This window comes from Bidens hawaiensis, unplaced genomic scaffold (genome assembly GCF_021521415.1).
Source record: "Bidens hawaiensis isolate Kalapana, Puna unplaced genomic scaffold, B.hawaiensis_p1.1 tig00005079_1, whole genome shotgun sequence".
Taxonomy (NCBI): Eukaryota; Viridiplantae; Streptophyta; class Magnoliopsida; order Asterales; family Asteraceae; genus Bidens; species Bidens hawaiensis.
Window position 1 is genome coordinate 381,537 of NW_027491323.1, and position 72,089 is coordinate 453,625.

The 72,089-nt window shown below is 39.0% G+C and overlaps 2 pseudogenes; both read right to left on the bottom strand.

Annotated features, from left to right (window-relative positions):
* Positions 1 to 36,727: 36,727 nt before the first annotated feature.
* LOC143628838 (F-box protein At4g22280-like) lies at positions 36,728 to 40,291 on the bottom strand (annotated as a pseudogene).
* Positions 40,292 to 43,230: 2,939 nt separating this feature from the next.
* Positions 43,231 to 44,701, bottom strand: LOC143628856 (putative F-box/FBD/LRR-repeat protein At4g13965; annotated as a pseudogene).
* Between the last annotated feature and the right edge of the window lie 27,388 nt (positions 44,702 to 72,089).

The window sequence follows — 72,089 nt, forward strand, 5'->3', positions numbered from 1 at the left end:
GTTCATGCCGACAATAACATCAAAACTGTCACACCCCGATCGTGATGGCGGAAAAATCGAGGTGCGGCGACTAAGTCGTGATTGTTGAGCACAATAGTATAAAAGTCTAAATGCATAAACATAACCAAAATGTCAAATATTACATCAACCAGGTAACATGAAACAAATTGTTTTAATACAAAATATCAAGTTTCCAACAACTCCTAGTCTAGCCTTCATCTTTCTAAGGCCTCTAAACTTGCTAGGGATTTCTTGCTGCATTATTTCCTGAAAACATGGAACAAACTGTCAACTACATAAAGTAGATGAGTGAATTCATAGGTTTAAAGAAAAGAGTTTTATACACAAACATACTAGTATAGGTTGTAGGGGTTTATATATAGGGTGTACCTGCGGCTAACCCACCACTCCTACAACTTATACTACTATGTTTGGGTATAATTCCCAGTTTTTAAAATGGTTTGTAAGAAAAGATCTCTTGGTTTTCCCACAGAGGTTTTTGTAGTAAGTCAAACATGAAATGTTCTCCTGGGCTCTCAACGGGCTTATCAATCTCCCATTAGAGTCGTATGTGATAAGATTACTCAAAGATTTGCGGTCTCCCAACGGTACATGTAGCACATAACAGTTAAGCATAAACAAGGACATATAGATTTGAGCATGCTAAGTTTACTAGATAAACCAACACCAAAATCCCATTGTTTACTAGTATCCAAGATGATGGTGAACAAATGATGATGATGATGAATGATGATGAAACCCAATGATCACACAAGACTTGATTGAACTCACGCAAGACTTAAACCAAGACTACCTCGTTCTTGCCATCCAGGACTCAGCTAGGTTCTACCGAGAGTAGGATAGACACCCCAAAGAATCCTGGGTTCCCTTGGTCCCTACCGAGAATAGTATAGGTCCTCAAGAGTTATGGAATTTCACCGAGACTAGTATGAAATCCCATGAGTTACGAGTGCCACCGAGAATAGAATGCCACTCATGGTCGTGAGTTCTACCGAGAGTAGAATAGACTCTCGCGTCCAATTCAACTCATGATGTTTTGATCTCTAGATTTCCATGCTGACACAATGACTATGATGATATGAATTTGATTCCCGTTCCCATGATGTCAATGTTCACAGAATTTCCCATACTCATTGATTTCCAATGTTCTTAGATCTCCATGAGTTAATGGGTTTTCCCCATGTTCATAGATTTCCAAAGTTTATAGATTACCAAGAAGCTCGTGGATTTCCGCACGTGTGTAGAAATCCAAATGTTTATAGTTTAAAGAATGTTTGCATAAATGATTTTATCCAAACGTGTAAAGTTACCATGTTTCCACCCCATAGTTTTGAAAAGCTTAAATAGGGGCTATGAACTCACCTTGATCTTGGGTTAGGATGGTGCTACAATAGATCTCCTTAGCCTAGAGTTGGACATATATATAAGGTTAACAACGTGCTATAAGTCTAAGAAAACGAGCTTACGTGACCTCGAGCAAAAACTGGGTTTTAAAGACGAAAACAGCTTGGTTCTGGCTTGATTCGATCGAATAGGAACACGTTCGATCGAATAGGAACTTGTTCGATCGAATAGACACACATTCGATCGAATAGACACACATTCGATCGAATAGACACACATTCGATCGAATCTGAGGCACACTCGATCGAACTAGAAACACATTTGGTCGAACTAGTTGGGAAAACTCGTTCGGTCGAACATGGAACTTGTTCGATCGAATAGACACTCGTTCGATCGAATACGAAACTCATTCGGTCGAATGAGTTGGAGACCATTCGGTTGCTTTCCTATTCGGTCGACCGGACTGGTTCGATCGACTGGTTCGATCGAATGGGCTGATTCGATCGACTGATTCGATCGAATGAGTCTGATTCGACTCCTTCAAGCTGGGCGACGGAGAAACCTACGGGTTTTTCAGATTTTCCAGATTTTTGACCCAAAATCGAAGTTTTTGACATGGAAATGCTCGGGATTGAAGGGACTATCGATTCCCAGTGATTTTAAACACAAAAGCCTGCATTTTGACACCAAAACAAGACGGTTTTTGACCCGAAAACTCAAGAAACGAAAATGGGTGTTTTTGCTCGATTTGAGGCCGAAAATGGTTATGAAAATGGATGATTTTCAAGAAGATCTTACCAAGAACAACAACAAACAGATTTGTGGACTCGGATTTGAAGTTTGAAGACTTTCTCTCTCTAGTTTCTCTCTCTAGAATGAGAGTGTTTGGGTGGGAAGTGTTGGTGGAAATGAAAGAGATGGTGTAAGAATACTTGATTTTCCGCTTAAATACTCGGGTGACTCGGGTTCGGGTTTAGGCTACCGACGGGTCAAGACTAGTCGAGTTCATAAGTTTTTAAACAAACTAAAACTTTTTCAGCAAAACTTTTATAAAACCATTTTCCGAATAATTATTTGAAATCTTTTTAAATAAGAATATTTAATTTTTCGAAAGCATAAAAATTAATATTTTTCAGGCGTAAATGTCGTTTTATAAAATAAACATTTTAAATGATAAAAGCAGATTTTTTTCCAATGATATGGGTTCCGAACTTATCGTCCAGAATCCCAAAGTCTATAGTTTCCGATGATTTCACGATCCTAGTTTACCAATCGAATTTCAGGGCGTTACATCCTCCCCAATTTAGAGGAATTTCGTCCCGAAATTTAGAATTTAGTATAGTTGATGCAATGATGTTTTAGATTAAATGATCCCATGATGACCACTATGCGCCACTACCCCTAATATTCGTCTTGGATACCACCCAAATCAAGTTGAAGGGGTTTATATATAGGGTGTACCAGCGGCTAACCCACCACTCCCTCAACTCCACTTGGGTGTTTCTTTCGACTTCTATTAGTTCAATGACACACAGGACGACACACTATTTTCCACTACAAGGCATCACCTTCAAGCTTTACATCAGACATATTCATTTCGGATTGAAGGGGTTTATATATAGGGTGTACCAGCGGCTAACCCACCACTCCTTCAATCTCCAATGAATAATTCCCTCAATAACTCTTGAATTTAACGCCTCACAGCTGCCACGCTAACTATGAGTCCCTAATTCCAAGTCTCGCTTCAGACATAATCAACTTGTGCCGAAGGGGTTTATATATAGGGTGTACCAGCGGCTAACCCACCACTCCTTCAACATTCATTGATTAATTCCCTACACGAAGCTTGAGTTCACGACTCATAGTTACACAATAGCATATTGTTTATACACGTATACACCTGTGAACTTGATGTTATTATATTCCGGACTATAATTACGAGTTCACCTTGTATCAATGTATAAACTCCATTGTGTGCGGCTAGAAAAATCGACACGACACCACACACACACACACAACCATGCTTCATGAATGCTAGAATGATGACAAATTTTGGCTCAATGATACATAGTTTACCCCAATGTTTACATGATTAAGTATGCACAACTTGTGTTTTCCAGCACGAGTCATGGGTAGCCAAACTTGGTGTTATGCAAATAAGAGAATATTTATAAGCAAATAGGAACAACATGATACTTCATTGATTGATATTGGTCCCTGATTACATGATTACGATTACATAGACTCCAAGATTTCTAGAATTACAAAGATGATGACTATGCGAACAGATGAGGGTATTCCTCCTTCATCTTATCCTCTCGTTCCCATGTGAACTCGGGTCCACGATGGTTGTTCCAACGTACCTTGACTATAGGTATCCGGCTTCGCTTAGTCTTTTTAACTTCTCGATCTAGGATCTCGACAGGTTCCTCAACAAAGTATAGTTTGTCGTCGATGTGAACCGTGTCGATCGGGATTTGAGCGGTCTCGTCAACGAGGCACTTTTTGAGTTGCGACACATGAAAAACGTTGTGAACACGGCTGAGTTCTGGAGGCAATTCCAAGCGATAGGCTACAGGTCCGACCTTTTCGATGATCTTGAAAGGTCCTACGTACCTTGGAGCAAACTTTCCCTTTTTCCCGAAGCGAACAATGCCCTTCCAGGGGGAAACTTTGAGCATTACGTGATCGCCTATTTGGAACTCCAGAGGTTTGCGGCGTTTGTCAGCGTAATACTTGTGTCGACAGCGGGCGTCCTTAAGTCTTTGCTGAATGATGGCGATACTGTCAGTGGTTTCCTGTATCAGTTCCGGGCCGAGGATTTGAGAATCTCCGGTCTCGGACCAACACAGTGGAGAACGACATTTCCTGCCATAGAGTGCTTCGAATGGCGCGCATTTGATGGTAGCATGATAGCTGTTATTGTATGAGAACTCTGCAAGAGGAAGGTGAGTCTCCCAGCTACTACCGAATTCAAGGATACAGGCTCTGAGCATATCCTCCAGGGTTTGTATGGTCCTTTCGCTCTGTCCGTCCGTTTCAGGATGATAGGCAGAGCTAAGTTTCACACTTGTCCCAAAGGCTTTCTGAAATGACTTCCAGAACCTTGACGCAAAAGAGGGGTCACGGTCAGACGTGATGCCCTTAGGCACACCGTGACGGGTTACGATCTCACGAATGTAAATCCGCGCCAGCTTCTCCGTAGTGTAGTCCTCGCGGACAGGGAGAAAGTGGGCAGACTTGGTCAAGTAATCCACGATAACCCAAATCGTGTCATAACCGCTGGGTGTCCGCGGGAGTTTGGTAATGAAGTCCATAGCGACTTCGTCCCACTTCCACTGCGGTATGATCGGTTTTTGTAACAGGCCAGATGGTCTCTGATGTTCAGTCTTGATCCGCGAGCATGTTAGACACTTACCGACGTATAAAGCTATGTCTTTCTTCATACCCGGCCACCAGAAATGAGACTTGAGATTCTGATACATTTTATCACTGCCCGGGTGAATAGAGTATCTGGATTTGTGCGCTTCGTTCAGGATAAGTTCTCGAAGTGGTTCAGAGTTTGGAATCCACATGCGATTTAAGTAGTAAAGTATACCATCAGACTTGGTTTCAAACTTCCGTTCGGCACCGCAAGATAGCATATTTTTGAGATCACCACCAGCAATCGCTTGCTTTTGAGCTTCAAGAACCAAGGAGGGAAGATTGGACTGAATACGGATCGCATGCAACTGGGTCCTTTCCTTGCGACTTAACGCGTCAGCCACTACGTTAGCCTTTCCAGGGTGGTAGCGGATTTCGCAGTCATAGTCACTTAGGAGTTCAACCCATCGACGTTGTCGCATATTTAGCTCCCTTTGGTTGAGGATGTGTTGTAGGCTCTTGTGGTCGGTGAAGATGACACATTTCGTACCGTATAGGTAGTGTCTCCATATTTTTAAGGCAAAGACCACAGCACCCAATTCCAAGTCGTGAGTGACATAATTCCTCTCATGACTCTTGAGTTGACGCGAGGCGTAAGCGACGACCTTACCGCGTTGCATTAAGACGCAGCCTAGACCTTGGCTCGAGGCGTCGCAATAAACAACAAAATCATCGTTACCCTCAGGAAGCGACAGGATTGGTGCATGGCAGAGTTTATGTTTCAATGTTTGGAAAGCCTCTTCTTGCTCTTGGTTCCAAATGAATGGTTCCCCTTTTTGAGTTAACATTGTGAGGGGCAACGCGATCTTTGAAAAGTTCGAGATGAATCGACGGTAGTACCCAGCCAAACCAAGAAATGAACGAATTTCGGTTGGCGTTGTAGGCGCTCCCCAATTTTTTATGGCTTCAATCTTGGCAGGGTCGACATGAATGCCTTCCTTGTTAATGATGTGACCTAAGAATTGAACTTCCCTTAGCCAGAATTCGCATTTGGAGAATTTGGCGTAGAGTTGCTCTTTCCTCAGCAGATCCAAGGTAAGCCTGAGATGAAGCTCATGGTCGGCTTTAGAGCGGGAATAAACGAGAATATCGTCAATGAAGACGATAACAAACTGGTCCAGGTATGGACGACAAATGCGATTCATGAGATCCATGAACACTGCAGGGGCATTCGTCAAACCAAAAGGCATGACTAGGAACTCGTAGTGTCCATATCGAGTTCTGAAAGCGGTTTTCGCGATGTCGTCCTCCATGACACGCACTTGGTGATAACCTGAGCGTAGGTCGATCTTGGAAAAGTAGGTGGCTCCTTGCAGCTGGTCGAAAAGATCGTCAATCCTCGGTAATGGATACCGATTCTTGACTGTGAGTTTGTTAAGCTCACGATAGTCTATGCACATCCGGAAAGATCCGTCCTTCTTCTTGACGAAGAGGACTGGAGCTCCCCATGGAGACGAACTAGGGCGAATAAAACCCTTGTCCAGTAGTTCCTGCAGCTGGCTCGATAATTCCTGCATTTCAGACGGAGCCAAACGATACGGAGATTTTGCCACGGGGGTTGCACCGGGAACTAACTCGATGTGGAATTTGACTTGTCGGCTAGGAGGAAGTCCGGGTAAGTCTTTAGGAAAAACGTCTGGAAATTCACGCACGACGGGGACATCAGAGAGCTTCTTCCCCAAAGATTTCCTGATGGAGACATGAGCTAGGAAGGCGAGACACTTCTTTCGAAGGCATCGCCGAGCTTTAAAGCAGGAGATTAATTTCAGACATCTGCCTGATCTTTCTCCCTGAATAATTATGGACTCGCCAGAAGAACAAGGAACGCGAATGAGCTTCTCAGCACACACCACTTCCGCGTGGTTGATGGACAACCAATCCATCCCAACAATTACATCGAAACTTCCTAAATGCATAGGGATGAGGTCAATGTTAAGAGACGTCCGATCAAACGTAAGCGTGCAATTGCGAACGATTTTGTTCACTAGGGTAGACTCTCCGTTTGCCATTTCGACAGAGAAAGCGGGGTCTAAGACAGAGGTTCCTAGATTAAGCAATGGGACCAACTCGCTAGAAATAAAACTCCTATCTGCACCCGTGTCAAATAGAATAGAAACCCAGAGATTGTTAAGGATGAACGTACCAGTAATGACGTCAGGATTTTGGCGAGCTTCAGCAGCGCCAATAGTAAAGGCTCGGCCTCGGGCCGGAGGAAGATTTGCAAGACGAGGACACCTGCTCCTGAAATGGTCCATGGCTCCACACTCGAAACAGCTTCGAGAGTTGCTGGGTTGGGAACTGCTGCTCTGTATCGCCAGTTGATTACCTTGAAATCTGCAGCGTTCCGCTAGGTGCCCCAAACGTCCACAGTTCGTGCATTTCCAGCACGGGGTTCCGGCAGGATGATGAAATTGGCAAGTGCCGCACTTGGGGTGAACCCCAGTGTACTCCCTCTTTGGCCTTCCTGAAGGGGTGGGAGCAGGAGCGACAGAGCTGATTGGGGTTGCGGGAGTAACCATCGCGTAACTGCTAGCCTTACGCTTTTTGATGCGGTTGATCTTTTTGGATGAGCCTTCAGCGGCCTTGCCCGTACCTTTGGCTAGGACCCCAGTCTTAACCTGGTCCTGGGTCAGTCGGGCAGCTAGTTCAATGGCCGCTTGTAGGGTTGATGGGTCAGCCCCGATAACGATTCCACGGACAGTGTCAGGTAGGCCATTGATGTAAAGCTCAATAGCCCGGGAGGGAGGGGTGACCAAGTGTGGTACGAGAAGGGAGAGCTCGTGAAAACGCTCCGTGTACCCTTGGTGATCGGCGCCCTTCATTTTGTGTACCCAAAACTCAGCTTCAAGTTTCTGCACCTCACTGCGAGGTACGAACTCGCGGGTAGCCAATGCTACAAATTCCGACCAGGTCATGGCCAAGGCAGCCTCACGCCCACGGGTTCTTATCTCGTTGTTCCACCAGGTCAGCGCGCGTTTAGACAACATGCTTGCCGCGTGCGTGACTTTCAGTGTCTCAGGGCACGAGCTAATAACAAAGGCTGCCTCCATCTTTTCGATCCACTGGAGGAGACCAACGGCGCCTTCTGTGCCGCTGAAGCTGGTGGGTTTGGTAACCATGAAATCCTTGTATGGCTTATTAGCTGGTTCATTTGCGTTCTGAGCTGGAATTTGGTTGGCCCCAGAGGTTCCTTCTTGCCTCAGCCCTTGGCTGATGGTTGTTACCATGCCTGGTAACACAGCCGCGATCTGCTGGGCTATAAGGTTGGCTAATTCAGCGGAGTCCATGGAAGCGGGTGCACGTCTGGGAGGCATTCTTCGCAAAACGAAAAACGAGCGTTAAATAGAATCAATGACACGCCAAAGATTATGAATAGAGGACATAGATTATACCAAGAACACATAATGACATGACTCAAGAGATTAACAGTTAATATGCAACACATAAGCACGTAGCACGTATATAAGTGTAGACATGTGATTGTGATGCATGAGCTATCTAGAGTCAAGGATCCTAGGTTATAGTCTAGGTCGGTTTCCTAATTCCCTATAACCATTGGCTCTGATACCAATCTGTCACACCCCGATCGTGATGGCGGAAAAATCGAGGTGCGGCGACTAAGTCGTGATTGTTGAGCACAATAGTATAAAAGTCTAAATGCATAAACATAACCAAAATGTCAAATATTACATCAACCAGGTAACATGAAACAAATTGTTTTAATACAAAATATCAAGTTTCCAACAACTCCTAGTCTAGCCTTCATCTTTCTAAGGCCTCTAAACTTGCTAGGGATTTCTTGCTGCATTATTTCCTGAAAACATGGAACAAACTGTCAACTACATAAAGTAGATGAGTGAATTCATAGGTTTAAAGAAAAGAGTTTTATACACAAACATACTAGTATAGGTTGTAGGGGTTTATATATAGGGTGTACCTGCGGCTAACCCACCACTCCTACAACTTATACTACTATGTTTGGGTATAATTCCCAGTTTTTAAAATGGTTTGTAAGAAAAGATCTCTTGGTTTTCCCACAGAGGTTTTTGTAGTAAGTCAAACATGAAATGTTCTCCTGGGCTCTCAACGGGCTTATCAATCTCCCATTAGAGTCGTATGTGATAAGATTACTCAAAGATTTGCGGTCTCCCAACGGTACATGTAGCACATAACAGTTAAGCATAAACAAGGACATATAGATTTGAGCATGCTAAGTTTACTAGATAAACCAACACCAAAATCCCATTGTTTACTAGTATCCAAGATGATGGTGAACAAATGATGATGATGATGAATGATGATGAAACCCAATGATCACACAAGACTTGATTGAACTCACGCAAGACTTAAACCAAGACTACCTCGTTCTTGCCATCCAGGACTCAGCTAGGTTCTACCGAGAGTAGGATAGACACCCCAAAGAATCCTGGGTTCCCTTGGTCCCTACCGAGAATAGTATAGGTCCTCAAGAGTTATGGAATTTCACCGAGACTAGTATGAAATCCCATGAGTTACGAGTGCCACCGAGAATAGAATGCCACTCATGGTCGTGAGTTCTACCGAGAGTAGAATAGACTCTCGCGTCCAATTCAACTCATGATGTTTTGATCTCTAGATTTCCATGCTGACACAATGACTATGATGATATGAATTTGATTCCCGTTCCCATGATGTCAATGTTCACAGAATTTCCCATACTCATTGATTTCCAATGTTCTTAGATCTCCATGAGTTAATGGGTTTTCCCCATGTTCATAGATTTCCAAAGTTTATAGATTACCAAGAAGCTCGTGGATTTCCGCACGTGTGTAGAAATCCAAATGTTTATAGTTTAAAGAATGTTTGCATAAATGATTTTATCCAAACGTGTAAAGTTACCATGTTTCCACCCCATAGTTTTGAAAAGCTTAAATAGGGGCTATGAACTCACCTTGATCTTGGGTTAGGATGGTGCTACAATAGATCTCCTTAGCCTAGAGTTGGACATATATATAAGGTTAACAACGTGCTATAAGTCTAAGAAAACGAGCTTACGTGACCTCGAGCAAAAACTGGGTTTTAAAGACGAAAACAGCTTGGTTCTGGCTTGATTCGATCGAATAGGAACACGTTCGATCGAATAGGAACTTGTTCGATCGAATAGACACACATTCGATCGAATAGACACACATTCGATCGAATAGACACACATTCGATCGAATCTGAGGCACACTCGATCGAACTAGAAACACATTTGGTCGAACTAGTTGGGAAAACTCGTTCGGTCGAACATGGAACTTGTTCGATCGAATAGACACTCGTTCGATCGAATACGAAACTCATTCGGTCGAATGAGTTGGAGACCATTCGGTTGCTTTCCTATTCGGTCGACCGGACTGGTTCGATCGACTGGTTCGATCGAATGGGCTGATTCGATCGACTGATTCGATCGAATGAGTCTGATTCGACTCCTTCAAGCTGGGCGACGGAGAAACCTACGGGTTTTTCAGATTTTCCAGATTTTTGACCCAAAATCGAAGTTTTTGACATGGAAATGCTCGGGATTGAAGGGACTATCGATTCCCAGTGATTTTAAACACAAAAGCCTGCATTTTGACACCAAAACAAGACGGTTTTTGACCCGAAAACTCAAGAAACGAAAATGGGTGTTTTTGCTCGATTTGAGGCCGAAAATGGTTATGAAAATGGATGATTTTCAAGAAGATCTTACCAAGAACAACAACAAACAGATTTGTGGACTCGGATTTGAAGTTTGAAGACTTTCTCTCTCTAGTTTCTCTCTCTAGAATGAGAGTGTTTGGGTGGGAAGTGTTGGTGGAAATGAAAGAGATGGTGTAAGAATACTTGATTTTCCGCTTAAATACTCGGGTGACTCGGGTTCGGGTTTAGGCTACCGACGGGTCAAGACTAGTCGAGTTCATAAGTTTTTAAACAAACTAAAACTTTTTCAGCAAAACTTTTATAAAACCATTTTCCGAATAATTATTTGAAATCTTTTTAAATAAGAATATTTAATTTTTCGAAAGCATAAAAATTAATATTTTTCAGGCGTAAATGTCGTTTTATAAAATAAACATTTTAAATGATAAAAGCAGATTTTTTTCCAATGATATGGGTTCCGAACTTATCGTCCAGAATCCCAAAGTCTATAGTTTCCGATGATTTCACGATCCTAGTTTACCAATCGAATTTCAGGGCGTTACAAAAACTTCCTAACTCTACCGGGAGCAGGTCAATAAAGAACGGGTGGTCATTTAGAATAATGGAACAGTTTTGGATTATTTGGTTGACAGTTATAGAGTTACCGTTAGCGAGTTATATGGTATAGGGATTTGTTAGTTCACTAACTGGCATATTACCCAGGGATACAAAAGTAGTGGAAACAAAGCTTCTATCGGCACCCGTGTCAAATAATACAGAAACATATTGATCAGAAACAACAAATGTACCTGTTACTACGTTCGGGTCATGTCGTGCTTCTCCAGACCCGATAACGAACGCGCGTCCTCTAGGCGCTCCAGAGGTCGATGCTTGGTTTCGACCGATGACTGCTCCTCGATTCAGCTTGGTGCAATCCCTTCTAAAGTGCTCCGTGTTCCCACATTCAAAATAAGCACGGCGATTCACTACGGTTGAGTTTTGCTGAGCAGGTTGTTGACGAATTGGTTGCGGTCTCGGTAGTTGGGGACGGCGGGGTTGGGTTGTCTGGGCTGGTCGGTTAACAATCTCCATACCGATTCGGCAATTGGGACCACCATTGTGTCCAGTCCTTCCACACCTTTGACATATTATCAGTCTACACTCGCCCACATGATGAAAACTACATTTATCACATTTTGGCCATGGTCCCTTGTACCTATCTCGTTTCACCTCAGAACTGCTCATGACATAATTTGTATTGTCGGGCGTGCACGTTTATTTGCTGGCGTTCCTTGTGATCCTGATCCATAATTGGTTCGCTTCATACCCGATGATTCTCTGGCCATTCTCAACACTCTACTTCTTACCAAGTCAAAAGCCACAATGCCGACTTGAGTCACGGCATTCTCGAACGATGTGTGACCCACGGAGTTTACCAAACTCCTCACTTCCGGGTCTAAACCCCAAATATAACGTTCAACTCGTTTGTCCTCGGGAGTTACTAACCAGGGTACTAAGCGGGCCAATTCATTGAAGTGGTTCGTGTAACCCAAATGATCCGCTCCTTTCATTTCCAAACTCCAGAGTTCGTGTTCTAACCTTTGTATTTCGTTCTTTGGACAGAAATGAGCTAGCATTAATGTTTTAAGTTCAGCCCATGTCATGCGATTAATTGTATCTTGACCTTTTATTTGCACCGTGGTGTTCCACCATATCAATGCATGATCCGTAAACGTAGAGGCAACATACTTGACAATGCTTTCTGGTGGACAATTGCTGATATTGAGAACAGATTCCGTCTTCTCTATCCATTTGATTAACCCGTTTGGCCCTTCAGTACCCTTGAAATCAATCGGTTTACAGGCCATAAAGTTTTTAATCGAATATTCTCTTCGAGGGGGATTAGGGTTGTTATTGTTATTGTTTGGGTTCAATGGGGGATTATTGTTGTTGACATTATTTGTATCCGGTGGGGGATTATTTGCATTGGGAGGGGCGTTTGTATTAGGTGGGGGATTGTTATTTGTAACTATTTCATTGTTGGTTGGGGGAGCATTAATGATTTGTTGCTAGTTTGTTTGTATATTGGCATTAACACTGGCAGTTACTTGTGTTACAATAAGTGGTATTACTGCCTGCATTTGCCGAGCAATCATCTCGGCTATTTCTGCTTCAGTCATGGGGGTTGCTTTCTTTGGGGCCATTCTATAATGATAAACACATATAAGCCAATTAATACTAATTCCAGTCTACAGCACTGTGTAATAATAATCACAACAAACGTTGTACAGGTAAACTAGATAACATACTGACGTTTCACGAATTGTTCTGTATATTGATAATAAGAGATACATAGACTTAGCCTGATAAAGGCCAGTGCTTGCATGTATATATCAAAATCTATCACTAAGTGACTGTTAGACTTAACCCTGTAAGGGTCAGTTATTGTAATAATGTACAAAATTGTGCCCCATGTTAACATAACATACTACTATATACATACATGGAGTATCGAAAGATCACGTACACATATCTGTAACATCCTGCATCTATCCGTACAAACGATAGACTAACCACATGCATAAAAACAACAACACCGTAATCATCCAGTAACAGTCCCACAGTCGAACTGTCACCCTATCCAAACACCAACGGTGGTAGGCATCTGACTGCTGCAAGTTCAGTACTATCTGTTGTAACGTCGATAAGCACTGGGTCACGTCCCTCCTTTCCTGGTTAATGTTAGCTATGGCTATCGAGTGGTCTATCACACGGTCAGTCAAGACAGCAATTCAAGAGTTGTTTCCTATGTTTGGGAGATCAGGGGGAGGAGTAGGTATACTCAACGAACGGGAAGATGAAATATCCGCCTTAGGACGTGAAGGTCCTCCTCGATAGTGGGTAGATCTAAATGGAATCGAAGTAGGGTCAATCGGGGTTACCCGAATACGGGCAGTATGTCGGACTCGCGCAGTAGCTGAAGTCGTCGGGGACAGGTGAATACGTGGAATGGGTGATCTGGCTATTCTAGCAGGTGAACGATACTGACTGTTAACTTCGTTTTGATCCCTGCGTGGTGACCTGGGTGGATAACTATCGCATCTGTAGCCGGACAGATCAGGCACATTTCTGGGTAGCTCTCTACAAATAACTTCTTTTTCCACCTCTTCCTCATCCTCCTCTGGTTCCTCTTCTGGGTCCTCCTCCTCTGGATCCTCCTCTGATTCCTCCTCTGGATCCTCCTCCTCAGCAGAGATTACCGGTTCACATATGTTGCCACTTTTACCTAACCACACGTTCCGCGACTTCTCCCCGAATTCCCTCGTACAAGCAAGTCTGTTATTATGTTCCGGACCACAATAACTCACTTGCCCTACAAGTTCATCCTGGCATCCATCAGTATATAATATTAAATTATTATTTAAATATTTTCCCAGAGTTAATCGAGCCTACGGTTATATTTTAGGTACCCTAAGGGATAACCTAATCCTTTATAACCAATGGATCTGATACCAACTTCTGTCACACCCCGACTAGCACAATGCGGAAGCGTAAAACGGGAATGTAACAGTCACCTCTGGTATCATCAACATTGTTTATAAAGAAACATTACAACTAATTTACATTATATTACAGTGATCTATCTTTGATTACAAACTAGGTGTTACAACAAAATATACTTGTAAGTTATTCTATTCGTACTCGTAAGTCTGCGTCTATTCACACCGCATCGATCACGTTTGGTAACAGATAGCACAAATTCACGGATTTTCCAACTTCGGTATCACACCTGAAAAGCGCGTTTAAAATGGGTCAACTACTAGAGTTGGTGAGTTTAACGAGTTTCAAGAAAACAGCTAAGCTACAATGAAGCCTGAACTGTTCGTGCTGCGTTCCTCCATTTCCCACGCTCAATCAACCACTGTGGCTCCCCTTCCGCCCACATTATGCCCCAAGTAGCTATGTCTAACACTACATAGCTGGTTCGTAAAAATATGGACATGTGCAAACGGGATAATGTCTCAGCAAACCGTGCTGGCCCCGCCTGGGTTTGTCATACCAATAGTACTATCACAAGCCACCGGCTCGAAGTTAATCACTGTGTTAGTGGGGACTTTCATATGTTAGCACTTAGATAATTCACATCATCACATGTTTCAGATAAGTATAGAGATATAAGCAACCATGTTTTTCACCCCAAAAGTTCGTAAAACAGTTCAGAAACTGGGGTCATGAAATTCACTGTTTAGTAGATAATCAGTAGCACGTCGGTTCAAGGTTTGTGTAACTTGTAATCACGGTTTCCTATAATCAATATTATAATAATATTAATATTTTAATATTATTATAATATCAATACTAAACTGCGCTGTATAACTAATCTGGGTATAGCTGGAACGCCCAGAAAGTGGCAATAGGCTTAGGTTGTGATGTTGTTCAATGTCTAATACTTAAAACCGAACTTGGCTCAGATTCCCATATTGGGGTCCCGGATTAGCTACGGGGGCCATTTTCCATTTATTTAGTTTGATTTGAGAAGAAACGCGCACAATCTATCCAGATTGTCCGGGTTTCTCATAGAAAAGTTCGTTTTTACTTAATTAATCCAAAAATATGAGTTTTGATCACTCTTGGTGTTTTGATATTCCTGCAGGGTCGTTAGTCGCGAACTTGCCGGTTTTTATAAAAACTGAATTTGTTTAATCTTCAAATTAGCATAATTAATTAACAGTTAATCATTAAATTATGAAAATTTAGCCACTTATCATATAAAATATTTAGATTTTAATAAAAATATTTTTGGAATTATTTACTTATTTATTAATTTATAAAAATTCATTTTATCAGCTATATTTCGCCTGAAAATAGTCCGTTTATCCCAAACAATTTCCAAAAATTCCACCAAATTTCCTGAATACTCAAATTGTGTCCCAAAAAAACTTGTATCAATTCCAGAATGTAACAAGCTCGTGCAATATTCTTTTCGGCCCAAATTCGGCTATAAAACTTCACACGAACGCATATGCACAAAACACCTTTAGACTTCTCCAAATGATCCCAAAATTCATATGTGATCAAAATAGATCAAAGGTGAGTTTCCAGAAAAAGTTCATAATTTTTGAAGTATTTTAGCTATTTTTCCCAAATAAACGTCCCAATTCGGTAATAAATTCGCCAAATATTCTCGGATGATCGAAAAATTACCAAATTTGAACAGGGACTCAATGACATGGTCCCTGATGTCCCTGAAAAATTTCAAATCCTAATAATATGCACATGACAACCGTAACCTAAACAGCCCGTAAGCGAGTGTTTCGGCATTACCTTAGCGGTTTTGGTTCGTTTCCGCCTTTCTAATCAACTTTTCAAGCTCTTGTGCTCCTATGTAGGCTAAATACAAGTCCTATATCAAAAACCAAACAAGTTTCATCAATAGAACAGCCCTTTAACTTAGGGTTTCGGCTAGTGCACAAAATCGAACTTTTGAACCGTAAAAATACCGTTTCAACCCTTTAATCCGTGTTTATGGCCAAAAAAAACTATCAAACCAGGTTCCTTACCATGTGCATGATCAAAACATGTTTATGGACCATTTTTAGGGTTTTTACATGGTTAGGAATGATTTTTAGTAATCAAACTATGTTTACAAGTGATTAAACGAGCTTTAACGAGTAAAAAATTAGCCAAAAATGAAGCTTTTTACCTTGTTCTTGCTGGGTTTTGAGAGAACCAGGTTGATGTCCAGATTTTTCCACAAGAAAATGACTTTAAAATGTCACACCCGGCCCTGAGCGGCGGAAACAGCCGGGCGCGCACGAGTGGGGATTGATAATTAAGCACGGGCCATTGCAAAACATTCAAAGATTTTTATTGCGCATGAGAAGTTTAGTACAAACACATTACATCGTTCAAAGATTACAAAAAGAAACATCCAAGTATAAAACTGAAGATTTCCTCGCCATATCCCCTTGCGCGGCGGGTAACCGTGCGCATCGAGGGGATAAAACCAAAATCTTCCAAAAAGCTTGTTTTAGATGTTCAGCGTGTGGTGCTCTAAGTGTGACTCCATGCGCTACCTAGTTATCTCCTGAAAGACACGTAAAAACATTTGAATCAGTATAAACTGAGTGAGTTCACAAGTTTTAGTAACTTGATAAAATCATTCTGAAACATTTCTGGCAACATCATTAACATCTGCTTGGTAAAATCGTATTAACACATAATTCTGACAATATTCTGATAAAAATCGTTCCGCGGTTTACGCGTGAACAAATTCTGGATACGGTGCTCGTCTATGTAAGTGGTGCAGCCACTACGAGCTAAAATAACGTAAAACCGTCCCGCGAGTTACGCGCAGACGTTTCTGGAAAACTATGCTCGTCTATGCAAAGAGGCATTGCCCCTACGAGCTAAGGATACCGTCCCGCGGGTTACGCGCAGACGTTGTGCCGGAAAACAAGGCGCTCGTCCATGCAAAGAGGCGCGACCCCTACGAGCGGGCTCAACCCCATAGTACTGCCCCATGCCAGGCACTCGTCCATGCAAAGAGGTGCGACCCCTACGAGTGGGCGGATCAAACCAGCAGTCCCTACCCTTAGAGTTCCAATGGTAAAGTGATCACTTACTCGAGTTCTAGCGCACATACATTGAAAACCTTAGATAACCGTTTGCATTGCTCATCATGAAACATAACTTAAACACATAATCGCTTTCATAGCTTGTAAGTATACCATGATAAAACATTATTTAAGTACGTGTCCCTCGCCCCGAAAGCAGTTTAAAACAGTGAAAACAGTGAAAATAGGGGCTGTGAGACTCACCTGTGGTTCTTGTTAAGGGATTAATCGAGATTCGGGTTTTCTTGGTGTTGGCCTCGGAATCGAAGGTCTAGAATACGATTAAATAACAAGTATATATATTAAGATCAAGAAATAGGAGAATATAAGGGTTGGATAGTAGGTCTCAAGGTTATATTCTTGGCTTACCTAGTAACAGGATCGGAGCTGGAAACAACGGATGCTTGGGAAAGGATTAGTGCAAGTTTGTAGTTCTTTGAAGTGTGTTTTGGGTGATAATTTAGGCTACAAATTTATAGGCAAACTCAAGGGAACACAATCCCTTGCTTTAGGGGATTGAAATCTTTTCATATTTAAATGTAATGATGATAAAGTATAGAAGTTATTATTATTTACTTAAGAGTGGAGTGGTGGATAAAAGATTTTGATTTGATTTGGACAGAACATGCAGATCTGGGGTTGGTGAAAATAGGGTGGCTGACAGTTGACTTTTCATGTTACAGTGTGCTTTTTCAGGTACTTTTGTCAGTGTACAGTAAAAAGTGGAAAATCTCTGAAACACGCTACTGTTTCCTTTCGGGCGGGAGTAATCTCCTTAACTGGAGAATAGACCAAGTGTTCTGCGCGTATAACTTGGTGCGCATAGCTTTCTGCGTATAGGTGCGTAACCTTCTCGCAGTTAGGGACTTTTGAGTTTCATTTGTAGATTCTCCAGGTGGTCTTGGTATTTCAACATAGTGATCAGTCATGTTGAAGTCAATTCCATCTTGGAGCTTCAGACAAACTAGCTCTCAACGTTCCCGCCATGCGGGTAGGTTAGTTCCCTTCCGCACGCGCATAAACGATGTAGGATGCACCCGCCTTAGCATCATGCGGGATGGTCAACCCATAGACAACATAACTTTGAAGTTACATGAAAACATAAAGCCAAAATATTCACGCATGGCGCATATAACATATGCTCACGCTGGTTCTTAACATGGTGCGCTCGCGCAGGTTGCACATAACAACTGCACGCGCTGACTAACATGGCGCGCTCGCGCAGGGCGCACATAACAAATGCACGCGCTTATCATTTACAATCAACCTAATTATTAGGTTGATTACTTAGCTTATGGGTTTGGGAAATTACCGGTTGTCACATTCTCCCCTCGTTAAACGAATTTCGTCCCGAAATTTAGGAGACGTTGCTGGCAGAAGCCATGTTCTGAAAGAGGTGTGGGTATTTTGTGCGCATCTGGTCTTCTCTTTCCCAAGTGAATTCAGGCCCACGCCTCGAGTTCCACTGAACCTTTACTAACTTGATTTTGCTTCTGCGTAACTTTTGTTCTTTCCAATCGGTTACTGCTATGGGTTCTTCTACGAAGTGCAGCTGTTTGTCAATATGAATTTCTTCCAACGGTAAAATCAACGTTTCGTCAGATAAACACTTCTTGAGGTTGGATACGTGAAACGTATCATGAACTCCACTGAGTTCGGCGGGTAGACGGAGTCTATAAGCAACTGGACCGATCCTCTCCAGGATCTCAAATGGTCCAATGTAGCGCGGATTTAGCTTTCCTCGCTTACCGAAACGTGGGACTCCCTTCCATGGAGAGACTTTCAAAAGTACTTTATCCCCTACTTGAAACTCCAACGGCTTCCTTCTCATATCAGCATAACTTTTCTGTCTGTCGCGTGCTGCCTTAAGGCGATCCCTTATCTGAAAAATCTTGTCTGTTGTTTCTTGGATCACTTCTGGACCAGTCATTTGCTTGTCGCCCACTTCAGCCCAACACAGTGGGGATCTACACTTGCGCCCATATAACGCTTCAAACGGCGCTGCCTTGAGGCTTGTGTGATAACTGTTATTGTAAGAAAATTCAACCAACGGAAGGTGGGTATCCCAACTTCCTCCAAAATCGATCGCGCATGCGCGCAGCATATCTTCCAATGTCTGGATCGTTCGTTCGCTTTGTCCATCCGTTTGGGGGTGATAAGCCGTACTCATGTCCAGTCGAGTACCTAACCCCTCTTGTAATGATCTCCAAAACCTTGAGGTGAACCGACTATCTCTATCCGAAATGATGGACACTGGGACTCCATGTTTTGAAACTACTTCTCGAATATATAGTCGGGCTAACTTTTCCATTTTATCAGTTTCTTTAATCGGCAGGAAGTGCGCTGACTTAGTTAGCCGATCTACAATAACCCATATCGTGTCGTAACCCCCAGGTGTCCTTGGTAGTTTGGTGATGAAATCCATGGAGATTTGTTCCCACTTCCACATGGGAATTTCTGGCTGTTGAAGTAACCCCGACGGCTTCTGGTATTCAGCCTTTACCTTTGAACACGTCAGGCACTTACTGACATGTGTCGCGATGGCGCCTTTAAGATTGGGCCACCAATACAACATTTTAACATCTTGGTACATCTTGTCTGCGCCAGGATGTACGGAATACCGCGTCTTGTGAGCTTCGTTTAATACCTGCTCGCGCAGTCCTCCCTTGAGAGGGACCCATATGCGGTTGGCAAAATATCGAGTGTTCCCTTTAAGTTCCAAATTCTTAATCATACCCCCAAGGGATTCAGTTTTAACAAACTCTGGTTTCAAGGCTTCTTGCTGAGCGTCTCGGATGCGCGTAGAGAGCTCTGCGTGAATTGTTAGCTTTAGGGCCTTGACCCGTAGTGTTTTTATTCGCTCCTTTCTGCTTAGCGCGTCTGCTACCACATTCGCTTTCCCCGGATGATACTTGATCTCGCAATCATAATCATTCAACAATTCAACCCATCTTCGTTGCCTCATGTTTAAATCCTTCTGATTGAATATATGTTGGAGGCTCTTATGATCCGTAAAGATTACACATTTCGTACCGTAGAGGTAATGGCGCCAAATCTTTAGCGCGAAGACAACCGCTCCAAGTTCTAAATCATGCGTTGTGTAGTTCTTTTCATTGGTCTTGAGTTGGCGCGAGGCATACGCTATAACTTTGTCTCGCTGCATAAGGACACATCCGAGTCCCTGGTGTGAAGCGTCGCAGTAAACGACGATGTCATCCGTCCCCTCTGGTAAAGATAAAATTGGCGCACTACATAACTTCTGTTTCAACATTTGAAATGCCGCTTCCTGATTCTCGCCCCAAATAAACACCTTGTCTTTCTGAGTTAGCGCGGTCAGAGGTAGAGCTATCTTGGAGAAGTTCTCAATGAAGCGTCGATAGTAGCCAGCTAGTCCAAGGAATTGCCTCACCTCAGTTGGGGTTTTTGGCGCTTCCCAGTTTTCGATGGCTTTAACCTTAGAAGGATCGACGTGTATTCCTTTCTCGTTTACAACGTGACCGAGAAAGTGAACCTCTCTAAGCCAAAACTCACATTTAGAAAACTTTGCATACAACCTTTCTTTCCTTAACAATTCCAAAATCAACCTCAAGTGTTGCTCATGCTCGGCCTTGGTTCGAGAGTAAATTAGAATATCATCTATAAACACAATCACAAACTTGTCCAAGTATGGTTTGCACACACGGTTCATCAGATCCATGAATATAGCCGGCGCATTAGTTAGCCCGAAAGGCATCACTAAGAACTCATAATGGCCATATCTGGTTCGGAAGGCTGTCTTTGGCGCGTCTTCCTCATGGACCCTAAGTTGGTGGTATCCTGACCGTAGATCTATCTTCGAATAATAACTGGATCCCTGCAACTGGTCAAATAAGTCGTCAATCCTCGGTAAGGGGTACCGATTTTTGACTGTCAGCTTATTCAGCTCCCTGTAGTCAATACACATCCGGAACGAACCATCCTTCTTCTTAACAAACAGTACTGGAGCTCCCCAAGGTGAAAAGCTTGGGCGTATGAAACCCTTATCCAAAAGTTCCTGTAATTGATTGGATAGCTCTTGCATCTCAGATGGAGCTAATCGATAAGGCGCTCGGGCTACTGGCGCAGCTCCTGGGACCAAATCAATTCGAAACTCGATTTGTCGCGGTGGCGGCAATCCGGGCAGATCTTTAGGAAAAACTTCTGGAAATTCGCGCACTACAGGTAAGTCTTCAATTCTTCGCTCATCTCCCTTCTCTATTACATGCGCCAGGAAGGCGTAGTACCCTTTCCTTAGGCACTTGCGCGCCTTTAGGCACGAAATCAGTTTCGTCGCAACTCCCTTTCTTTCCCCTTGAATCATCAAAGTTTCTCCGTTCAACAGTGGAATCCGAACCTGCTTCTCATGACAAACAATCTCCGCGAGATTCTCGACCAACCAATCCATACCTACCACAATATCGAAACTTCCCAAATCTATTGGCAACAAGTTTATATTGAACTCATGACCTCCCATGACTAATACACATTGCTCAGTCCTTTCATTCGCGCATAACTGCCTACCATTGGCTAGTTCTATAGTATAAGGTTTGTCTAGCCTACTGGTCGCTAAGCCCAGGGAGTTTTTAAACTCATGGGATATAAAACTTAGGTCAGCGCCAGTATCAAATAAGACAGATGCATAATGACCGTTAAGCAAAAACGTACCGGTTACCACATTCGGCTCTTCCTTTGCTTCACCCGCGCCGATCACAAAAGCTCTCCCGCGAGCTTGGTTTCCTTTCTGTGGGCAATCCCGACTGAAGTGTCCAGGCTTTCCGCATGCGTAGCAGCTGTCGCTCGATCCAGCTTCTCTGATGCGACAATTCATCGCCTTGTGTCCTGGTCTGCCACATTTGGCGCATTCGATTTTTGCGCATTCACCCTCGTGGTGATACTTGCATTTGCTGCACCATGGGCGAGGCCCGCTGTATCCTTTCCTTGATGGTTCCGCGGCTTGAATCGCGTAAACCCTTGTGCTTTCCTGCTTCTTGGGCGGTGGCTGCTTGAAGTCTGACCCTCGGTGGGAGTTCCATTTCCTCTTGGAGTCAGAGGTTCGCTGCTCGTTTAAGCGGGTGGTCAACATACCCGCACGAACCGTATCCTTTGTAAGGGTGATGGCTCGCGCAACCGCCTCGTCAAAGGTCGGAGGTGCGGCGGCGTTGAGCGGGACTCTAACGACAGGAGGTAACCCAAAGATGTACCTCTCGATTTTCTTTTCTTCTGTGTTTGCCATGTCTGGCACCAGCTGGCAAAGCTCGTTGAAACGATTGGTGTAGGCATCGATATCCGTTCCTACCATGGTGTGGTTCCAGAATTCTTGTTGCAAGCTCTGAATTTCCGCGCGTGAGCAGAACTTTCTCATCATCATTTCTTTCAATTCTTCCCAGGTCTTGTGAAGAGCAACTTCTCGCCCCAACGTCTTTACTTGGAGCTTCCACCAAGACGAAGCTGCTTCTTGGAACATGCAGGTCGCGTAAAGGACCTTCTGGTTTTCACTACATCCGCTGATGGAGAGAACGGTCTCCATCTTGTCAATCCAATTATAGAGCCCAATGGCTCCTTCGGTGCCTTTGAACGGCCAAGGCCTACAGGCCATGAATGTTTTATAGGAGCATCCTTTGTTCAAGGCTCCTGATTCGGGTTCTGGGGTCTCGTTCTCTTGGCGACCCTGACTAGATTCGGCCTTGCTGGCCTCATGCGTTGCAATCGCCTGCGCGATTATTTCTGCGAGCTCCTCGGGTGTCATGGTTATTCCCTTGGCTCTGGTTGGAGGCATTCTTTTCATAAAAAGAAAATATAACAAACTTAGCGCATGTACTCAGAGCACATAATGTTCTTATCTCTAGACACTGTGACCCGTGTTCCTAAGTGCGTGTGTGATTTTTCTTTTGAAAATATTCTTTTGAAAATATTCTTTGAAAAATATTTCATGCGATTCCCCAAAGGTTATAGTCTAGGTTAAAAACTTCTTTTCCTAGTTCGCTATAACCAGTGCTCTGATACCAATCTGTCACACCCGGCCCTGAGCGGCGGAAACAGCCGGGCGCGCACGAGTGGGGATTGATAATTAAGCACGGGCCATTGCAAAACATTCAAAGATTTTTATTGCGCATGAGAAGTTTAGTACAAACACATTACATCGTTCAAAGATTACAAAAAGAAACATCCAAGTATAAAACTGAAGATTTCCTCGCCATATCCCCTTGCGCGGCGGGTAACCGTGCGCATCGAGGGGATAAAACCAAAATCTTCCAAAAAGCTTGTTTTAGATGTTCAGCGTGTGGTGCTCTAAGTGTGACTCCATGCGCTACCTAGTTATCTCCTGAAAGACACGTAAAAACATTTGAATCAGTATAAACTGAGTGAGTTCACAAGTTTTAGTAACTTGATAAAATCATTCTGAAACATTTCTGGCAACATCATTAACATCTGCTTGGTAAAATCGTATTAACACATAATTCTGACAATATTCTGATAAAAATCGTTCCGCGGTTTACGCGTGAACAAATTCTGGATACGGTGCTCGTCTATGTAAGTGGTGCAGCCACTACGAGCTAAAATAACGTAAAACCGTCCCGCGAGTTACGCGCAGACGTTTCTGGAAAACTATGCTCGTCTATGCAAAGAGGCATTGCCCCTACGAGCTAAGGATACCGTCCCGCGGGTTACGCGCAGACGTTGTGCCGGAAAACAAGGCGCTCGTCCATGCAAAGAGGCGCGACCCCTACGAGCGGGCTCAACCCCATAGTACTGCCCCATGCCAGGCACTCGTCCATGCAAAGAGGTGCGACCCCTACGAGTGGGCGGATCAAACCAGCAGTCCCTACCCTTAGAGTTCCAATGGTAAAGTGATCACTTACTCGAGTTCTAGCGCACATACATTGAAAACCTTAGATAACCGTTTGCATTGCTCATCATGAAACATAACTTAAACACATAATCGCTTTCATAGCTTGTAAGTATACCATGATAAAACATTATTTAAGTACGTGTCCCTCGCCCAGAAAGCAGTTTAAAACAGTGAAAACAGTGAAAATAGGGGCTGTGAGACTCACCTGTGGTTCTTGTTAAGGGATTAATCGAGATTCGGGTTTTCTTGGTGTTGGCCTCGGAATCGAAGGTCTAGAATACGATTAAATAACAAGTATATATATTAAGATCAAGAAATAGGAGAATATAAGGGTTGGATAGTAGGTCTCAAGGTTATATTCTTGGCTTACCTAGTAACAGGATCGGAGCTGGAAACAACGGATGCTTGGGAAAGGATTAGTGCAAGTTTGTAGTTCTTTGAAGTGTGTTTTGGGTGATAATTTAGGCTACAAATTTATAGGCAAACTCAAGGGAACACAATCCCTTGCTTTAGGGGATTGAAATCTTTTCATATTTAAATGTAATGATGATAAAGTATAGAAGTTATTATTATTTACTTAAGAGTGGAGTGGTGGATAAAAGATTTTGATTTGATTTGGACAGAACATGCAGATCTGGGGTTGGTGAAAATAGGGTGGCTGACAGTTGACTTTTCATGTTACAGTGTGCTTTTTCAGGTACTTTTGTCAGTGTACAGTAAAAAGTGGAAAATCTCTGAAACACGCTACTGTTTCCTTTCGGGCGGGAGTAATCTCCTTAACTGGAGAATAGACCAAGTGTTCTGCGCGTATAACTTGGTGCGCATAGCTTTCTGCGTATAGGTGCGTAACCTTCTCGCAGTTAGGGACTTTTGAGTTTCATTTGTAGATTCTCCAGGTGGTCTTGGTATTTCAACATAGTGATCAGTCATGTTGAAGTCAATTCCATCTTGGAGCTTCAGACAAACTAGCTCTCAACGTTCCCGCCATGCGGGTAGGTTAGTTCCCTTCCGCACGCGCATAAACGATGTAGGATGCACCCGCCTTAGCATCATGCGGGATGGTCAACCCATAGACAACATAACTTTGAAGTTACATGAAAACATAAAGCCAAAATATTCACGCATGGCGCATATAACATATGCTCACGCTGGTTCTTAACATGGTGCGCTCGCGCAGGTTGCACATAACAACTGCACGCGCTGACTAACATGGCGCGCTCGCGCAGGGCGCACATAACAAATGCACGCGCTTATCATTTACAATCAACCTAATTATTAGGTTGATTACTTAGCTTATGGGTTTGGGAAATTACCGGTTGTCACATAAAAATATCTTGAACTTTTTTTATATTTAAAGGAAACTTAGGGGGGAGGGGTTTCCCCTATTGCGGCCGCCCCAAAAGGTGGGGTCCATGGGCCCCCCCTCATGCTCATTTGTCTCTTTTCTCGTACCCTTAGGTGAAATCCAGACCCCAAATTTATTTCGGGTTCGGTTTTTGGTGCGAAAACTTATCAGGTGCGACAAACAGCGCAAACACGAGTGTTTTTCGGCTAGTTTTGTGTAAAATTATAAAAACATACTATACGTTTGTAAAAATCGAAAATATTTTCATGGATCGCTTAAAACATTTCAATTAAGTGGTTAGTAAGTCTTTTTCGGCTTAACGGATGATACAATGCTTGGTTTGTAACTATCTTTCGCGTTTAAATCTATAGCGGGTAGTTAAACGAGCATGTTTTCGTTTAACTTGTTTGCTATCGAACTAAGGCCATATTACTAATGTTTTAGCTTGTATTAACCATATATCACTTATAGATGGCCCCCTGAGATATCGGGGTCATAACCCGACCCGTTCGGTTAATCGTTCGTTTGTTACGCAAAAAGCGTTTATTTGCTTAATCGGTAAATATGTACTGAGGTGTACCTTGTTTTGTTTCAAATGTCACAACTAGCCACATCAATAATAATATGTGTCTTGGGCATAACGAGTCCAACAATCTCCCACTTGCACAAGATACATAGAAGATTGATGCAAGTAGCAAATACCGCCTAACTACGGTTTACTACCCCTAATACGCATGATGAAGTGCCATTCAATAATATCATCTCCTTCAAGTCCCTTACTTGAAATGATTTAGGTACACCTATCATTTATCATTTTGCCTCAGATGTCATGTCAAATCCAGAGACACAGAGTGATCATTCTCTGTTGATTTAACTTTTCAGGCCTTAGACATCTTACTCTCAACGAATAAGAGGGACAAATCCCCTCTTGACTACATACGTCTCTCACAATCACCTTGTACTAAACCTGCTCTTAGCCTTATGTACTGTCATGTTTTAGAGCAGCGAAGAACTAAGTCAAAGTATAATACTTGGTGAATATCAAGACCCAATATGTATCTCAGGTCGGAGGATACTATGATATTCGCCTTTACTCAAATTTACTTATGATCAATCACAAGGATTCCATGTAGTAACATTTGAGAGCGGGTCAGTCCAATATTTATATCCCATAAATATCTAGGAACCTTGGCAGCAACCCTTACTCTATATTTATATCCCATGAATATCCACCAATCCAAGTTCATAATAACCTTACCTTCATATTTGCTCCCACAAATATGAGCTACTACGGACATTTAGAATAAGTAACTTATTCACGGATTTAAACATGCTAAAATGGAACATAATTCAAAATCTCATAATAATAAACCATAATCATAGGAATGAGTCATAATAACAATTGTTCTGATATCCAAATACAAAATTCGATCATAACCAATCACTAGAATATCGAAGTCCTAAGGCACAAGTATGACCCTCATGCTTTGGCCTTTCAAGGAGCTTCGTGAGTGGATCCACAATATTTTGATCGGTGTGAACTTTGCGAATACATATCTTTCCCTTATGTAGTTGAACCTCCGCTCAATGTGCCTCGTCTTTTGATGTGCACGAAGTTACTTGATTTGAGCAATCGCACCTTCGTTGTCACAAAAGATCTCTAGAGGGTCCTGAATGGTACAGACCACCCCTAGGTCGGCAATGAATTTTCTAATCCACGCAGCTTCTTGAGCTGCCAATAAGGCGGCAATGTATTCTGATTCCGTGGTGGACAAAGCTACCACATCTTGTTTTGAGCTCTTTCAAGAAACTGCCCACCATTCATAACGAAAACGTATCCCGATTGTGATCTAGAATCATCTCAATCGGTTTGGAAACTTGAATCCGTGCAACCCTTTACAACGAGTTCCTCTTCACCCGAACCGTATATTAGAAACATATTTTTAGTCCTTCTAAGGTATTTCAATATACTCTTAACCGCCATCTAATGGCTACTTCCTGGATTATGTTGGATCTACTTGTCATGCTTAAAGCGCATGACACATCCGGTCTAGTGCATACCATTGCATACATGATAGATCCAATAGCCGATGCTTATGGGATCCCATTTATTCTATCTTACTCTTCCTTCGAGCTTGGACATTGAGACGCACTCAATATGGTTCCTCTTTGAATAGGTACCAAACCTTTCTTAGAGTTCTCCATCTTGAACCTCTTCAAGATTTTGTCAATGTATGCACTTTGGTTTTAACCTATCAACCGCCTTGATCTATCCCTATAGATCTTTATTCCCAAAATATAGGTGGCTTCACCAAGATCCTTGATAGAAAAACAACTTCCAAGCCATGCTTTTACTCCTAAGATGGTCTTGGAAAGCATCACTTAGGTATTCACCCCCTCTATCCGAATGACGTACTTTGATGGTTTTATTGAGTTGATTTTGTACTTCATTTTGGAAGTCTTTAAACATTTCAAAGGCTTCATCTTTGTGTCTTAACAAGTACACATACCCATAACGACTATATCGTCGATAAAAGTAATGAAGTATCTTTCACCATTCCTTGTCATTGCCTTAAAGGGACCACATACATCCGAATGTATGATACCCAATAAGTCTTTTGCCCCTTTATTTGTTCCATTAAAGGGGTCCTCGATCATTTTCCCTAGTAAACAAGACTCACACTTATCAAATGAATCATCTTCACTTGATTCCAAAAGACCATTCTTTTGAAGTGTATGTATGCGATCTTTGTTTATATGACCAAGGCGACAATGCCAAAGATAAGTATTACTCAAATCCATTTTGAGTTTCATGGTGCTTGATTGGTACAACGTGTTATCAAATGATATGTTATCATGAACTAATTCATAAATGCCATTAGACGGCATTGCTTTAAGATAAAAGACATTATTCATGAAAACACAAATACAATCATCCATAAACTTAAAATCATAACCATATTGTCTTAACAAAAAAACAGAGATAATGTTCCTAGTCAAACTAGGAGCATACAAAATGTCTTTCAAAATAACTTCCAAACCATTTGGAAGTTTCAATGTGTAGTCTCCTCGGGCTTCGACAACAACCTTTGCTTCGTTGCCCATGAAGAGACTAATATCTCCTTTCTTGAATCCTTCATTTCCCTTGAACCCCTACAAGAAATTGCAAATATGAGTTCCACATCCGGTATCCAATACCCATGTGTTAGAGGAAATAAGATTAAGATCAATATGAATCATGAAAGTTGTACCCGAGGTTTGCCCCGCATCCCTCTTAGCTTTCAACTCTTTGAGACAGGTTGGACAATTCCTCATCCAATGCCCAATCTCCCCACATCCAAAGCATGGATCCTCCGAGCTAACCTTTAGCTTCTTGGGTTTGGGTGGTTCCACTTTAGCCTTTCCCTTGACTTGTCCCTTACCCTTGGCAACCTTTGCCTTGGGTTCCTAGTGATGCCTCTTCTTATTGCCTCCCTCATTGATCTTGAGAACAGGTAAAACCTTTTTACCCATTCCCGTCTCGGTCGTCTTAAGCATTGCGTGAAGCTTACCAATGCTCTTGTCCCACCCATTCATGTTATAATTCATAACAAATGTCTCAAACCTTTTATTTAAGCCATTTAGGATCAAATCCGTGGCTAACTCGTTTGAGACGCGACAATTAAGGCGCTCGAGACGATCAATGTGGCTTTTCATCTTAAGTACATAAGATTAAACCGATTGGGTTTCCTCCATACAACATGCATGAAGCGCTCGAACCGTTTCAAAGCGTTCCACCCTAGCTTGTGTAAGGAACATTTCCTTAAGTTGGGTGATCATGTCGTATGCCCCATGAAGTTCAAAAGCCTTTTGAATCTCGGGAATCATACTTCCCAACATGAGGCAAGAAACTTTCACCGAATCCTCATTGTGCTTAACCCAATCGTTATGGTCTTGGACATCGTCAACACTGGGTTCATTGGGAATAGGATCCTCTAATACGTAGTATTTCTTTTCTTGCTTGAGAACGATTCTCAAGTTTCGATACCAATCCATAAAGTTGGTATAGTTTAGACGATCCTTGTCAAGAATAGATCTTAGTGATAGGTTATTGACGGGTGGAATAATAACGTTAGGTGGATTGTTGATTTCGGCCATCTATAAACATAACAAAGCTCAATTCTAGTATTTTCAATATCAATTATTTTAATCGTTAATACCCTTTTATGTCTCCAAGACAATTAATGATTAAAATCTAAAACCCAACGTTACATTCAAATAGTAGTTGGGTGACCATTATCCTACTATTTAAATTAACAAGGTAGTCAACGTTTGACGATTGCAACCCTTTGCAACTTCTAGTTTTATGGGATCAGTTAAACATCGGTCGGCATGTTTAATCCCATCAACACCATTGTACGCCATGCTTGGTGACCCTATTCACATGGTTTTCAATTTAAGTCGTCCTACTTACACACACGTGTGAGTTTACACATACAAGTGGTTAGGTGACCTTTATCCCACAAATATGGAAAACCCACCTCAAACTCACAAGTTTCCTCTAATGCGGTTGGGTGACCTTTATCCCACACCGAGTTCCCAAGTATTTCGAGTGTCGTATAAAAGGATGGTGTTCAACTTATTTTATAAAATGGATTTTAGTTTTCTAAATTCTAGATTGGAAAACCTTTTATGTACCTTTCATTTGCATGCATTCAAATGTATGGTACTAAGTTGAAAACCCCATTTTTCAAAGTTCCTATTAATAAAACCCATTTTATTATGAAATCATTAGCCATTAATAAAACCAAATTTTATTACCTAATGATTTCTAAGGAACCAATTTTATGCTAGTTGTTGATTTAAGTTGTTTAGCAAAACACGTTGCAGTAACACAAATAAAAGTAAATCAACCATGCAAGCATAAAACATACAACCATAGCCTCCTAATGTTGACCACACTTGTTGACCGAAGAAAAGTGTATCAAAAAGTCTCTCCTATGGGACCCAAAAGGACATGAGCTTGTGTCGGTGAACTCCCACTTGATCCCGCATCTAAATGCTCCAAGTGTTCACCCCTGTGTTGTGGTCTCCATCATTTTATTTGGGCTCTCTTCCTTGCATCTTCTTTTACAAAACATATCATAATACATTTTTCTAGTAAAAGAAATGCTCCCAATCTACTTATTATTACAAACCAATTGAAAGAATAAATAGATTACAAACCCAAATAAATATTACAACCATATTGAATGAACAAACAACCACTTTGAATGAACAAACATAACAACACAAACATTCAACCAAACACAAGGCCATGGCTAGGTTATGAACATCCATTACATATCCAAATATGCAATAACACAAGACCCAAATGGTTCCCCTTTGCCCCTTGAAACTTTCGGCCAAACTTGACAAAACCGAAAGTTCCGGGTTTTGTTCAAACAACACAATTAATTATCCAAATGACTTAGTTTTTCAAGATTACCACATGCATGTAAAGTATAACCTTGAAAAACCATGGGGTAACCAAAACCCTTAAAATTTTAGGCCATATGGTAAACCCCACCATAAACCCGAAAATTTTTGGGTCTAATGAAGCATGCATCCATATAAGCGGCTCTGGATGCCATTGTTGGGTTTTAACAAGATTATCAAAGTCATAAAATTCCAATTTTATGAAAAACGCAGCGGAACTAAGTTTTAAATCTTGTTAATTTGATATGTATAAAACCGATTTTACACATGCAAAGCCCAAGCCCTGATCCAAATACGAAATACATACTATCAAACACGTGCATGTCACTATAAGTCCATGCATGTTAAAGCTACCTTTCAATCCAAGGAAGAGGAAGGAGATGATGATGAAAAAGGCAAGAACTTGAATATGAAGCTCCTCAAACTAGCATACCTCAAGCTTTCCAACAAACACCACTTGTAGCTAGGATTTAATAACACTTGACAACTCCTTCTTGTTCTTGGCCGTCCAAAAGAGAAAAGAGAGGGAGAGTGTGTAGAGGATTTATCCTCTAGTCTTGTGTTCTTACTCTTGGCCGTTCAAGAGAGAAAAGAGAAGAGAGAATAATAACCTTTTACTTGTGTTGTTTTGTAAGTTATGAGAGATTGAGAGAAAGAGTGCATAATAGGTCTTTCAAATGGCACCTCCCTTTTGACCAATAAAAGGCATTGCATGTACCCACTATATAACTTATAATAATAAAATAATAGAAGATAACAAGAGAGGGGGGTGGCCCCTTCCTTTCTTGTTATTACTATTATTATCATTTTTATAACATTCCATTTATGTTATAAAACATTATATGTGACATGCTTGGTAACCATTATTCACATATTGTTACTTAATCATCTTAAATAACATTATGGAATGCTATCTCTCAAAATATAAATCATCCATATGATTTATTTATTACACAAGTACATTGTATTTAGAAACCCCTTTCTAAATAACTCAAGTGTTAATATTCTTTTGTTATAATCATATCATATATAAACAAATATTATTGGTGTTTGTCTAGCTTGTTATTGGGTATGACCCGACTTGGATCATGACGTACTAGCCACATCAATAATAATATGTGTATTGGGCATAACGAGTCCAACAATTATCATCAAAGTCAAGGTTCATGACCAACGTCCAACTTATCTTTTCGATAAAATACAAGTTTGTACCGTAAATTTCGTAGGCATTAGAGAGAGTAAACGAATGTCTTCATGCAAAGTGCTAAGCCTATCATCTACATCCTCACTTATGGAACTCATGGTTTGTTTCCTGAAAAATCAACCCCAAAGGTCCAATAATAAAGTATGAAAATGATGATTTTTTAATACTAATACTAAACATTCAATAAAATACTCTAATTAATTACCTGATTGATCAAATTCGTCTCTGGAAAGAACATTAGATAAATTACATAAGTTAAGCAACTAGATTGGGAATTTGAAATATTATATTAGAATTTATGATAAATTCAAGGACCGATAAAACAGAGTGCATTTCATGAAAAGACGCTAAAGAAAATGATAAAGAACCGATAAAATTATTTAAAAATCATTTAGAATTTTGGAGCTAGATTTTTGTTATCCAAGACATAAGTTATTAAGATAAATTGTTATTTGAAACGATAACATATAATTAAGTTAAAATTCAACTTAGATTTTGGATGTAAAGCTTTGTTTAAATATTTAAAATTTATGTCATCTTTTAGTTACTAGAGCTAAGTTTTTGGGTCGCTTATCTTTTGGTTCGAGTTCTGGCATCCGCTATGAAATACGGGTAACCCCCGCTAATTAATATAATACAAAAGGTAGGAATTAGGACAAATTGAAAAAATATATTAAATCTAATGTGTTAATTATAATTATAATTATTATTATTACTAACAAAGAGCCCGTGCTTTACGACGGATATGAAATATGAGCACAATACTATTAGTTATAGGAAACTATGTTTTATGGTATCCTACAAGCTGATCATTTGACTTTATTTTTGTCGATGTAGCAAATCACACAAATTTCCTTAATGTTTGACCACACAATAAATTAAATCCTTGATTCCTTGTATCCTAGTACATCACATGTATTTGGTTTTATTGAAGCAAAAAGAAAAGAAAATCTAGCACAACCATTATATGTCTAGTTTTATCTAAGTGGAAGAGCTCACGAGTTGCGGCAGGGATGCAACAAGATTTCGATCGTTAGGGATTCAGTTCGTTAGGGTTGCGGCACTTGCTATAGTAAAATTTGTATTCTATATAGTTTAGGATACAACAAAATTAAAGCTTATATATCAGCAAAGAAAATAAATTAAACATAATTTACGTATTTTTTTTATGTTACCAATCATAACTAATACAGATAATATAAGTGTTTTGTTATATATATTAAGATTTAAGATGAAGTCTACCTAAAGTTGCAAATTTAATACAACATTTATAAAAAGCTCATTGAAAGATTAATGCCCCAACATCAACTATTTATTTATACAAGCAATTCTAGTTAAGAACACAACAAACTTCGCATAATCTTGTTTCAACATTATAAATTTACATACATCACAAATATACCTCATTCAACACATGTGTTTGTAGTCATAATCAAACTGACCCTATTGATCCTTAAGTCATGTATTCCAACCCAAATTGTGATGTACATCATGCTTGTTCCCACTCCTTGCAAATATATATTGGTACAATATCGTTGCAAATGATGGTGTATATTTGGATGAGATAACCAATCTTAAAAAAACCAAAAACACAAAGTCATGTCACATTTAACAACTAATCGAGCAATTTCACGTATACACAAATAATAAAATTGTGTTGAGTATATAAGGCTAGGGGGTATACACCCCTCAACACCATTCCCCTCATTCGTCACGTCAGCTTTCCCCAATCATTCAGCATCACCCTTTAACACCCTTCAATCAAGGAAATACACCATTCTCCTCATTATCCATCATTATCCATTTTCTCTATTTTTTTTATTAAATTATATTTTTTAAAAAGGAAATGAAGCAATTAAATAGGTTGGCTCCACCACCATTGGGTGAATGGCCCGAATGACCATGGTCATTCCCCTCAGGTCACGCGTGAACCATTCTTAGGCGGGGCGGTGTTATAGTGAGACCCCTCGCGTGAGGGGTGCCATGTCATCGCCCACGTCAACCGTGGGGGCTGCCCACTGGTAATTGTGTAAATAGTAATAAGTAATTTTTGTACCCATAAAGCCCCCTAAACAAAAAAAAATTTGGGGGAGGGATGTGATTGCTTACCTTAATTATTAGATGAGTGAACGACGAGAAGATAAGATGTGCATAAATTAAGCGAGCCAGAAAACTCTGATTGAAATGCCATAAAAATAAAAATACAAAATAGTAAACTATGTTAAAAACTGAGAAGAAACAAACTTGAATTAAATTAAATGCAAGCTACAATTCCCGTTATGAAGAAATCAAGAGATAAGAGAGTCGACTAACTTGAAAATAAAATATATTAGAAAGGTTTATTGGATTTTAATAATCCCTATTGACTGGTATTGGCCGATAATAATCCCTATTCATTTTATCACCACTGGCGGTCCCAAATTAAAAAAAGTTGGTTCCCAATGGTCCCCCGTTAAAAATGACTTAACGGCGTTATATTTTTTTTCCGAAGTTCAAACTAATGTTTTAGGGCTTTTGATCGAAAGGAGGATACAAGTCGATTAATGTAAAACTTAGCTCGAAACGGTGATCCAGACGACTTGATTTTTGTTAATTGTAAGTTAAAACACCCGAATTGAAGCATTGTTTCGTCATTTTGGAGCACCGTTTCAAACTTAGTTTTACATCAATCGACTCGTATCCTCCTTCCGATCAAAAGCCCTAAAACATTAGTTTGAAATTCGGAAAAAGTATTAACGCCGTTAAGTCATTTTTAACGGGGGATCATTGGGGGCCAACTTTTTTTAACTTGGGACCGCCAGTGGTGATAAAATGAATAGGGATTATTATCGGCCAATACCAGTCAATAGGGATTATTAAAATCCAATAAAGCTAGAAAAAATAAAGTAAATTATCCTTTTGAAACCAAAGTTAACCGGACGAGAATTATTGATTAATTCCTCTCTATACTCTAGTTATTGAGAAAACTGGCGTTAAGCGAGTGTCGGTTCGTGACTGACCCGGATGCCGGTATGAGGCCAGATTCGGGTCTAATAGGTTCAAAATGATGAAATAAGACTAAAATATCAAAGGATTAATGGCTAATTCAGGACGATTCATGATGAAATTGAAAAATCCCAATTAGACTTACATAAAACCCAAGCGGGCCAAGATAAAATTGACCATCAAAACCCTCATTGAAGTTGACTGAGCGCTTTCATTTAAAATATAAAAATGAACAAATTTCATGTTCAACACTAACCCGGAAAGTGAATGGAATGAGCAGAACGAAAGTCAAACCGCAAAGAATTAGGAAATTAACAACCAAGGAATGCAATTGATGGTGAATTGTGGCCGGTTAAACATTGTGAAGAGGCTAGGAGTCGTTTATATACGCTTAATTTGGCTTATTGGCCAAGAATTTGTCACAGTTGTGCAATAACTGTAAGATGATCAAAATAAAAGAAATCAACAAAATTAACAAAATTAACTCAATCTTATGAAAAAAGTTGGTGTATAATGATAACACAAAATTCTTGATACATGATTGACAAGATTAGGGAGTAATTATGGCAAAAGGAATCAAATTAGCATAGACCATCGGTGGTTTAACGTACCCGTCGACATGGGGTCCGTCGCGCAACGCAACGGACCAGCCAAGGGTCCATCGCGTAGCGCAACGGACGTCGTTGGTGGGTCGTGAGATTCCTCCGCCGCGCTACACGATGAGAAAGTCCTTCCGTGCTGGGTAGTGCGACGAGGAGGGAAAAGTTTGATTTTTTTTGAATAATTTTTAACTTTAGCCCTCGAACTTTGAATAATTGCAATATCAGACCAGAAATACGCAAGTACGGGGTTTGATGGTTAAACAAGACGTATAAACAAAAAATAAGATAAACACCATAATTACTCAATAAATGCGCATTTTCATTAATGCGGGTAATCTGAATACAAAATCGGGCCGGGTATAAAATATAAATACAATTAAATGGAAAACTGAAATGTTGATGCAACATGAATATTGCCACTCATGGTGATGTGAATATTTATGGAACGGGAAATCACAAGGCGAGACCTTGGTCGCTCCTTAGTACTTCTAGGTCATGAATGTCCCTTAAAATATCACCCAAAACTGTTCAAAACCGTCAAGTGAGCATACCACCCAACATGCTATTACCTCTCCTATAGATACACTAGGAGAGGCATGCCTTACGGCGAAGAGTGTGGCTACAATGGTGTGTTTAATTTCTTTCTTGCTACTCGAGCACAAGTACTATTGGGATTTCTAATAAAGCTAATTAATAATAGTGTAAAATAGGAATAGTTTTCATATAATTGAATTTCATAGCATGGGAAATATGGAAATCGTAGGAAATAAAAGGTTAACCAACATTGCCCACACAGCTGCATTCTTCTTCAATGCTGGAGGTTCACTTGAATACAACTATACAAGAAAGAAACAACTTCGACTAAATCTAAACAAGGATGCTGCGAGTCTGCGACTTATGTTTTTTAGACAAATTATTATTGTGAGGCTTTTATTTGAAAAATGAACCTGGTCAATAGGATTTGAGCTTTCATGACTCTTCCACTTTCGACTTTCCATTACTCTGGCTGAACTTTTGATTTTAAACATGGTTCAATTCCTATTAGTCAACAACAAAGAAACGGTGAACATATATTTAACAAAAAGCTCACAATACCAGAAGTGAGTAGCAAAAGAGAAGCTTGAGTACTTTCATATTCCAAAATGCGTATGATTTTCACACACAAAAAAAAGGCTAATTTCCATTAAAATGCATCTCACAGCACCTAGAAGCCCAAGGAAATTAAAGCAGCTCTGCACATAATAATTTTTCTTCTTTTATATTGCTTGAGTTTTCTGGAATGATTGTTACCGCCTTCAACATCTCTGCATTCCTCAGCATGTATTCTAGAAACGGTGTATCACATTTCCACCACTTGCTAATAGAAAACTTGATGGTTGTAAGGTTTGTTAGCATACAAGTCGGAACCCGCTTCGGTTCAATCCAAGGAGATTCTTGAAGCTGTTGTATTTAACACAAAAAAGATAGTCAGTATCATATATTAGAAAAAAATAAATTAACAAGTACAAAATAGAAATAACTAAAGTTTTACAAATTCATAGCTCAAAATACCATTTCAATATACAGATGTTTCAGCTCGGGAGAACTTTCAAGAAACTGAAAGATTGCTCCCGAATTCCAAGAACTTGTTAACTTCAAATGCTTCATATTGAGGGAGCATGGTAAACGAAAAGTGGATGGGATCTTCAACAAAGAATAAAGTTACAGTTAGTGCATGAACAAAATTAAAATATAAATTTACAATATCTATAACAAAAAATAAAATAAGTTGATAAGAAGTTAGAAACTTACGTTTTGAAATGAGAGTATTTTAACCCCCCTTAGTCCCTTTAGAAGTTTAGCCAATAGATGATCATGACCATATCTTATTTCACAAAATGAAACAGAAGCCTCAACAAGAGATGACACATCTTTCATTAAATAAATGGAGCTCAACATTCCACCAACAAATAGGTATTCAAGATTAGGGACCTGTAAAACAATTTTGTTGGGTGCACGATTCTGCAATGCTAATTTTAATCGCTTCAAAGTAGGGACATTGAATGTGTAATCATCTTCATCGTCGTGGTACCATATTACTTTCCAATATAAACTTTCAAGAATTGGGCAACTGTTGATGAGTTTAAATGCATTTACTAAAGGATTTCTTCTGAAAGTCATGTCAAGGGTTTTCATGCAAGGAAGATTGACTTGACACGGAAACTCTTCCTGCATACAGTCATCCAGCATATAGTAAACACCCTCATTACTCGAGTCCAATCTAAGTTTTGTTAGTATCTTACAAGTCAACATGCTTAGAGGCAACTCCATCCTCTTAACTTGTATGTCAAGCTCAAGCACGTTGAACTTGACTGCCTCATTAATCCAATTAGTTACACTTGACTTTGAAATAAAATCGTTAAAAGAGTGTAACCGAAACAATTTTACTTGGGATGCTTTACATAACTTGAGTACTTGATCTACAAAACTTGTGAAACTATCGGAACCAATCTGAGTATCATCAAAGACAAGGTTGGTGACTAGTGTCCATCTATACCTCCAACGTTTGGATAAGATGCTAGTTCGCACAGCATACTTGATAGGCATTAGAGAGAGTATATGCTAAAGTATATCTTCAGGCAAGCTGCTAAGCCAGCTATCCTTGAAAATCATTGCTAGGCTTCTATTCTTCCTAAAAAATCAAACACAAAAGCTTACAATCAATACAGTTTTGTATTATAAAGCGTGAATTATGTGTGATCGAATTTCTTAGCCGATTTGAGGCTTCTGTGAATCCTAAAAAATTAAACACAAAAGTTTAAAATCAAAACACTTTAAAAAGTGTGCCTTGACAACGCGTGTTTATACCATTTGCATTTTATACATTTTTGTTTTTCTTACGCCGGAGTATGTGGAACTAGCTACCTAGTCGAGTCCAACTGGTTATACATAGTTTATATTGTTATTACTCCAATATCTATCAATTTAGTTTTTAAAAAAGTTATGTTAATATTAAAAAGTGTGAAGATGTATAATTCTATCATGTAGACATAAGGGTACATGGTGGGAGTGCTCTCCGGGTAGAATTTGGGGTCCTTTCGGGCAGGGGCATGGCTACCCCGAATCTTGGAATAACGAAGAATATAGCCGGAAGGATGTGTGGGAACACCATACCTTCGGGGCCGAACGAAAAATCAGTTAGGGTTTGGGATTGGAAAGCAAATATAAAATAAAAAGAATAATAATAATAATAATAATAATAATAATAATAATATATAAACGAGCTTCAATAAAAGAGTGGAGAGGTTGGTAGCCAGGGTTAGACAATGGAGTCGATGCTGTTCATGGTGGCCGGTGAAAGAGATATATGAAGAGTGTGGAGGCTGTTTCCTCAGGGATATATATATATACGGGGTTTCCTATTAAGTCATTGAATAGAAATTGATATTCTTTTATAACTTTTTTAATATCATTTAGTTATGGATTAGCAGGAGAGCTCGCGTTTCGCGACGGGTGTCAAATACGAGCAAAACACTTTCAATGCATTGCTACACGCCAATACAATGTTAAACGGCGGGTTGTAACTTTCAACATGTCCACCAAATTTTGGTCCGAATTGTTAGGCAAATAAAAAAACTCAAAATAAATAAATAATTAAATAAACCTAGAAAATCTAGGAAAAGATTAAAAAATAACAAAGAGACTGAAAAGGAAAAAAGGAAAACGTAAGATCTTACTTGGTTTGAAACCGGTAACATAAATTGTTTAGAAGGAAAAATTATAAAAATTCAGGGGCCTATGAAATTCTAACGAAATTAAAGAGTAGAAATGCAAGTTGGCTAAACACAAACTAATAGGAATTATTTTTAAAAGTGGTGTTTATTTCAAACAATTGGTCACAAGGGATGTCGGGTATTGTTTAATCACTTTTCGGAGTTAGTATTGGCGAATAAGCGAATAATAGGGGGGTAGGAGAGATCAGAATTGTAAATCACTTATTCGCCACTAGCAATTGTAATTTAACTCTTATTCGTCATTAGCAATGACAATTTAACTCTTATTCGTCACTAACAATGGCAATTAACTCTTATTCGTCACTAACAATGGCAATTAACTCTTATTTGCCACTAACAATGGCAATTAACTCTTTAACTGACATAAAGCTTTTCATTCTCTTATTTGTCAATACTAACCCCAAAAACCCCTCTTATGATTAAAAATTATACCCAACACCCCTTGTGATTAAACGTTTGAAATTAGCTCCACTTCTAGAAAAAAATCTAACAAATAGCAGTAAAAAGATGCACTCATTTGCCCAATATGCTATATAAGTACAAACTGGATCTAATTTACAAAACACTTAACTAATTGAACTATAATCAGTTTATCCTAACAAAATAGATGGAATTTGGTAGTCATTTTAGATGATTTAAGCTTTTGTACTTGTGCTTCATGCTGATTTTATCCCAACACAGTTGCTAGGACTTGGTCCACTTGGATTCTAGATACCTGTACACGAATAGGGCATGCTAAACAAAAATATTTAAGCAAAAATTACCAAAATAAACAAGTTTGATCATAATTTTTAAAAAATAAGCATGCCTAATTTAATCATCATCTTCACAATCATTGCTTTTTATCCAATAAACATACGTCACATCAGAGAAGTCGGCTAAGCTTTAGCCAATACTTTTTGAGCACTAAAATGTGTATAAAGTAAATGAGAACCACTTTCAACCAATCCAAATATAACACATGTCTAAAGTGACCAAACTAAGCCTACAACTTCAGTTTCTTAGCCGGCATGCGTAACACTTAGCCGGTTTCGAGACCCATGTTTATTCACTTATACGACTCATTTTCTTCCCTCTTAGCCGGCTCCAACTCGACTAGCCGGCTAAAACTTCATTTAGCTGTATTTTTTCTCTTCCTTTTAGCAGCATAAATTTAGCTGCCGAAATTAACTTTACCTACGAATTTATAATGTTAGCCGTCTTTTTAATATAGTCGCAAAGCTTTATCCACCAAATTAAATATTTTTACGTACCCAAATTAATACTCTTAGCCGACTTCATGTTTTTCTCTCTTTAGGCGGCTCTTTTCTCTCTTAGCCGGCATGTTTCATCGGCCATACTAAATGTGCATAGTAACTTATCGACGCAAAGAACTAGAACTTTGTTTTCAGTAGGATTGGGTTTGTCATTCAAAATGGGATGGGCGCGCAACTTGTTGCCCGCTTACCTATCTCTATGTTGTAATTAGATATTTTGTTAAAGTAAATGACCACGGCTCACACTCTACCATTTTCTTCATCTTTTTTAAACGTGTGTTAACGCCATCCTTAATTTAGTATGTGATATTCATCATTCTTTTTTGGAACGACCAACTAAGTAACGCTGGGTAGTCCGTACGCGGCCCCCTATGACTAAAGGTAGCCCAAGCCAGCCATGAGTTCAGACGGACGGAGCCCCTAGCGGTCCACCTATTGAGGGATTCCCCGGATAAAACCCGACCCCCACGTCCGCCAAACGGAACAACAGCGACGAGCCGGTAAAACCGGGTGAGATTAGGACTCGAACACTGGTAAGCCAGGGTTATCCCTCATATCTCCCATATAAATTAGTGATAGTGAGGTTTGAACCCCCTATCTCTCACTAGTAAAGCAAGTGCTCTACATTTGAGTAGAACTGTTATATCAATAAATTAAGTTGATTCTTATTAATGAATGAAGATATTATTAATAATATTATATATATATATATATATATATATATATATATATATATATATGGAAATGGTCATTAATACTAGAGCTGTCCCTTTTGCCTGAAACCCAACCACCCGAGAAAACTTGTACCCGATCTGAAACTAACTCGGCCCAAAAAACCCAAACCCGAGAAAAGACTAACCCGACTCTTAACTATAGTAATTCGGATTGGTTCTTGAGTTTGATTTATGGATTTCAGGTCAACCTAAATGAACTTGTAGCCAGCTAAGAGGGAAGAACATGAACCGACTGAGAGAGATTTAACTCCTCTTAATCCTGTTAGAAGTTTAGCCCACAGATGATCATGATCATGGCCATATAATATTTCAGAAAATGAAGCAGAAGCCTCAATCAGAGATGACACGTCTTTCATTACAAAAATGGAGCTCAATATTCCACCAAGAAATATGTATTCAAGATTAGAGACGTGTAAAACAACTTTGTTGGATTCACAATTTCTCAATGCTAATTTTAGTTGCTTCAAAGTAGGGATATTGAATGTTTCTTCATCCTCATGGTACCTTATTACTTTCCAGAATAAACTTTCAAGCATTGGGCAACCTTTGATGAGTTAAAATGCGTTGACTAAAGAATTGTCATAAAAAGTCATGTCAAGAGTTTTATGCGAGGAAGCTTGACCTGGCATGGAAACTCATCCCACATATTGTACGCACACTCATCACTCATGTTCAATCTTAACTTTGTGAGTGTCTTACAAGTCAACATTCTTAAAGTCTAACTCAATCTCCACAGCTTGTATGTCAAGCTCATAGACGTTTAACCTCACTGCCTCATTAATCCAATATGATACTTTATCAAAATCCCAAAGTTCAGAAAGGTGTAATCGAAATAATTGTGTTGGGCATCGTTTTGTATTATATTAGTCTTTTGTATTGTATGTGTTTAGTTGTTCTTGTCTTTGTATTTTGTTATGCATTCGGCCCAAGGCCATTTGTAAACAAAGCCCATTGGACTTCTATCAGTTTTTAAGTCTTCGCCAAAGATTGTTTCACGCAATGTTCACTATGCGCAAAAATTTGAACTTTTTGAACGTAAAAAAATATATAGCAGATATTTTTGGAGTTTTTGGACTAAAATAATATCACTTTATTTATTATATTACTTTATTTACGTAACTACGGATTACATTAGTCCAGATTAGGCTTAAATAGCCGGGTGTCACATTCTGATTTCTTGTGAATTTACTATATATGCTTTTTAATTCCAACCCCTAGTTGCTTTTCTGGTAAGAATCAGATCCGTTTCATCTTTGAACAAGCATGTCCGATTCTTCAGTTACTATAAAAACAGACCCTGTTTTTCAGTTGAATGTTTAGTTTTAAAAAATCTACAAAACCAAAACTTTTACATTGAAATTAAAATGGAATTGAGCAAAACTTTAGATTAATGTTAATTCTTGAGTGCTGTTTCTGGTGTGATTGTTAACAACCGGTTGAAAACTTAAGACTTATTGAGAATACATAAGAAAAATAAATAAAAGAAATAAAGTGAAAGACAAAAGGGGTATGGGTAGAGAACCGGGTCATTGTCCAACGGTTGGATTGCCGATCCACGGTTCCTAGTTCAATCACCGCCCGCCTGAACCGGCCAGGTTTTTACTAAACGGGTTGTATAGTGATAGCCGGACCGCTTGCACCACCTCTTGTTCCCAGTTAAATAGGGTGGACAGGCCGGTCCGGGCTTCAAAACATTGGTCCCACCCATGACCCACGTTCCGACCTACAAAACTCACCAAAAGAGTGAAACCAACTTCTGACCTGCTGAACCGTCCGACCCGGCTACTCGCTTGTCCTTAAGCACCGAAACAAGCCAATGCTCCATTACAGACTTCATTTAAGATTTTTAGTACATACCATATTCAGAAAATTAACAGAGTTGATGGTTCACATTACAATCCCAAAACAGAAGAAGACTGGCCATTGTATCATACATATCATGTTTATTTCAAAAAGGCTAATTAACTACTAGTATAATGCCACTGGCTACTAATAAAATGAATCTCACAACACCTGGAAGCCCTTGGAAGCTCAAGCAACTGCGCACACAACCACTTTTCTTCTTCTATGCAATTGATTTCCCATGTGATTGTTACCGTTTTCAACACCTTTGCATTCCTCAACATGAAACCCAGAAACTCCATATCAGAGTCTATCCCCTGACGGCCTGACATTTGTTAAATCTTGATGGTTGTAAGGTTTGTTAGCATACAACTAGGAACGTGCTTTGGTTCAAACCAGTATTCACCTACTAGCTTTTGTTTTGTTTAACACAAATGAGAAACACACAAATGTTAGCATACTGCATACAAGTGAACAATTACAACAAATGAGCTTTCAAGTACCTTTTCAATACACAAATGTTCCAACTTAGGACAGTGTTCAAGATATTGAAGAATTGGTCTAGAATATTGTGAGAAACCCTTTAACTCTAAATGCTTCATATTCGGAAAGAAGGGCAGAGCGCTTGAAGTGAATGGGAACTTCAACAAAGTATAAAATATCAGTTAGTACATGTAAACAGATGTCAATCAAAGAGTAAAGAATAACTAACAAAAAACTTACGTTTTTAATTGAAAGAAATCTAACTCCTCTTATTCCCTTTAGAAACTCGATGCACAGATGATCGGATGTCGTACTTTCAAATGAAACACAAGCCTCAACCAAAGATGACACATTTTCCATTACAAAAAACGAGCCTAATGCTCCACCAACAAATAGGTATTCAAGATTAGGGACGTTTAAACAACTTTTTATATAAAGAACCAACCTCGACTTTGAAATGTTAGTTTCAATCGTTTCAAAGTAGGGATATTGAATATGTAGTTTTCCTCCTCCTTCCAAATGCATACATCCAAAGATAAACTTTCAAGCATCGGGCAGCCATAAATGAGTGGAAACGCATTGACAAAACATTTTTCATGAACAACGACGTCAACAGTTTTCAAACAAGGAAGATTGACATGAAACGGATACATCCAAATTAACCAAGTAGGATTATCAATATCTATCTTAATTTTGTGAGCGTCTTGTAAGTGTAAAGGCTTAAAGGCAGTAACAAATGTTGAATTGTATGTGAAGTTCACAAACATTCAGCCTCAGTGCCTTATCAACCCAACTTGATACACTTTTTCGAACCAAATTATAAGAATCGTAAGAAAAGAGTAACCGAAATGATTGAAGTTGATATGGTTTGCAAGAGTCCAGTACCCGATCAACAAATTTTGAAAAGTTATCAAAACCATGGATGGGGTGGGGGTGATTATTATGAAAGTCAATCTTAGTGACTAGCATCCAAGTGTACCTCCAACTTTTTGCTAAAACGCTGGTTCGCACAGCATATTTAGTAGGCATTAGAGAGAGTATTTGTGAAGTGATTTCTTCAGGCAATATGCTAAGCCTGTCATCTACATTCTCACCTATGGAACTCATTTTTTTCAATTCCTAACAGATTTAAACATACAAAAAGACATCAGAAACATGCATTTTGATATGATCAGAAAGTGATAAATTATGCAACTGAAAACTCTAAACTGTAAGTTGTAAGTTAGATGAAAACGTACCTATCAATAGAAACCTTTCTTTACCTATAAAACAAACTAATGAACATTGGCTACGTGACTAGCTAGGGCATCGATTAATTTCTCTGTTTTCTTTTAATATATCCGGCCCAGCCCACACAAATATTTAATTATTTTATTATTAAGTAGTATAAATGTATAGGTATATGCGATTAGAACTTAAAAGTGGCTACATAATTAAAGTAGGTTATTATCTAATATATATAATTTGAAAGTTTGGTGACGCTATCATCTTATTGGTCCAAGTGGCGGTCCAATATTGGACAAAGTTTTTTTTTTATTTTATTTTGTTTCGTAGTTTCAATATCGTAACGAGCATAATTGAAACACATTAAATTTGTGTCGATTTACCACCACAAATCCCGAGACCAACAACGCTCAGGTTTTACCGACTCACCACCGCAACGCCCGAGTTTTACCGACCCTTTTGTTTTAATTATGGTACCTTAAGTTGGTATTGACTGAATTCGTGTCAACTCATCGTCGTAATGTCCGGGTTTTACCAACGGCCGGGTTTCAATGCTGGGGTTTTGCCAACTGCCCCGGCGCAATGCGCCGGATAGAAAATGGGGCCGCTAAGTGCCGGTTGGGCCACTTGACAGCACCGTATTGGTCTTTAAATTTTGTTTTAGTTCCGGTATCGTGTCGAACATAACGGAAACCGAACGAATTCGCATAGACTCACTGTATTTTGTTTTAATTTCAGTACTTTAACCAATGTGACGGGAATCAACCGAATGTGCGTACACTCACCGCCTCAACTTCTGAGATCGGCAATGCTCGGATCTTCCCAACGCCTGAGTGTTACCGAATGACACAACTCAATTGATCAACCTCAAATTTTATATGAGTTTGTTTTATTTTTTTGGATTTTAGTTCCGGTATCATAACGAACTTAACCAAACCCGACCGAATTTGCATCGACTTACCACCACAATGCCCAGGATCGACAACGTTTAGGTTTATCATCTCCCGGGTTTTACCAACCTGCCCAGTGCAACGTGCCGAGTATAACACTAGTTCCATATATAAATGTCTTTTTTTTTAATATATAGCCCTTTTTAAAACCATTATATACAGTTTTGCAACTAATTTTTACTGAATCAGTTTAGAGAGAAATTTAAATCGACAAGAGCGACAGATATTTGTTTGGCAAAAACCATACCTTGGTTAACGTTGGTGACGCCTGGTCAACAGACGGTGCTGCGGTGGCGTGACGGATATGGACGGCGGTCGCAGGCTCGCGACAAGGAATGAGGATGACCCGACTGACCATCTCTGCTAGTGCAACGACATACCATTAAGGCTCTACATGGGGTCGGGTCAAACAATATGGTATCTAAATATCTAATTTTTCTTCATTCATACAAATGATTGTTCTTATAATAATAATAATAATAATAATAATAATAACTAGATACTTTTTTAACCAACAAAAACCTAAAATATTCATGATAATACGAGTGGAAGGGTGTGGTTACTCGATGTTGCGGCGTGTGTGGTGTTTCCAAGGTTGAAGGCGTTGTCCTATCTGTGGTGGCTAGGGGTCTCCAGGATGGTGGCCGAAAACGGCGAATGACGGTGTGTGCTTAGTGGTGGCCGGTGGTCTCTAATGACTCCGTAAGGCAGTGAATTGAGTTCGGAACTAAATAAATGGTAGATGGTTTCCAAACCCTAGCCCAATGACAATCCCGTTTTTTTGTTGTTGTGTTAAATAAGTGTATCATTATTACAAATTAATAGCCCCCTTCAATGAGTTTTATAAAAACAAAACTTTTAGTATTCGACTAGTATTTGTTTTTTAAAATACAAGGTTTTATATATATAAAAAATCAAACGCTGGGATATTATTAAAAAAGGTTCAGTGATGACACCGATAGCTCTTTGGAGAAATACCTTCGGGTGACCACGCCAAATACCTATAAAAATTTTTGGACCAAAATCGCAAAATTTACCTATTAACCGAAAAACGGCAGTGACCAGGGTCACCCACGGTCCTCATAAAGCTTCGCCCTGGTGCGTGTTCGTTTTATAGAATTTCAAGGAATTCAAAAGAATTGGAATTTAAATCCTGCAACTTAGAGTGATCGATTCGACAAAAGATGAAATTGGAATTTAACTGAATTCCAATGAAATCCCATTTTGGGTGGAATTCAGAAATCCTTCCAATTATGAAATTTTTTTACCTATGTGGATCCCATTCGCATGTGTTTCATATACCCTTATAGCTAGGGGTGACGATCTTGATCAAAACCGTTTAAAATGGATCAATTTGGGTTGTTTTAAAATTTTTATGGGTTGGTTTGGGTCATAGATTTAAACTAAATGAATCAAAATGGGTCACTTGAAATTCCACCTTTTTATTTTCGGGTCAAAATGGATCGACATTTTTAAAGAAATGGGTCGATGTAGATTACCTGTCGCTTGGGAGGATCATGTATCCTAAAGTTATCCTGAATATATTGTCTGTTTAGGATACCGAAAATCTGATGCCTAACAATTGTCAACAAAATTGATGGCTGTAAAAGGTGGTTTACAGCTGTTGATTTTTTGAATTTTGAATTCTTTAGATGGAGGGGATAAGCCACACGTGTCGATCATCCATTGGAGGGATCTTGAGTTTCAAGATGAAGCCCATGTTATCCTGAACTTTGGCAATCCAACAATGCCTGGTTAGAAGGGTCTTCCATTCGTTGAGAACGAAACCTGGACATTGTTCTTAACTTCTTGCATTTTTGTTAGTGATGATATAATCTTTTGGCTTTACCTCGTGTTTTATTTGTGTGATCTTTTAGATAAATCATTTTGATATGTTTTAGAATATGGTAATATATCCAAGATATATTTTTAAGACTTTAAGTTTTGAAATAGAACATTTTGGGGATAATATACCTAGAAAAATATATCTCCACAACTTTTCACATTTAGAAAAATACCCTAACGATAATGTATCCAGAAAATATAACTTTAAAACTTATCATATTTTAGAATAAAATATTTTAAAGAGAACATATTTTTAAGACTTCTATAGATGAGAATTGTCACAATTAAGCCGGGAGATCATATCTTAACAATAAAACTAAGTGTAAAAAGGGGTACCTTTGTAGTAGATATTTATAAACTTAACAAGCTAGCTCTTACATATGATGTCCCTGACTGTCGAGTCTTTATGCATCATTCTTTCAGAATTTGTGTTATTCAAGTTAAAAATGACTAAGCAACTCTTTTTCCACTTAGCAATTTGGCCAATCTTTGACCTAGCAAGATTAAGTTAGACAATTCTGGCGATAAAGCCTTTACTGGGGTAAACCCGTTATGCTGGTGACAAGGCCTTTACTTGAGAGACATGAGAATGTCTAAACCTTAGATAAAACTGGGGAAATTCCCAGACGTGAGCGACACGAGTATGCCGAAACCTTAGATAAAACTGAGGAAATTCCGAAACATGAGCGACACGAAGATGCCGAAACCTTAGATAACATGAAAATGTTATAAACCTTAGGAACGTATGTGTGACACGTCTGCCACTTATCTTAAGAATCCGATCTATAGCCAACAACAACCAGATTATCAGTTGGTCTGGTCCGGCTGCCTCGAACTATAGTCAAAAACCGTGCGCTCCAGGCAGGGTGCTACCCAATTCGTCAGAAAGGCAAAGAGCTTTAAACCATAGAAGATATCAGGGATATCATATTCGTATGTGAAGTGGTTAGCCTCTTACTTTTGTCATGATACTGTATCCTCAAGATATCTGCAAAACACTGAACTCTTGATGAGGGGTGGGTGTTAGCCTGGCTAACACCCCTCCTATGCTTAAGTCAGTAATTTGATAAAGAGATAATATAAATATAGAATATAAAAAATTTAAAGATAGATTAGGAGACATACCTTTATCCAAGAGTGTTTGAGACGAGAACAAACCAGTTGAGGATACTAGAAAAAATATGTCTTAAGATGGATAGCATTCCAAGCTCTTGGTATATGAACACCTTCCATAGTGACTAACCTGTAGGCTCATTTGCCTGCTTCTGAATCGATCAAGTAAGGACCCTCCCACTTTGGAGCTAGTTTTCCATCTGTCGGGTTGGTGGTATTCTGAAATTCTTTTCTCAATACCATATCTCCCACTTGTAATCTTCGAAGCTGGACATTCTTGTTGTAGGATTTGGCTATTCTTTGTTGACATGCTGCCGTTCTGATCTTAGCAAGATCTTTGAGCTCATCGATGGTGTCTAGATCTTCAGTAAGGCTTTGGTTGTTAGACTAAGTATCTTGGATGCTAGTTCTTGCTGTGGGGATCACCATCGCTCTAGGGATAACATCTTCAGCTCCAAACACCAAAGAGAAAGGTGTTTGACCCGTTGCATTTTTTAAAGTAGTCCTATTAGCCCAAAGTACGAATGGTAATTCTTCAGCCCATTTCCTTTCTTGGATCCCAATCTTTTCTTCAAATTGTTGATGATGATCTTATAGCTTGATTCTACTTGACCATTGGCTTGAGGATGCACCAGTGTTGAAGTTATCATCTTAATTCCCTGACTTTCACAAAAGTTGGCTGTCCTGCTGTCAATGAATTGTGAGCCATTATCACAAACGATTTCTGCCGGGATACCGAATCTTTTTAGGATATTGCGCTTAATAAAATAGATCACTTCTTTCTCTCTGACTTGAACAAAAGCTTCAGCTTCGATCCACTTGGAGAAATAATCTGTCATGGCCAGCATAAAGACTTTTCCACCAGGAGCCTTGGGTAGCTTTCCCACAATATCCATTCCCCAATTCATAATAGCCACGGGGATATGATAGCATGTAGTGGTTCAGCTGGTTGATGCAGAATGTTGCTGTGTCTTTGACAATCATCACACTTCCTGGAGAAATTCATTGCGTCATTCTTCATTTTTGGCCAGAAATAACCTGTTCTTAGTATCTTGGATACTAAGGCTCTGCCCCCAGTGTAGTTTCCAAAATCACCTTCGTGTATATCCTATAGGACTTCTTGTATTTCATGATGTTCCAAGCACCTCAAGTATGGACCTGCAAGTGACTTTCTATACAAAATGTTATTTAGGATAATATAATAGGTTACCTTCATTCGAAAGCTCTAGGATTTTCTCCTACTGGGATCTCGTTATTCTGAAGATACCGCATTATGGGACGGATCCAGGATACTGGATTATCTTCAGCATTTGAAGTGTTCATGACTTCGTGGTTTTCCTTCGTTGCCGGGGTCAAGATATGAATGATAGGTATCTTGATGTCATTTGGTATCTTATGGGCTGATGCTAAATTTTCTAAGGCATATGCTTCAGTATTTTCTTTTCTAGGTACCTGTACTATATCAAACATCTCGAAATACATAGCTAATTGTTTAACTATTTCTAAATATTTTGCTAAATTTCCCACATTTACTGCATAGGAGCCATTGAAATGGTTAGCTAATAATAAGGAATCAACATAAACCTAAAGATACCTGACCTTCATATCCTTAGCTAATTGTAATCCTGCTATTAAGGCTTTATATTCAGCCTCATTATTAGTAGCCTGAAATTCATAAGATATAAATACAGGTATAATGTCCCCCTGTAGCGATTTTAGTAGGATACCTCAGTATGCAAAGTCTAGGCTCCATCAGTATCCTGGCTAAAATCAGCCACAAAGTCGGCAAGTTCCTGAGATTTGATGGTTGTCCTTGGTTCATACAAAAAATCATATGCACTAAGTTTCACAGCCCACTTCGCCATCCTACCTGACATTTCTGGTTTTCTTAAAACAGCCTTAATAGGATTATTAGATTTTACATGAATAACATGAGTTTCAAAATAATGTCTCAATTTGGTGGAAGCCATTATAAGTGCCAAAATTAATTTTTCAAGATAAGAGTACCTGGATTCAGCATCTAATAGGCTTTTACTTACATAGTATACTGGATGCTATTGACCTTCGTGATCTTTGACTACGACAACACTTATTTCACTCCCCGAAACTGCTAAGTATAAGGATAGTGGTTCACCATCAGCTGGGTTCATCAGAAGTGGTGCTGAGGATAAGTATTCCATTAGAGATAACAACGCCCTTTCTTGTTTATCTCCCCATTCGAATTTCTGATTCTTTCTAAGGATATCGTAGAAGTTGTAACATTTCGGGTTTTCCGTTTCATGTTTTGTACCCGACCTGATTCGTAGTCTGTTAAAATTATAAATATAAGATTTCTTTTATTTAATTATTCCTTTTATATTTATCAAACTATCAAGAATGTGCAATAAACCCCCTTAAACTAACGATTTATCATTTTTGCACCTTGACCATAGATGAGGGACCTACATGCAAATTGTATTCAAAGATTTTAATAATAAAATAATCATTTTCCCTCCTCTTTCTTCTTTCGGCCGACAACCCCTCCCAAACCCTTTCTTGGACCTCAACTTTCGCTGTTATAATCAAAATTGATCTCACCATATCGTTTATCATTCAAAAACGATCTCACCGACATGTTAATTATAGAAAACGAATCAAGGTTCACAGCTAATACAATCAATGAAATCCGCGGCTGGCCTAGGCTCTAAATCACTATATAAACGCAACGGAAATTCAATTGAACGTACACACAACATCCTCTCTGTAAGTCACGAAACCGGATCCGACAACGAACGGCTTTGCTCTTGATAAGTGCTCGAGACGGGTGCGGTAAATCAAATGACCGAACCTAATATAAAGATAATATAAAACATAGGAACGATCTCGTTATCGATTGAAAGATTTAATATATTCATAATTGAACCCAAGGTGGGCTCCCCTTAGGTGGGTGATTTACACCATGGAAAACACACACATAAAACTAACAAATGTTCCCTATTTACACCATGGAAAACACTCTCAACATCACGAACCAAAGCCCTAACCTAATTACACCAAACAAAGCCGTCAAGGACCTGTTCGACCTCAAGCTCAGCCGCGACCAACGGTTGGCCGTTAACCCTCATCCAGTAACCATAAACGGTAATTAAAGCATGTTTTTAGTTCGTTTTTGACCAAGAATCATTAACCCTAAATCAATTTCAATCATCATCGACACTTTGTTGATCAATTAGAGTGAAATAGATCTAGGGTTATGTTCTTTGAAAACTGGATGCAGGTTGTATCTGTTTATATGTTTCAGAACTGGTAAAACTCACAAACTAACCCGCCAGCAAGGTGGCTGGTATGTTTTGGATAAGTCATGGAAACCGATCCAGGGCCGGGTTCGAGCCCCTTGGACCCGGTTTATCATATTTATTTTTATTTTGATTAAATCCTGGTTTTACTTTTATTATAATAATATAATATTAAATAAACTTTGTTTTAACAAAACCGAACCTCGAAAGCATTATTTTGGCCAAAGTTCATATATATATATGCATAAATAATAATCATATACTTACATATGCATAAATAATATGAAACAAAAAGGTATTTTTATTTAAATTGATCTAGCTTAAAGATTTAAATAATTTTTCCGTAATATATATACCTATATATTATATATATATATATATATATATATTATCTAAATATATATAATTAAATAATTGACAATAATGTTTTATTTATATATACAATGTTTATTAATACCTAATATTGGTTATTATTTTTTTATAAAACCTAATTACTTGAAAATATAAGCATGGATAAAATATATCGTTTATCTTATTTACCAGATAATTATATTAATACTAATAGATATAATAATAATAATAGTAATAATAATAAATATACTAAAATTAGTTAATAAATAATTAACAAATAAAATAACCTACAAGACTCCAAATTTATGTTTACAATTAAATTAGTAATATGTTAAATGCAAACTACCATCAAATCTCATATCGTTATTGATTCATTTCCTCATTTATTAATACTATCGTTAAACAAATAGGGCATCTTTGTTGACGTATCTCGAAGGCTTGAACGTCTTCATCCTTATTTTCTTCTTTTATTATCTCATCCTCATTAATCCACTCACTAAAGGTAAGTAACTCACATCCCCCTTTTTTACCGTTTTATATTTTGGGGGCGTTATGCGTTAAATCATTTTTCACTACAATTCCACTAATTGCGTTATCTGTTATTGCTCCATTAGTTATACGTGCAAATGTGACTATGTGTTTATTTATGTTTTGGTGGTTGGTATCTCATCCTCATCCTCATTAGTATGATCATACGCCGTCGGAGTAGCTCGTTATCCATAGGATTCGAGTGAAAAGACAACTTTTATATTATTGTTATATTGATGTTATGCTAGTTGTAATATTTCATATTATCACAAGGAATTGTCATTTTTATATTATATGTATTCAAAAACTGTGATTACTTGCTCAACTTTATGTTGACAAACTATGTATTTTCCCGCATGGTGCAGGTAGCTATATTGGATGAAGAAACAAGGGATTTAAGAGTAGTTGGACCTTATGATGCATGATGAATTAAAGACTATTTATTTCTTTTTATTTAATTGTTATGTTTATTTCTATGAGACAATGTTTGTGCTTTTGCGTACCTGAATAATATGAATTTAATAATTTAGATATTGACACGTGGATTTATTTTAGTGTCTTTTGAGCTATGATACAATTATGTCGCACCCTAGCATATTCCGCCGTAGGTTGGGGTGTGACAAAAGTCTTTGCACTTTTCCGAGGATCTTGAGATAAACCTGTTAAGAGCTGCTATTCTTCCGGTTAACCTTTGGACATCTTTGACGTTTCTTGGCGATTTGATATCTAGGATAACTTTGATCTATGTGGGGCTTGCTTCTACTCCCCTTTTAGTGACCATGGACCCTAGGAATTTTCTTGCTTTGACTCCAAAGTGGAACTTGGCAGGATTCAGCTTCATGTTGTACTTGTCCAGGATATCAAATGTTTTTACCAAGTCCTTGAGGTATCCTCATCCCTTTTTTATTTCACCACCATGTCGTCTATGTAGACTTCCATCGTGTCCCCCAGTTGGTCTTTGAACATCTTGTTAACCAACCTTTCGTATGTTGCAACTGCATTTTTTTAGTCCAAAATGCATTGCAATATAACATTATATACCTGTGGGAGTCATGAAGGCTGTGTCTTCTTGATCTGATGGTTCCATTTGGATTTGTTGGAATCCCGAGGATGCATCCATGAAGGTTAGTATCTCGTGACCAGTAGTTGCATCTACCATTGAATCGATATGTGGGAGTGGAAGGGGTCTTTGGGACACGCCTTATTCAGGTCTGTGAAGTCCACACACACTCTCCATTTCCCATTCTTCTTCTATACAACAACTAGATTGGCCAACCATCTAGGATAATGGACCTCTCTTATCATCTTGGTTGTGAGTAGATTCTCCACTTCTTCTTGTATGATGATGTTTCTTTCAGGAGCAAACTTTCTTCGCTTTTAATGCACTGGCCTGAAAGAGTTATCTATACCAAGTTTATGAGTAATAATAGATTTAGAGATACCTGTCATATCCTCATGTTTCCAGGCGAAGGTAGAAACTCTTTTCTTTAAGAAGGGTATCAATCCTTGCCCAATATCCGCAGGCATACCTGTAACGATTCCGACGAAACCAGGTATACCCTAACCGGTAGACGTTAGTTACGTCACATGTAATGTCGGGTACACGAGTTACCATGGTAATTATACGAGAATACATGGTTCATTGTATTGATTGTACGTGAATATATAATTCACCGTATTGATTATGCGATCAAACGATCGATAGTTATTGAAACCCGAATGAATCGAGGGTTCAATTATAGACGAGATATATGATATTTTGTGATGTTACGAAGTATTAAAGCTTCGGGATAAGTGGATTAAAGCACAGAAAAAGGATTTCGATTTAATAGTACGTCGGTACGTTAAACGAAACCTTTAATACCAAACCGAGCAAGAGACGATCGATCAAGCCGAAAAAGATGCGTAATAACTAATAATATGACGTTTTAAGTTAATAAATGTCATGGTTTAAGTTTTTAAATCGGTTTTATATAAATTTCATTTTTAAGCCGAAAAACGTCCGTTTTAAGCCGAATTAGACGTTTAACTGAAAAACGAACTGAACCAGATTATCCAAAACATTATCCAGATCACGGAAATCCAAATGAGTGGACTAGATTGAACAAGTGGGTCCCACCCCACCCCTTAACCTAGTCCGATCGGACCCAACACCACCAAAACATTCATTTTTTTCTTTTTTTTTCACAATCCCAACTCAACATCCTTCATTTCTCTCTAGTTCATAATCCAAAAACCGACAATTCTAGCAAGAATAACGAGGTAATGATCGTGTTGTGTACGTGTTTATCTTTGTTTCTTGAGTTTTCTTTCAAGAAAATGAGGTTTCCAAGTGAAAAAGGGTGAAAACCCGAGATGGAACCGATTCTTGCGTGATCAAGTGATGTATACAAGTTATACAAGGGATCTTGGTCCAAGAAAGGAGTTAAAAGAGTCAAAAACGAATTTTTACGGTTAAAATCTTTGTTTTAGTATCATAACCGTAACCTTGAAAGAAATGGCTTGATCGTGAGTGTAACTTGCTTGGTATTGTGGTATGTTGTTTGTAGATTCTGTATTTAGTGGTAGACAAGGCGGAAAGATAAGTTTGTAGCTTGTAGTGACGGAAAACGAAAGGTATATTCGGTTATGTTCGGTTTTGGGAATTTTGGACAGATTGTTGGTCGTTTAGAGTTAGGTCACGAAATTTTACAGAGGTGTTAACACATGGAAATATGAGTTCTGTGAATGTTTGGTAATTTTTGGATAAAGGATGAATATTTGGTGAATTTAATGCTCGGTTTTGGCCAAAAATGGTGAAAAATAGTTAAATATCATGAAAAATTCTGGAAAATACTAGATAAGCTTTTCATATCATGTATAAGTCACACACAAAATTTGAGGTCCGTTGGAGAAGTCTAAGTAGGCTTTTCGGTTAAACGAGTTCTAGGGATTTCTAGCTCGGTTTTAGTAAAAAGGGCATGTAAAAGAAGATTTTGGTTCTGGAAAAATTACAGGGGACTATGTGGATGGCAGGGGACATCCAGGAAACATTTGGGATTTTTCTAAGATCGTTTGGTATTTACGACATATTTAGTGTTTAAATGGTGTTTAAAAATAGATAAATAAATTTTAAATATAAGAATTAATTCTGGAAATACTTTTATAAAATTTCCCACTGTTAAAAAGTGATTTGGGCAAAATTTCAAGATCCGAGAGTAAACGGATAATTAATCGTGCTAATTATCAAACTTTTAAAGTTAAAACGCGTAAACCGGTAAAGTTCGCATAAGCGAGCTGACTGGTGTATAAAAACCTTAAAAATGGACTAATTTCATATAATTGAGTTAAACAAGTAAAAATGAATCATCCGAAAATAAGTCGGATGATTTGGGTATTTTTAACCGATTTTAACGGTTTCCGGTACGCCAAAGACGGAAACGAGTCCGCGGCCAATCGGGACGTCTAAACCGAGCTATAATTTCACATTTTAAATCAAATTATCAGACAACCACTATTTTCGGGTCGTGTGTGACCAGACTCATTTTTGGAAACATAAAAACGGATAACAGTGCTAGACACGCAAAACGAGAAAAACGACTAATAGTAGTTGTGACCTTGGAACTCTAAACGACATCACAATCTGAGCCCGGAGAAGTGTTTCTGGGTTAACCTTGCCCCCAGAACGAGTACAGTGCTGGGTTGACAGTGTCCCCAGGTGTACCGATTGATAAGATTAAAGATTATATAAACAATAATTGTATAATAATGATCGTAGGGATCATATTACAGATTGGACGAGTTAACTGATATTGATTGTTGTTACCTACTTGCATGTGCTAAGGTGAGTTTTCACGAACCCCTTTTACTGAACTGTTTTAAATATTTTCCCGGGGCGGAAAGCATGTTTTTATCAAAGTGTTTAAGTACATGCTGATCGCATGGAAATGAACGTAGTTATATAATGTTTATTGTACGGGAATCGTACGGTAATGAATTAAGATGGTAATTGTCTGAGTTGCTAACAGTGTAAGGCCCGAAATAGTGTTCTGGGTTAACAGTGTCCCCAGAGGTTATTAAATGTGTTTCTGGGGTAACAGAGTTCCCAGAGGTTATTGGAAATGTTCTGGGTTAACAGTGTCCCCAGAGATTATTAAATGTGTTTCTGGGGTAACAGAGTTCCCAGAGGTTATTGGAAGTGTTCTGGGTTAACAGTGTCCCCAGAGGTTATTAAATGTGATTCTGGGGTAACAGAGTTCCCAGAGGTTATTGGAAGTGTTCTGGGTTAACAGTGTCCCCAGGGGTTATTTGATATGTTTCGGGGTTAATAGTGTTTTTCACTTGTGGGCTCAGTATAATTACATCGCTTATTTATGATTACCATAATGATTTGTTATGGTGTATTTAAATTAGTGAAACTCACCAACTATTCGTAGTTGACCCGTTTTCTCACATGCTTTTCAGGTACAACTAAGATAAAGTGATTGATTACGTGCTAAGTGCTTGATGTGTGTAAGGTTTGCGTGCTGGACGTTAGGATACATTATAACATATAGAATTATGAACCGTATTGTATGATGTGTGTATCACCTAGACGGTAATGAAAGTTGAGATAATGTAATTTTGAAGTATATTAATGCATTCGGTTTTCTTTATAAACAATGTGGTTGATATCAGAGGTGTCTGTCGCATCCCGTTTACGTTTCCGCTGCGGTTACGGGGTGTTAAAGAACTTGGTATCAGAGCCATTGGTTATAAAGAATTAGGATGTCTTTCAAAGATACCTAAAATATAACCAGTAGCTCAAGTGTTATAGGATCTGAATATCAACTAATAATTTATAGTGACGAGGTCTGGATGAACTTGGATGGACAAGTGAGTTATTATGGTCCGGAACATAATAACAGACTTGTCCGCACGAGGGAACTCAGGGGAATGTCACGGGGTACATTAATAGGTAAAAATGGCAACATATGTGTACAGTATATAATATTATTTATATGTGCTAGTGTGTATATATATATACTTGTGCATATCTTGTGGGTTCAAGTATTGGGAAATAAGACCCGGATAAGGAACCGGGGGATGTGATAATAAAAAGTACCGAGGATGCTGAAATTTCTAGAGCATCGGTTGGTGATAAGTCGGACTTATCGGGTTATAGTTATGATGGTACCAAATCAAATCTCCCGTTTGACATTAACCAGGAATGTTTAGTAACCGTCACTCCCAACCAAAAAAATTGATAAATCCCATACCCTACCAACACCGGTACCGCCTATTCTAATAACTTCCTATGTTATCCTTACATCCGTTAGATGTTTACACCCATGTATGCTCGAATAGAATGATTACCTATACACAAAGAAATGTTGGAATCATTATGGCATAGTTGGTTGTTCGTTCGTAGGAGGTATACTGTGTATGCCGAATATACGAATAGACACGGATATTATAACTCCGTGGTACGTAATCGTTCGGTGCTCACGGTGAGCATGTATCGGTTATGATGACATGCAAAAGGATATTGAAATCAAGCATATTAAACATTGATCTTTGTTGAGAAAGGTCTATATGTCAGTTGGTGACAAGGGTTATGAAACATATTTAAACGTTAACCGACGTCAGGATAAGTCTATATGTTATTATATTGTGGGACATATATATATACTAGATACTGGTATGTGTAATTTGTATGATAATATTTGGTGTGTATGTGTACTTGCTGTTATGATTGAGCTGGTAACGAGTTATACGGTGAGATTAGTATTGATTACTGCGTGCGGGATGAGTACGGCAGAATAACATAAAAAGAGTAACTCCAATGATGGAGATTGATATGATTCAGTTGACTGCTCGAAGATAGCAGATGATGATACCGAATGTCGTATCACAGCTCACTGCTAGTATTGATGCGAATGTGATCGCAGAATTATAGATCGAGCAATCACATGATTTTGAATATTTCAATTCTTAGTGATATTACTAAGAGTGATATTGTCCCACCGGATACTATTGTGACTACAAGTATTAGTTGTAAACTAAACATGAATAGTAGTCGTAATGAATTAGATCCAGTGTGAAGAATATGTTTATCGGTTGTGTTAAGTGATTATTAATAGTTGACTGATGGTAAAGGAAGGAATAGATTAGCGAGTGGTTAGAAAAGATCGAAATGGTTAAGGATATTGGGAAGAGTCTAGAACATTATGTAGTGAAATATGCTACAGATATGTTGGTAGATTATGTTATATCGTGATGGAACACGATGGTACAAAACTATAGTTAGAAAATTATTGCTCAGATGATATGGTCAGGATTTAAAATTCTTGTGCTAGAGCACTTTTATTCGAGTAATTAAACTCAGAGATTGGAAACTGATCTATGAAAGATAGAAGTGTTGTGTGCTGATCACTTAGAGCACACTAATCGTTCGAAGGAATTGTCATGTCTGGTAACTTGGCTAATTACTCCTGAAATTAAGCGAAGTGAGCGCTATATTGGGAGCTAACTCCATCGATAGGGAGTATAGTCAACCCTGTAAAATATGCAACCTTTGGAAGGGTTGTGTCATAAGCCAGCATTGATATATTTGATTCTATGGGAAGCAGAATGGAAGGACGTTAGGTGAAACGTCGAGTGTTAAAGAAGGGAAATGATAAAGGTATAGTGCAAGATAGACTTGCGAATAAGTAGGTATGTCCTACAACCCAGAATTATACTAAGACTAGTTCTGGTGCGAAAACATGAACCGCATAAAGGGTCCTTCCTAAAATGTGGAAAATATAGTTATCGGCAGAAAGAAGAATGTCGGGTGATAGTAGGCCACAGGTATGGTAAAGATGGACGTAATGCCCCATTCGTAGAACCAACTGAAGCCATGGGAACCGGCAACCCCAACCCATTCATGTACAACACTCCGAGCCCAACAACTTCAATAACAATCCATCCGAAGAAATCAAATTATGCCAAATAGTTGTACTTGCTATGAACGTGGCAGTGAAGATGAACCTCATGACAAGCATCAACCTCTGATCAAGCAAGGAGCCGTGCTTCTGTGAGTAATTCAAATAAAGCACGTCATGATCCAAAAGTGGCGTTAAGTACGTTGTAGTTTTAAATCAATAGGCTTCAGTGATATTTTTACGGTCGTCGATAGAAGTTAGGTCCTGCTAACCTCCTACCCTTTGGAAAGATACCGATTAGTGAAACTATAGAACCCTATACTGTAGAATCGCTAACGGTAAATCCCTAATGGTTAACTAAATTGTTCGGAATTGTCCTATTATTCTGAACGATTAACCTTTCCCTATTGACCTACGACCAACAAAGTTAAGAAGTTTTGACGTAATAGTTAACATGGATTGGCTAACTCAACATGAAGCTGAGATCAAATAGGAAAAGAAGATGATTAGAAGGAGAAACACATATATATAGAAATATATATGTGTTGGGTACAGAAAAATATATAACATACAGAGAAAAGTGTACGGTATTATGTTGCCACTCAAATCTCATCTTGAGATGTTATAATATTTACGACAAGAAGACGTGGTGTATTTGACAAACGTGATTGCCAAAGTATTTAAAAGAAAACATATAGAAGATATCCCGGTGGTGCGCAAATTTCCACAAGTTTTCCCAGAAGAACTCCCTGGATTACCGCCAACCCGACAGGTCGAATTCAGAATCGATTTAATGTCTCAAGCTGGCCCTGTTGCTAAAGCATCCTGCCGACTTGCACCGTCTGAGATGCAAGAATTATCCAATCAGTTACAAGAATTGCTGGATAAGATTTTATACGACCTAGTTAGTCACCATGGGGTGCACCAGTTTTAATTGGGAAATGAAGGACGGAAGTGATAGGATATGTGTTGATTAGGGAGAATTGAATAAAGTGACGATCAAGAGTAGGTGCTCACTTCTTCGAAGTGAATGATCTGTTTAACCAACGGCAAGGGACGATTTATTTTTTTTTTTGAAAAATTGATCGTGGATATAGTTATCACCAAATGAGAGATCCAAGAGGAAGACGTTGCAACAACAGTGTTTCGGACTCGCTACGGCCATTATGAATTCTTAGTTATGCCTTTCGGGCTAACAAATGCGCCGGCAGCATTCATGGAACTCATGAACCGAATCTGTAACTTTATTTTGACAAATTTGTCATAACATTCATTGATGATATTTTAATATATTCGCAACGTAAAGAAGAGCACGAGCGACGGATAAGGAAAATTGTGGAAATGTTAAAGCAAGAGGAGTTGTACGCGAAAGTTTTGGAATGTGGTTTTGAATAAAGAATGCATAATCCCTTGGTCATGTTGTAAAGCAACAAGGATTTCACATAGAACCAAATAAGATAGAAACCATTAAAATTGTGCCAAGCGCCGATTTTAAGTCTCCCCGATAGAGACGATGGTTTTGTCGTGTAATGTGACGCATCGCGTAAAGGGTTAGGATGCGTGTTGACGCAGTATATTAAGGTTATAGCCTATGCTTCCCGACAGTTAAAAGTACACAAGTAAAATTACACTACTCACGACTTAGAACTGGGAGCGGTTATCTATGCACTTAAAATGTGGAGACGTTGTCTCTACGATACGAAGTGCACCATCTTCACTGATCATAAAAGTGTGCATCACATATTCGATCAGAAAGAACTAAATATGAGGCAACGAAGATGGGTTGAGTTGTTAAACAATTAAGACTGTGACATCCGTTACCACCCGGCAAGGCTAACGTCGTAACCAATGCCTTGAGTAGGAAAGATCGGGTTAAGCCATTGCGAATGAGGGCGTTGGGGATGATAGTCCAGTTGAACCTTCGAACCTGATTCGAGTCGCTCAACGTGAGGCGATGAAAGAGGGACAATTGGAAAAGGAGGAACTTTACGGCAACGAGAAGAATTTCGAACAGCGCGTGGACGAAATTCTCTATTTCAAAGATCGGGTTTGGATCCCGACCCTCCATGAACTCCGTGAATTAATCATGGACGAAGCGCATAGATCGAAATATTCCATACATCCGGGATCGGATTAGACTATTGATGATACGAATATCTGAAAGGATTTTATTAATGGCCAAGTTTGGAGAAAGATATGGTTACGTATGTTGGTGAATATTTAAGTTGTGCAAGAGATAAGGCTACATACCGAAAACCCTTGGGAACGCCACAACGACAGAAAATTCGCCAATGATAGTGGGAACAAATTACATTGGATTTCGGGACGCGAATTCCCGAGATATATCAAAGGCATGAGGACAATTGGGTAATCGCGGATCGATTAACCCATCCTCGCATTTCATTCCAATCTATGACGTTTACCACAATGAATTCTCGCCCAAATTCCTAATGGTGAAATGGTATCTCGTCGTGGAGTACCATTTTCAATGATCTCAGATCGAAATAGTCATCCTACTTTCATTATTGGAAGGAGGGGAAGGAAGCATCGAGAGCTTGAAGCTTTTTATGGGTGAAGTAATTATCACCAATTTGATAAATTGAAAATGGGCATCAATCAAGCCATAAGATTGGAATTGATTAGAGAAACAACCATTCGGATTTATAATATTTAAGACAAGTTGAAAGCAGCGCGTGATTGGCAAAGGAGTTATGCCAACATTCAAAGGAAACCATTGTCGCCGGAGAGAGGTGACAAGGTATTTTAAGGCGTCACCTTAGAGAGGTGATATGAGGTTTGGCAAAACCGAAAATAGCTTCTTAATAAATTGGACCCCATGAGAACTATCTCCATGGTTGGTCATTTAGTTTACCAATTAAAGTACTCTAGGGGCTAAGTACTATACATGATGTTTTGCCATGTATACGGATTGAAAAGTGCCTAAGCGATGAGGCAACGAAAGTACTAGTAATAGAGGTACTCATAGAAGACATGCTTGATATCATAAATAATCTCGTAGAAATAATAGTCGGGAAAACTAAACAGTTTGGACATACCAAGTTTTATTAAGATTAAGTGGAATTCACAGCGAAGACCAGATTATACTTGGTAACGCGAGGATGAATTCTGAAGGAAAAACCCCCCACCTTCCTCTCGAAAGGAGATTGTGGGCGTGTAAAATTTCGGGGACGAAATTTCTTAACGGGGGGAGAATGTAACGATTCCGACGAAACCAGGTATACCCTAACCGGTAGACGTTAGTTACGTCACATGTAATGTCGGGTACACGAGTTACCATGGTAATTATACGAGAATACATGGTTCATTGTATTGATTGTACGTGAATATATAATTCACCGTATTGATTATGCGATCAAACGATCGATAGTTATTGAAACCCGAATGAATCGAGGGTTCAATTATAGACGAGATATATGATATTTTGTGATGTTACGAAGTATTAAAGCTTCGGGATAAGTGGATTAAAGCACAGAAAAAGGATTTCGATTTAATAGTACGTCGGTACGTTAAACGAAACCTTTAATACCAAACCGAGCAAGAGACGATCGATCAAGCCGAAAAAGATGCATAATAACTAATAATATGACGTTTTAAGTTAATAAATGTCATGGTTTAAGTTTTTAAATCGGTTTTATATAAATTTCATTTTTAAGCCGAAAAACGTCCGTTTTAAGCCGAATTAGACGTTTAACTGAAAAACGAACTGAACCAGATTATCCAAAACATTATCCAGATCACGGAAATCCAAATGAGTGGACTAGATTGAACAAGTGGGTCCCACCCCACCCCTTAACCTAGTCCGATCGGACCCAACACCACCAAAACATTCATTTTTTTCTTTTTTTTTCACAATCCCAACTCAACATCCTTCATTTCTCTCTAGTTCATAATCCAAAAACCGACAATTCTAGCAAGAATAACGAGGTAATGATCGTGTTGTGTACGTGTTTATCTTTGTTTCTTGAGTTTTCTTTCAAGAAAATGAGGTTTCCAAGTGAAAAAGGGTGAAAACCCGAGATGGAACCGATTCTTGCGTGATCAAGTGATGTATACAAGTTATACAAGGGATCTTGGTCCAAGAAAGGAGTTAAAAGAGTCAAAAACGAATTTTTACGGTTAAAATCTTTGTTTTAGTATCATAACCGTAACCTTGAAAGAAATGGCTTGATCGTGAGTGTAACTTGCTTGGTATTGTGGTATGTTGTTTGTAGATTCTGTATTTAGTGGTAGACAAGGCGGAAAGATGAGTTTGTAGCTTGTAGTGACGGAAAACGAAAGGTATATTCGGTTATGTTCGGTTTTGGGAATTTTGGACAGATTGTTGGTCGTTTAGAGTTAGGTCACGAAATTTTACAGAGGTGTTAACACATGGAAATATGAGTTCTGTGAATGTTTGGTAATTTTTGGATAAAGGATGAATATTTGGTGAATTTAATGCTCGGTTTTGGCCAAAAATGGTGAAAAATAGTTAAATATCATGAAAAATTCTGGAAAATACTAGATAAGCTTTTCATATCATGTATAAGTCACACACAAAATTTGAGGTCCGTTGGAGAAGTCTAAGTAGGCTTTTCGGTTAAACGAGTTCTAGGGATTTCTAGCTCGGTTTTAGTAAAAAGGGCATGTAAAAGAAGATTTTGGTTCTGGAAAAATTACAGGGGACTATGTGGATGGCAGGGGACATCCAGGAAACATTTGGGATTTTTCTAAGATCGTTTGGTATTTACGACATATTTAGTGTTTAAATGGTGTTTAAAAATAGATAAATAAATTTTAAATATAAGAATTAATTCTGGAAATACTTTTATAAAATTTCCCACTGTTAAAAAGTGATTTGGGCAAAATTTCAAGATCCGAGAGTAAACGGATAATTAATCGTGCTAATTATCAAACTTTTAAAGTTAAAACGCGTAAACCGGTAAAGTTCGCATAAGCGAGCTGACTGGTGTATAAAAACCTTAAAAATGGACTAATTTCATATAATTGAGTTAAAGAAGTAAAAATGAATCATCCGAAAATAAGTCGGATGATTTGGGTATTTTTAACCGATTTTAACGGTTTCCGGTATGCCAAAGACGGAAACGAGTCTGCGGCCAATCGGGACGTCTAAACCGAGCTATAATTTCACATTTTAAATCAAATTATCAGACAACCACTATTTTCGGGTCGTGTGTGACCAGACTCATTTTTGGAAACATAAAAACGGATAACAGTGCTAGGCACGCAAAACGAGAAAAACGACTAATAGTAGTTGTGACCTTGGAACTCTAAACGACATCACAATCTGAGCCCGGAGAAGTGTTTCTGGGTTAACCTTGCCCCCAGAACGAGTACAGTGCTGGGTTGACAGTGTCCCCAGGTGTACCGATTGATAAGATTAAAGATTATATAAACAATAATTGTATAATAATGATCGTAGGGATCATATTACATATTGGACGAGTTAACTGATATTGATTGTTGTTACCTACTTGCATGTGCTAAGGTGAGTTTTCACGAGCCCCTTTTACTGAACTGTTTTAAATATTTTCCCGGGGCGGAAAGCATGTTTTTATCAAAGTGTTTAAGTACATGCTGATCGCATGGAAATGAACGTAGTTATATAATGTTTATTGTACGGGAATCGTACGGTAATGAATTAAGATGGTAATTGTCTGAGTTGCTAACAGTGTAAGGCCCGAAATAGTGTTATGGGTTAACAGTGTCCCCAGAGGTTATTAAATGTGTTTCTGGGGTAACAGAGTTCCCAGAGGTTATTGGAAGTGTTCTGGGTTAACAGTGTCCCCAGAGATTATTAAATGTGTTTCTGGGGTAACAGAGTTCCCAGAGGTTATTGGAAGTGTTCTGGGTTAACAGTGTCCCCAGAGGTTATTAAATGTGATTCTGGGGTAACAGAGTTCCCAGAGGTTATTGGAAGTGTTCTGGGTTAACAGTGTCCCCAGGGGTTATTTGATATATTTCGGGGTTAATAGTGTTTTTCACTTGTGGGCTCAGTATAATTACATCGCTTATTTATGATTACCATAATGATTTGTTATGGTGTATTTAAATTAGTGAAACTCACCAACTATTCGTAGTTGACCCGTTTTCTCACATGCTTTTCAGGTACAACTAAGATAAAGTGATTGATTACGTGCTAAGTGCTTGATGTGTGTAAGGTTTGCGTGCTGGACGTTAGGATACATTATAACAGATAGAATTATGAACCGTATTGTATGATGTGTGTATCACCTAGACGGTAATGAAAGTTGAGATAATGTAATTTTGAAGTATATTAATGCATTCGGTTTTCTTTATAAACAATGTGGTTGATATCAGAGGTGTCTGTCGCATCCCGTTTACGTTTCCGCTGCGGTTACGGGGTGTTAAAATACCTGATCCTAACAAAACTTTGATCTCGGTATCCTGAGGATCCAAGGATACTTCCTTCACATCTTGATCCCTAGCTTGCAGGACCTCCCTGGGTTGTTTCTGTAATTGCTATACTGGAGTAGGCTTTGCGGCCAACTTCATCAATGATGCATAACAATCTTTGGCGTCTTGTTGGTCACTTTCTATCTTGATGACCCCCCAAGGAATTGGAAGTTTTACACACTGATGATATGTTGAGGGTACCGCCTTCATGTCGTGGATCCAAGGCCTGCCTAAGATCACATTACAACAAGATAATGAGTCAATAACACAAAATATTTGTAGAGAGTTTACTCCCTCTATGTATACTGGAAGTTTAATATCTCCCAATGTATTCTTGGTTTCTCCACTGAATCCTATGAGGACTGAGGATCTTGGGATAATTTCAGATGCTGAGATATCCATTTTTTAAAGCATCTAGTTGGATGATGTTCACGGAGCTCCTGCCATTGATAAGTATCCTGCGCACATAACAGTTAGCTATACATAAAGTTATTACCAAACCATCATGGTGGGTCCTGAAGATCACATCGATCCTCCTCTTCGAAGAGTATAGTCTTTTGGGTGGTCAACGTGGAGGTACGGAAAGGTCCTTCCCCGTTATCCATCTTTGTTTCTTTGGACCGCTTCTTGGCTGCTGAGTATGAGGTTCCCTAAATGTCAGATCCTCCCGAGATAAAGGCAACAACCTTTGCTCTGGGTGGTGGAGAAGGTGCCCTTCCAAGTATCTTGGTAGGATCCTGACTCTTGCTCTTGTTCCTTCCAAACAGTTCCTTCAGGTTTCCTTTGCTGAGAAGGTACCCTATTTCTTTCAGAAGCGCGATCATCAGTGCGATGGCCAAAGTCTTCGTGATATGCACACCATTTGGACTTGTCTTTGCCAGGTCCGGACTTGTCATTTTTCTTGGGCCATCTAGCCTTGTCACCTAAATCCTGCATGGCACATATCACACCACTTATATCAATGTTAAAATAATATTCAGAAAGTTTAGGATACTCCTCGTCATCTTTGTTTTCTTCCACAGCATTTATTCTCGGACTATCTGGTTTGGAATAAGGCTTAGGCCTGGAGAACTTTTGTGGGGAGTCTGATTTCCTGTTGGTAGACTCGTATTTTGGAATAACCAAACTCTCATGAGTTCTTTTGTCATCTTCCAACGAGATTCCTGCATGGTGTCATGACAAGATCGTCATAGAACTGAGAATCCTTCTTTAGTCCCATTTTGAGAGCTTCAACAGTGGCTGCCCTGTCGAGGTTGGGGATATCCAAAGCTTCGCTGCTAAATCTAGTTATGTAATCCCTTAAGGATTCATTGTTATGCTGAACAATTCTATACAAATTACCCGTTAGTTTCTCAAAAGATTTTCTACAAGAAAATTGATTATGAAATAAGTTAATCAAATGAGCTAATGAGGTAATAGTATTGGGAGGAATACTCAATAACCATTTGAGAGACGATCCTGTTAGTGTTGAGCCGAACCCTTTGCATAGACAAGCTTCTTTGATGTCGATTGGGATAGGGTTGATCTCCATCCTTTCCCTATACGGGGCTACGTGTTCCTCAGGATCCATAGTGCCATCATATAGTGACTGCCTGTGGGGACCTGTGACTGCCTGTGGGGACTTCCGCTATTGGGCGTATTATCCTAGGGTTATTGGAAATCATATCCTTCATTTTTTGCAATTCCCTTGCTATCTCAGGGGATATCCCCTTACCATTCACAGATCCATGATTAGTGTATAAATTTTCATTAAGTAAATTGTTACCGAGATCGTGGTTAAGGATCTGGTATCCTGAGCCTTGACGACTGGTATCTCCAGTGAAAGTAGCTTCAGGATGAGGTGACGTTCGCATAGGGATGTCATCCCCAACGTGCACTTCAGAGGACACTATGGGAGATCCTGACGAGAACAAGCCGGCTGGCATGGTTGAACGAGGCGGCATGTTGATGGAATCTGGCCTCATAGGTCTGGATATTTCCGAGGATACCGGAGGATAATTTCCCCAGTATCCTGACTGCTGCTGAGACAGAGCCCTTGCTGGATGTTTTCCCAAGGATCTGTGATCCTAGAGGATATATGATCCTGGAGAATCGAAATCAAGGGCTCTCGCCATGATCGGAGTAGCCTCCTCCCATGGCTTCTTTTTTGTTAGGCATCATATTTTCGGTATCCTAAACAAGCAATGTACTCAGGATAACTTCAGGATACAGGATCCTCCCAAGCAACAAGTATCCTTAATATATTGTTCAACTAACGGTTCAATCACCTTTCTTTGATGATTACAAGGTCTTGTAACGTTCACATGAAGACTCGGACCACTTTGCAAATTACTTCAATAAACGTGCATAATGGAAGGCAACGGCTAGTTATAAAGATAACTTCAGGATGCAGTATCCTCCAAACGACAGGAAACGGTCAACAGTTAATGCCCAGCTGAAGACTCGGTCAAATCATTGAAGATTATAGACGTTGGAGGGAGTTACAACTCATTCATAACAATGATATGCAAGTCTTGACCGCCCCAAGATCCTCGCCAGAACAATTAATGCTCTTTATGGCTAGTTATTATTTAGTGATCCTGCTTGTAACTATATATAGGAGCTGTTTAGATGGCATAGAACACACACAACTTATGCTTTAGCTATAGCATTACTCTGTAAACAGATCCAAAGAAGAGAGCTCAACACACTTGTAACCTTTTTTGATTATTAATAAACTGGTGGTGATAGTTTTCACCGCCCTGGGTTTTTTTTCTTGTTATCCTCAGGATAACGGGTTTTTCCTAGCAACAAATCCTTGTGTCATAGCATTTTTACGTTTATCTTCGATCAAGAACCATACCTCACTTACTAATTTGGTTATGAAATTGCACTTGTTGATTTTTACCCAAAACATTTTTTTATCCCTTCAATCTCTTTGAATAACTTCATGTTGGTCTTTTCTTGCTGCTCCATATGAGTTTTTACTTGTTTCGTCAAAGAAAAAATATCGTTGTTAGAAATAACTGGATCTACCCGTGTATAGTTTCCCGAGTATGTTGGAAGTTCTCCTCTAGGCTGAGTGTTTTTCTTCGGAATTAGCGGAGGACCAGGGTTGACACTTGAAGCAGTGCTGACCACTGGAGCAAAGATGGAAATGGTTTTTGGTTTTTGGTTGTGAAGACTTGATGAAAGGATGAAGGTGATGGAGAACGAAATAAACGGTTTTGAAAGATTGAAGCATCGGTTACCCCACGGTGGGCGCCAAATGGTTTTGGATAAAAATCAACTAGAGTAATTTCGTAACCAAATTAGTAAGTGAGGTATGGTGCTTGATCAAAGATAAATGTAAAAATGCTATGACATAAGGATTTGTTGCGAGGAAAAAACTTGTCATCCTATGGATAACAAGAAAAAAGCCCCGGGCGGTGAAAACTATCACCACCAGTTTATTAATAATCGATAAAGGTTACAAGTGTTTGGAAATCTCTTCTTTGGATCGTGTTTACAGAGTAATGCTATAGCTAGAGTGTAAGTTGTGTGTGTTCTATGCCATCTAAACAGCTCCTATATATAGTTACAAGAAGGATCACTAAATAATAACTAGCCATAAAGAGCACTAATTGTCCTGGCGAGGATCTTGGAGCGGTTACGACTTGCATATCATTGTTATCAACGAGTGGTAACTCCCTCCAACGTCTATAATCTTCAATGCTTTGACCGAGTCTTCAGCTAGGCATTAACTGTTGATCGTTTCCTATTGTTTGGAGGATACTGCATCCTGAAGTTATCTTTATAACTAGCCATTGCCTTCCATTATGCATGTTTTTTGAAGTAGTTGCTGAGTGGTCCAAGTCTTCATGTGAACGTTACAAGACCTGGTAATCATCAAAGAAAGGGGATTGAGTCATTACTTAAACAATATATTAAGGATACCTGTTGCTTGGGAGGATCCTCTATCCTGAAGTTATCCTGAATACATTGCATGTTTAGGATACCGAAAATCTGATACCTAGAAGTACTGTCTTCATCTAATTTTACAATCAACAATGCTATTCACCTTTCATCAGCACGTAGTCAATCATTATGTTTATAGGAACTTTTCGTATAAGAACGTTCTGATAATTTATATCCTGAACCGTTTTCAGATAGATCACATATATAAAAATGCTTTTAACCCCAAAAGTTCGTAAATAGTTTGAAAAGAGGAGTCATGATACTCACGGTTTAGTAGGTACTCGGTGCAATGTTAGCTCGGGGTTCGTTTCCCTTGCTATCACTTAGTCCATATAATCAATATTATAATAATATTAATATTTTAATATTATTATAATGTACATACTAACTGGGCTGTATAGCTAGTCTGGGTCTGGCTGCCACGCCCAGAAAGTGTCAATAGGCTTAGATTGTGATGTTGTTCAATGTCTAATAGTTAAAATCGAACTTGACTCAGTTTTCCCGTTTCACCTGCTGGGCTAAGTTGCTCGTTTACGTGTTTGGAAAACATGTATGAGTATGTAAACTTGGGTAAACGCGTTGGTTGATAAAATGATTAAGTTATAAAGAAAGATCACAGTTTAGGGAATCTGGATTCGCTACGGGGCTCATTTCCGTTTTATTCAATTTGGTTTGGAGAGAAACGGGCACAATCTATCCAAATTGTCCAGATTTCTCACAAAAAGTTCGTATTTACTTAATTAACCCGAAAATATGCTTTTTGATCACTCTTGATGTTCTGATATTCTAATAGGTTCGTAATCGCAATCCCGTCGGTTTTTATCATAATTAAATTTGTTTAATGTTCAAATTAGCACAATTAATGATTCTCTTATCATTAACTTATGAAAATTTAGAAACTTATCAATTAAAATATGTAGATTTTTATAAAAATATTTCTGGAATTATTTACTGATTTATTAATTCATAAAAATTCATTTTATATGCTATATTTAGCCCGAAAATCATCCGTTTATACCAAATGATTTCCGAAAAAATCCGAAAAAATTCCCGAGTGATAAAAATACTTCCCAAAACAACCTATAAAATCTCCAGATTACCTTTTCAAGCCAAAAACGACTATAAAAAAGCGCGAATTCACAAAACATATCTAAGGTTTTCCAAATGACCCCAAATTTTACATGTGATCATATTATACAAAATCTAAGTTTCTCACAAAATTTCATAATTTTTTAAAAAAATTTAAGGATTTTTCCCAAATAAACGTCCCTATTCGGTAATAAATTCGCCAAATATTCTCGAATGGTCGAAAAATTACCAAATTTGGACAGCGACTCATTCATATGGTCCCTGATGTCCCTGCTAAATTTTACAAGCTAACAACATGCACATCACAATAGAATCCCAAATAGCCCGTAATTGAGCAATTCGACATTACCTTTGCGGTTTTCGTCCGTTTTCGCTCTATTAATCCAAATTCTGGATTCGTGTGCTTCTAAGTAAGATAGGTGTAGGTCCTATATCACAAACCAAGCATGTATCATCAACCAAACAGCCTCGAAACTTATGGTTTCGGTTGGAGCTTTAAACCGTAAAAAACGTCGTTTAGACCCTGTAATCCTTGTTTATGGCAAAAAAAAAACTTATCAAACCAGGTTCCTAATCATGTGTATGACCAAAACATGCCTTTGGACAATTTTTAGAATTTTTGCATGGTTAGAAGTGATTTTTGTTAATCAAACTATGTTTATATGTAATAAAAAATTGTTAAACAAGCTAAAATTGATCAAGTTATGATTATTTACCTAGGTTCTTAGGGGGGGGGGGGGGTGGGGGGGGGGGGGTTGATGAAGAGCATAAGAAGTCTAGATTTTGTGGAAGTGTCATGTTAAAATATCCACTAATATGTTAAATACAAAAAAAGAACTTAAGGTTGTGGGTTTCCTCCCTTGCG